This window comes from Triturus cristatus, chromosome 11 (genome assembly GCF_964204655.1).
Source record: "Triturus cristatus chromosome 11, aTriCri1.1, whole genome shotgun sequence".
NCBI lineage: Eukaryota > Metazoa > Chordata > Amphibia > Caudata > Salamandridae > Triturus > Triturus cristatus.
The window spans coordinates 402,840,983-402,913,071 of NC_140594.1; positions in this window are offsets into that span (position 1 = coordinate 402,840,983).

The window sequence follows — 72,089 nt, forward strand, 5'->3', positions numbered from 1 at the left end:
AGGCCTGCCTATGGTCTCTCCAACCTCTCTGCGAACAAGGGTGGGGGTCCTGTGTGGATTCTTTCTATCACTTGGCTTTTCTCTTTCAGCAACCTGCCCACCTCACAGCAACCGGGAACCCCTCCCTCACCTTTACCTTGATCTTTCCAGCATCTCTAATCGCCAAACCGGCCCTCCTCCATTCAATTCTACCTCCCCAGAAATTATCTCATAACAAGAGATGAGGCATTATTTATTGAGAAGTTTGTGTGAACAGTGTGTGCCCCCCATGTCACGTCAGAGCACCAGCAGGTGGAAAGAGCAAACCTTATTGTTGGAAGGGCCCATTGGCATGTAGTCAGGCGGGGGGTGAAACATATTCGATATTCCTCAGCACAACCCTTGTTCACAGACAATCAATTCCCTTTGAAGGGACGTCTGAAAGCCTAGTTTACAGTAATTTTCTGAACTTCAGGTCGTTGACTTTAGCTCTTGAGTTGCCTTCAAGGGTGTCACAGAGGGGGAACATCCTTAACAATGACTCCCGGAACGAGTTCCGGAGTCACGTTGGCAGTGATTTATTGTGAACTGGACGTCTCGTGTCAGTTCCATTTCTACTTCCCTCCTGCATTCATCTCTTTCCTCCAACACCAGAGCGGATTTTGGCACCATACATCATTCTGTAGTGTACATGCACGACCGAACAAGTTCCACAGCACCGGGAATTGTGAAGGTAGCATGATGGAAAGTGACATTAGCACCGCGGATACGCACACTGTCTTCAGGGCATGAATGTTGCATTATATTAGCAGACAGTGCAAAGGAGAGTAAACATCCATACATTAAAATCGCTTTGACCTCGGGAAGGTGGGCAGCTGTGATCTGTACAGTGTTAGCATTACGATGACGTGCCTTCTTGCGCGCGCTCAATAATCGTTATTGCTGACTGAGTTGATGGGCTCCTTGACACTATACTGTGGAGGTCTTCAAATTGATTTTTATGAATAATTAACACTCTATGGTGACGATTTTTAAAATTAACCTGTTATGTGACTCCGTCAGTAGTAAAAAGGAGTGAGCGGCATTTTTCAATCCTCGCCTAGGGCGTCAAAACACCTAGAAACGGCCCTGCCCCCCTCGCTGCCATTGTCCGACAACACAGCCTCAACATCGTCTCCTATGCTGACGACACCCAGCTCATCATCTCCCTCACCAAAGACCCCGCCACCGCCAGACTCAACTTTCAGAAAGGAATGCAGGAGGTCGCTGTCTGGATGACCAACAGCTGCCTCAAGCTCAACGCCAAGAAGACAGAAGTATTCTTCCTCGGAACCACCCCTTCAACATGGGACAACACCTGGTGGCCGACAGCCCTCGGAAGCCTACCGACCCCCTCGAACCACGACAAAAACCTTGGCATCGTACTCAAAGCATCCCTCACCATGAACCGACAGATCAACGCCGTCACCTCCAGCTGCTTCAACACCCTCCGCATCCTCTGCAAGACCTTCAAATGGATCCACCTCGAGTCATGGAAGACAGTCACCAACTCACTCATCACCAGTAGACTGGACTATGGAAATGCACTATACCGCGGCATAAACAAGTCCCTACTCCGAAAACTCCAGACGATACAGAATACCGCCGCCCGACTCGTCCTCGGCATCCCCCGGCATGAACACATCAGCCAACACCTCCGAATGCTCCACTGGCTCCCCATGGAGAAAAGAGTCACCTTCAAAATCCTCACCCACGCCTACAAATGCCTACACATCACCGGACCCAGATACCTCAACAACAGAATCAACTTCCACGTACCCAAAAGAAACCTCCGATCTTCCAACCTCACCCTGGCTGAAACCCCACACATCCGCAGAGCCAGAGCAGGTGGAAGATCCTTCGCTCACATAGCGACCAAAACCTGGAACGAGCTCCCGGCAGACATCAGACTCGCCCCCTCCCTGAATACCTTCAGGAAGGCCCTCAAGACCTGGCTCTTCGGCTAACGGATCTTCAAACCCCCCCCCCTTCAGTGCCTTGAGACCCTCACGGGTGAGTAGCGCGCTTAATGAACCCCTGATTGATTGAACATTCATTTGTCCCCTCTGGCATACTTGGTGGAATCTTTTGGCTTTAAGATTATTTCTTATGTGGACAATACACAGCTCCTGCTAACCTATGAAGGGGACTAAGGGCCCAAAAACATTTGCTCTTTGTTTAAAGGTGCTACTTGATTGGTTCAAGAAGAGCAAACTTTAGTGTAACCCAGACAAGACCGAGGTCCTGTCTTTTGGGCCAAATACCCTGCCCGGATGGACAAGTGCCCTGTCGAATAATACTCCTACTCCACCGGCCGCCACTGAGGTGGCAAGAAACTTAGGCATTCTGTTTGATTAAAATCTCTCCTTCAATGCCCAGGTTTCATCAGTTGTAAAATCCTGTCTCTGAATTCTTCACCTGCTCAGGACATTTTTGCACCTGATCTTTACGGAAGCACAGGTCAGAGGGGTTAGGGCATTGATACCATTGTGGCTGGATTATGTCAATGTTTTGTACCTGGGTATCCCAGAGTATCTAATCCAGCGTTTACAGGTGGTGTAAATTTTGGCAGTCCGCCTACTGTACAAGTTACCTAAGCACTCATCTGTATCGCTTTTCTACAAGAAGCTTCATTGGCTTCCAGTGCGCAAGCAAGGAATGTGTAAAGTTTTAACTTTGACACACCAAGCCCTCCACAATAGGGGTCCTTCATATCTGAATGAAAGGATTATGGCTTACAGACCAGGAAGACTGCTGCGCTCCAGTCAGGCTGGGCTGTTAACAGGTCCCTACTTTAAAAAGCAGGGGACAGGGGGTTCTTCCTTTATGGTCCTGGCCGAAGGCCTGGGGAACCAGCTGCAAAACATCTGAGATTAATGTTAGAGGAAGTAAGTTTTAAAGAAGCACTAAAAACATACCTCTTTAGTATTTAGGGTACTGAGGCTACCAGCTGTGCTCTGTTTCTCTTAATTCATTCATTCAGACCTAAAGAGAAGCATAGAAAAGGGGTTAACGTTGTTGCAGGGATTTTGCTCATGCACAGAACTATGCGCAGGAAACCAGGACCTCAGTGAATTGCGGTGTACCAAAAACTCACCTCAGTACCCAGAACCCCAATCCGACTAGCATCAGTGTCCCATTCTTCCTCCGTATCCTCTCGGAGCTCCCAATGTATAGACAACCCAGAACAAGCGACTTAGAGTACTCTCAGGAATGGTGGGAATCAGAAATACCTGTTCGTTATTATTCTCATATCAGTCCACAACAAGAGTAATCAGAGACACGGTAAAGTTTAAAATGTTTATTTTATAAACTACGTGTCCTAAGATGCAGTACTTTGGCTAACATAAGCAGACAAATGATTAAAATTAAAACCGTCAGCATTGTTACAATACCATAGAAAATGAAGGGAGAAATCATATTAAAAATGATAGTGGAACACAACCACCCTCCCTTCGCTAGTGAGTTAGTATTATTATACTAATATAAGGTCTCTAGGTTTGAATGGGGAACCCCATCCCGTAAAGATCAGCTTAGGTGAATCACATCACAGGATCAGCTTTGCTCTGCACCTGGAAAAGTTCTTCTCCAGAATGTGTATCTAATGCATGCAAACTTCAATATTAAAGGCTCTCGACTTTCAGATATTTGCAGCTCTGTGCATGTTATGGCTAGAGCGTGGGCCGATCAACCTGAACTCAAAAACATACATTGTTGGGTGGCTCAGACTGTTTCTGCACACAATGTTCAGACCAAGGTCGCAGTGCACGTCTAGGGATGTGAACAACAGACAGTTCTCATGTGAAGAAAAGGCAAGCAAGCAGTTTTCAAATAATAACATGTACCTGCAGTGTCGTGTGCAAAAGCAGCAAAAGTGGCAAGATGGCGTTTCTAACATCTAAGGCGCTTATGCTAACATAGCAATGTATCTATCTAAAATGCTGCCTCCACTACACCCTCCCTTGATCGGACCACAAACTATTAGGGATACAATTAAAAGAACGCAGAGTTCAAGTTCGGCAGAGCGGAACCAAGTGCATGTATTGGAAATCCAAATAAAGGGGAGTGAAAGTTCGAAAAGAAAAAAAAACGCAGAAAGAAAAAACGAAGGGAAAGAAAAAAAAGGAATACAAAACCATGTAGCATCTTGCAAAGGCTCAGCGAGCCCAAATACCGAATAAAAAATAAAAATGTCTGGGTCGTACAAGGAAAGTTTGGGCGACATCCAAGTTAATCCATCAACGTGTAAGCACAGTAAGTAGCGACAGCTTCCAAGAGGAAGTCATTAGAACGTTCTGTAAATGTTTCCGCCATCCAGTCTAACAAGGTAAACGAACATACATGTTCCTCGACAACTGGGGCCTCTAGCACAATCAGAGGACAACTGGCATGTTCTTCAAGATAACTTCTTGCCAAGAAGTCATACGCTGCCGTACAGATGTCCCAATTCCCTAGGACTCCATGTGCTGCTCCACAGGCCATGATCCTGACACCAGAACAGTCCAACTCATGTGCCACTAAGGGACTCATCAGTCGATCATAATCCGAGGCAGGAGACACCGAGTTTGACAAGACAAATCCAGAGCCCATTCGAAAGGACAATCTAGGCAATGAAAAACAAGTTGTACGCAAGTGAAATAGGAAAACCGAAAGGACAATCCATAGGCTATGCTCAGGGTTGCCAGTGGTAATGTTCCATAATATTCAAGCATCCGGTTACGAAGATGGAGCAGCCTGGATAGGCTGTCGTGTGACACAAATTGTGCAGCCATTGCGCAGTAAGCAGACCAACAACAGCACACCAGCCGTGAGGGCGAGAATCAACGGGAGCCCGGCAAAGACGCTGGAAAAAATAGAATGAAAAAATGCCGGTATCACACCAAAAGTAATTTGGAAGTAGGTCACGAGGCCGGAGCCCACAATTTTGAAAAAATGAGCTAAGCCAGTTGTGGACGAGGCATTAAATATAGTTTGAATCAGGGCACCGAAATGCAGTGGGAGATCAGTATTTAAAAGCGCATGCACCTCTGTGCGGGTGTTTGCTACGTGAAGGACAAATGTTTCACAGGATGAACTCAGAGCGACTTCTTTTTGAGACAATAGAGCCCTTATTCTGCTCATCTTGTTGAACTCTGCTTTCAAGGTTGGGATGGAAGGCCAGATGGAAACATCCAGCCGCCCATGCGGGGGTGGATAAAGGACATTTTTACAGCAGACTACTCTCTGTGATACAGTCACAATGTAGGGAATCCCCACTAGCATCCCGCAGCAAGCCTCGTTATTTAAAAGCAAGTAACTACCGTTAGCTAGCAACGTGAAAGAGGGTGTAATAGCTGGCACCGGAATACCTTTCAGGACGCATGCTAAATTAGGCGCTTGCACATTGCACGCACCATGCAATTGGATGTGCCTACAGACTGACAGAGTGATCAGGTGTGGAAGTGCACTCCTCACCTTTCAAATAAACTTCTTTACCCTCTCTCATGCACCTATATGTAAATGGGAGTGACCAAACCTCATGCAGGAAAGCAGTACCCAACGGTTCATATCTGCCTAGGGCATAATGTTTCATGCACAAACTGAATTTAAACAAAGGAAATGGTAATGTAATTAACCCGTGGATAAGCCACACAGCGGAGATCAATTCGGCCACAGAGAAAGGCAAAGGTTCTAACTTTTCAATATGCAGTAATGAGTATGTTGCATCTTTCATGGACATGAATTGTTGTTTTGCAGTTAGATTAAAGGGAAGGAATAAAGATGAAGTATTCATGTAGTCCCAGGGGACTTTCCCAGCCTTTAACGTTTGCAAAGTCCATGCAAACTGCATTATAGAACGTAATTGATTTTGACCATGGTACAAAACAGACATATCATCCTTCACAATATCAACAACAGATGAAACAATATTATCTAATGTGTAAATTCTGGAAGAAAGGGTGTTAATGCTATTATCGATAACAGCTAATATTTTTTCCAAATTGGCTTGATCAATGGCCCTCAATCTGGAAGCTGCTTCAATTTGCGATAATTTCCAAACTTCGTTATAAACAGCATACACCCATCTTTTGGTCCTGCCACCTACAGGACCCTTAACAAAATCGTTCAAATCTATTTTGTCATGTAATTTAGATAAATGAAGTTTAATAGAGGCCAAGGTGGAATGTTGCAGCCAAGATTGGCATAACTTCCCCACAGAGTAGGTAGTAGCAGAATGAGAAGATTCTAAACGGGGGTCTACGCGAACCTGCGTATACCCAGGTTGTAGACCCAGAAAACACTGTTGACAGGAATCTGAGCTCGTCTGCCACGTTAACCATCCTTCCGAATGTAATTTGGAAATATTGAAGGATGTATTAGTAAAGTATGACTGCAACGCATCAAGGGACAGATCTGTATGATTATCCCAATTTGGATAAGCACCCAGATCTGGAATAGAGGGGGAATTCAGCTTTTTAGAAGTAGCCAATCCAAAACAGGTGGCCTGAAAAATAGTGGAATTCAAAAATATTATGTGGTTCGGGATGAGGCAGGCACGATACAAAGCTTCTGTTCCTTGTACCTGCCATGGTTTAGAACCCCAAACAGATTTAAGATCAATAGTAGCTTTCCACAGATCATAACCCCTGACCGCCAAATCATCCATAAAGGATTCGGAATACAATAATTTAGTGTGTGTCAGCCTAACCTTCGAGGCAGACTCTGCTGCCACTTTAAAATAAAGGGTAGCAGGTCGTGAAACAGTGAAAACAGTACTTCTATGGCCTGAACGTCCCAATCATCAGAGCAGATGTTTTGTTTCACTACATCCCCCATAGAAACACGAAGAACATTTGGAACATTAATAACCTCAGTGGGTCCATCAATTTGAAATTTAACAGCATCCCACACAATCCCATCTAACACAGGCCAGGCAGTAATATTCACAAAAGTCTGGTCCCTCTTCATGATATGTGATGAGGAGTGGGGGGGCCAAAGTTCCATCAAATAGTCTAATTGTAGATCTTTCTTTTAGGTAGTGTCCATTCACAAGACGAAAAAATACCACCACAAATCCAATGGACATAAACAAAAAAATACATATGAGCACCAGCCAAATGTAAGTCCAAGGGGGAATCAAAAAATGTCTTAAACCAAACAGCAAAAATAGAAACTTTTGATGGAGCTCTGGAAGTCATAGAGTTAGTGTCAAAAGAGAAACGTGACTGGTTAACTGCGGTTGATTGTAAAACAGGCAATGATACATCTGCGGGATAAGCATACTCAGTATCTTCAGGTGGACCACCAGTCGGTGGTAGCAACAAAGGATCACTAACTGTATGCATCTCAATGGTAATATCAGGCATGGTGGTAGAAGCCGGAGCCAAAACAGAAATTCTCAGCATCGCAGGGCAAGAAACCGCTGGAGTCATACTAAGAAGAACCGGCCACTCGCTGTAGTTTGACATTTTCAATGGAGATGTACCTGATATCCTTGCGACCAGGAAGTGGAGGTAAAATGAATGTTCTTGTACCCTGCATGCCAAGCACTGGAACCGGTGCACGGTAAGAGGGGCCGAACTCCTTCTTGTTCTCCACCTTCTCATGGACCAGGTCTCCAACTCGAGGTAGCCAGCCGACTACCGGAATCTGAAGCGCAGCATCAGATGTGGAGGGCAAGTGTTCTTTTGCGAGACCGTCTCTAGTCTCTTGTAGATTCTGTAATACAGTACAGTGATCATCTACGTCAAAGGGTGCGGCTGACGCCGTCATGTCTAGACCATCAAGGTCCGGGACAAACATTTTTATGCCAAAGAGCATCATGTATGGGGTTCGCCCACCCAGAGACCTTCTAGGGAGATTATTAAGTGCACGTTGAACGTTATACAGATGGGCTAACCAGTTCCGGCCAGTGCCTAAAACCCTGGCTGTCAAGGATTGCTTTAAGTCACGGTTCATTCGCTCCACTACACTATTACCCTCAGGTCGGTATGGAGACGAAAATTTGACTTGGACCCCCAAAGATTTCATGGCTTCTTTGTACACCTTAGAGGCGAACGCAGGGCCTTGATCAGAATGAAAGGTACCACACGCAAAAATTCCCACAAAGACACGCAAATCCCTTATGACAGTACGAGCATCAGCACTCCCTTGAGGCCATACCCAAAGAAAACGTGTGCACGAATCCACTGCAACTAAGATGTACTTATACGCAGTATCAGGGGAGAAAGGACCGCAGTGATCTAAATAAACACACCCAAGTGGTTTATTAGATATGTACAACTGAGTTTGTGTTGAGCGCGCAGCAGTTGAAGGCTTAATCTGCTGGCAAATGTCACAATCAAGAACATAAGTGCGAGTTTGTTTATAAAATCTGCACCACCAGTAACGCTGTTGTAATTGAGTAACAGTAGCTGACACGCTGGCATGGGCAGAGGCCATACCCTCATGAGCCGCTGTTATCAAGGACGGTCTGCAGTCCGTTTTTTGGGAATCACTCTGTCACCAACATTGTTAATTCTCACATACGGGACGTTATCAGGACTTAAGTGATAATGGTACAGAGAAGGGAAACCTCTCGGGTAATTACTTCCCTTCTTTGTAGCAGCAATAGCTGCCAAGATGTCATCATCGATCTTACTTTTGGATCTTGTAACTGCTGCTACTAGATATGTCGCCACTACTGTTTTCGCTGCCTCATCAGCTAAGCTGTTGCCGACAGCGTGAACAACAACTCGCTGGTGACCAAGAGTGTGAATTACATTCACGAGAGGCAGATGCTGTTAAAGTTCTGTCACTCGAACCCAAAGCATTTTATGCTTAATTGTGCTACCTTTGGAATCACGATATTCATTCTGAGACCAAAAGAATAGATTGTTGTTAAAAGACTGAACACAGTAAAACGAGTCACTCACTATAAGAGTAGTAACCCGAGGATCAGCAAACTCCAGTGCAAGCACCAGAGCACGGAGCTCTGCCAACTGTGTGGTACAATCACCCAATGACTGCATATGCACGACATCAGACTTGAATTCTCCATTCATGAAAGTACCCGCCACAATTGCGCAGGCTGCTGAATAGGCATGCTTCGATGCCTTCGCCGGTTGAGCCGACCCATCAGTGCAAATGACACAATGGTAATCTTCAAGCGGGTGCAAAGACAGAGGAGCTGGATGAACGAATTCATACTGCAAGTACTCCTGAGTCTGTAATGAGGCATCAAAGATATAGGTGACATCTGGCGATGTCAAAGAAGTGGCCCATTGTATCCAACGCGGATGCAAAGCTTTAGAATTAGGTACACTGGCTTTCGTCACTGCCTCTAGAGCAGGATATGGTGTAACCACCAACATGCGTTTTCCTTGCGACATCGCTCGTTCTTTAAGAATCGCCATCTTTTTCGACTGTGGAAAAGCGCAGTTCAGCCGAAGTGTACAGGTGTGATTTGTAGGCAATGGGAACGGTGTCGCCCTCATTGAACATTAAGTACGTGAAACTCACTGCGTCCGGTACAATTCTTATTACCAGATTAGTGTGGTTATCACGTGTCAGTAAGTATTTCTAAGCAAGAAGATCAGCTTGCAAGGATTGCAAAATAGCTGAATGCTCAGGCAGCCAGCTCAATTTGGAAAAAGTAGGTTGTACCAAGGCATATAGCGGCTTGATACGCTGGGCATAATCGGGAATGTAAGTACGACTGAAATTCAGAAAGCCCAGCAAAGATTGTAATTTTTTCAGTGTTGTAGGAGCACGCAAGCATGCGCACTTCTCCAGAAAGTGAGGAGCTAACCCTTGACCCTCATTGTTGAGCTCGTAGTCCAAAAACAACACTGTATATTCTGCAATGTGAGACTTCGCAAAGTTGAATTTGTAACCGAAGTCTGCAAACATTACAATGATGCGATCAACGCAACACAGATGCAGCCACAACTCGTCGTCCGTGAGATAGATATTATCAACATATGAGTATGCATCAGGGTCAATGCTCTCTAACAGAGAGACAACACGTGTGGCAAAGACGCCAGGGCTGTTTTTATAGCCCATGGCTAATCTCTCAAACTGTTTTTGTTTGCCGCCGAAGTAAACGCTGTCCACTGACTACTAATAGAGGACAGGTTATGGCTGTAAAAGCCATTGGATATGTCAAGTGTGGTCTTAAACCTTTTTCTCACGAAACTATCAACAAGGGCAGAACTGTGGGTATTCTGTACAGCACATGTCCGACAATGAGAGTTCAAATACCGGTAATCCAAAACTAGGCGGTACGACCCATTAGGCTTCGTTACAGTGAATAAAAGATTATTCATTGGTGACACACATGTTTCAATAACACCCTGATATTCCAATTGCTCAAGGATTTCCGCGACGTGAGATCTAGCTTCGCGGCGCATGGGATATTGGGGCTGCGGCTGGGGCATAGACCGTAAACGAATCTCATGGCTTGGAGACAATTTATCCCACCCAACCTGAGTACGGTACAATGCCGGAGCAAGCACCTGAGCCCACTCTCCAGCAAACCTTTCAGCGTGCTCCTTTGGCACTGTGTGCGCAAAGGACGGGAGGATTACCTCCTCCCCTCTAGAAGCATCCAAAATGAAAGCCGGGGGCCAGTCCCCCTCCGCTAAGAGTATATCATATGAAGAGGTTAGATTATCCCAAAAAATCCCTTGTATTGTACGTTGTATGTCACCTTCAATTAAGAGGACTATGTCATATAGTCTGTCAGGGGGAGCCACTCTAGTGTCTGCAGTTTCTACAATAATGAACGTGTCAGTTGCTGTCGCCTCCAGATATGGACGCAGTGCTTGCCGCACTACTGTAACCTCCGCTGCGCTGTCGAGCAGCGTTAGTGCCCATGTCAGGTTCCGAAGCTGCGTTCTCACTATATGTGGCATACCTGGCTGTTAGCGCAGCAACTTTCTTCTTCTGAAACGGGGGACGTTGACGTGCAAACTCATCCTGCTTGCCTTTACCGTCAGGCTGACGGGGTTGCTCACGTCCGGGCACCCCGACTTATGCCACGTTCTCCGCCACCGGACTGTGAGACCTATGTTTCCTGTGAAGAACGAGGAGAACGTTGTTCAGTAACCTGAAATCTATCACGTGACCTAATACTAGTGCGATCGCGCGAATCGTATGTGCGTTCACCAGTCGCCTGTACTGGAGACGCAGGACGAGACCCCTGTTTCTGCTGCTGCTTTCCCTGTTTCTTTGTTCGCCAATTTTGATTAGGAAAAGTTCAACGATCGTCTTTGACAGACAAACTCACCTTAGTTTGCTGTATTAAGTCTGGAATGACAATAGTTGGCTTAATCCCTAAACTACTGCGGCCAATAGTTCTATAAGCTTCCGTAATAATTTTAGGCAACTCTCGGGGCTTATCGAGCTCATCGACGCGGGCTAAGCCATTAGTCACTTGAAATTGTACCGCATCTCCCTTGAGAATACCAAGGACGAGAGTGGCAACTACGTCGAACACACCGACAAGCCGCATTCCCAACTCGACTGCCGCCTCCGGACCGTGTTGATCTTGAACACGTTTGATGACGGAGGGAAGCACAGCCATAGATGGGGTGCCGAAGCACTTCGAGTAAACCGCTGCAAAAACCTTACCCCAGTTGTCACAATCGGACACCTCTGGGACTAAGTCTTTCTGCAAACTAATGGTGAGGATCCTGTGTTTCTCCACAGGAGTAGAGTGCGGAAATACTGCTTCCAGCTGGTCAAATTTCTCAGCAAGCCAATAAGGCAAATCCTCCTTATTCTGGGGGTGCTTGCCCATTACCGAATTAATCATGACGGGACTAATGACAACCCCTGTCTTGCCAGCTGGCTGTCCTGCAACAACAGGTGCCCCCACCTGCACGTTGCGCGAAACGTATTGCACTAAAGCCCTATATACAGTAATCAGGGCTGTATGGAGGACACGTAACTCATCCACCGCAACATTCAAATAACGAGGATGAGGTGTAAATCCGGCCAGCACCGGCCAAGTGGCCCCTGGAATTGACAAAGGGCCCATTCTAACCGGTGTAACCGCATGGGGAAGGGCGCCATTAAACCAAATGCGATGCTGCCAAGCTGAAATAGGAATTTCTTGTGTCCTATATGGTGTATAGTTTGCTGAGAGCCATGTGGGAGTATAGGAGTGAAACGTATCATCATCTGCATTTACCGCCGGCATAGTCACCCAAGAGTAAAACAACTCGTAGGGATATGATGCATCAGCACTCACCACAAAAATAACAGCCATCCCATCATCCGGCACCCCAAACTGCATCAAATGACGTCGCAGAGGTGTTCGGCTATGCGCTGCAATATCGACCGCCATAAGGACACAGAAGAACAACAATGGATATTACAGTAGCACAAGGGTTCAGAAATATAAAAACCTTTTTAATTAACAAGCTTGAGGGAACCTATTGTACAAACAGGTAGGTTAAAACTGTCACTTCCGTTATCCGGAAACAAGAGTGAGGGTGTCGTGGACTAATATAAGCACTACTAAGGCGTTTCAAATCAGAAGACCAAACATTAGGTGCGCCATGTTGCAGGGATTCTTCTCATGCACAGAACTATGCGCAGGAAACCAGGACCTCAGTGAATTGCGGTGTACCAAAAACTCACCTCAGTACCCAGAACCCCAATCCGACTAGCATCAGTGTCCCATTCTTCCTCCGTATCCTCTCGGAGCTCCCAATGTATAGACAACCCAGAACAAGCGACTTAGAGTACTCTCAGGAATGGTGGGAATCAGAAATACCTGTTCGTTATTATTCTCATATCAGTCCACAACAAGAGTAATCAGAGACACGGTAAAGTTTAAAATGTTTATTTTATAAACTACGTGTCCTAAGATGCAGTACTTTGGCTAACATAAGCAGACAAATGATTAAAATTAAAACCGTCAGCATTGTTACAATACCATAGAAAATGAAGGGAGAAATCATATTAAAAATGATAGTGGAACACAACCACCCTCCCTTCGCTAGTGAGTTAGTATTATTATACTAATATAAGGTCTCTAGGTTTGAATGGGGAACCCCATCCCGTAAAGATCAGCTTAGGTGAATCACATCACAGGATCAGCTTTGCTCTGCACCTGGAAAAGTTCTTCTCCAGAATGTGTATCTAATGCATGCAAACTTCAATATTAAAGGCTCTCGACTTTCAGATATTTGCAGCTCTGTGCATGTTATGGCTAGAGCGTGGGCCGATCAACCTGAACTCAAAAACATACATTGTTGGGTGGCTCAGACTGTTTCTGCACACAATGTTCAGACCAAGGTCGCAGTGCACGTCTAGGGATGTGAACAACAGACAGTTCTCATGTGAAGAAAAGGCAAGCAAGCAGTTTTCAAATAATAACATGTACCTGCAGTGTCGTGTGCAAAAGCAGCAAAAGTGGCAAGATGGCGTTTCTAACATCTAAGGCGCTTATGCTAACATAGCAATGTATCTATCTAAAATGCTGCCTCCACTACACCCTCCCTTGATCGGACCACAAACTATTAGGGATACAATTAAAAGAACGCAGAGTTCAAGTTCGGCAGAGCGGAACCAAGTGCATGTATTGGAAATCCAAATAAAGGGGAGTGAAAGTTCGAAAAGAAAAAAAAACGCAGAAAGAAAAAACGAAGGGAAAGAAAAAAAAGGAATACAAAACCATGTAGCATCTTGCAAAGGCTCAGCGAGCCCAAATACCGAATAAAAAATAAAAATGTCTGGGTCGTACAAGGAAAGTTTGGGCGACATCCAAGTTAATCCATCAACGTGTAAGCACAGTAAGTAGCGACAGCTTCCAAGAGGAAGTCATTAGAACGTTCTGTAAATGTTTCCGCCATCCAGTCTAACAAGGTAAACGAACATACATGTTCCTCGACAACTGGGGCCTCTAGCACAATCAGAGGACAACTGGCATGTTCTTCAAGATAACTTCTTGCCAAGAAGTCATACGCTGCCGTACAGATGTCCCAATTCCCTAGGACTCCATGTGCTGCTCCACAGGCCATGATCCTGACACCAGAACAGTCCAACTCATGTGCCACTAAGGGACTCATCAGTCGATCATAATCCGAGGCAGGAGACACCGAGTTTGACAAGACAAATCCAGAGCCCATTCGAAAGGACAATCTAGGCAATGAAAAACAAGTTGTACGCAAGTGAAATAGGAAAACCGAAAGGACAATCCATAGGCTATGCTCAGGGTTGCCAGTGGTAATGTTCCATAATATTCAAGCATCCGGTTACGAAGATGGAGCAGCCTGGATAGGCTGTCGTGTGACACAAATTGTGCAGCCATTGCGCAGTAAGCAGACCAACAACAGCACACCAGCCGTGAGGGCGAGAATCAACGGGAGCCCGGCAAAGACGCTGGAAAAAATAGAATGAAAAAATGCCGGTATCACACCAAAAGTAATTTGGAAGTAGGTCACGAGGCCGGAGCCCACAATTTTGAAAAAATGAGCTAAGCCAGTTGTGGACGAGGCATTAAATATAGTTTGAATCAGGGCACCGAAATGCAGTGGGAGATCAGTATTTAAAAGCGCATGCACCTCTGTGCGGGTGTTTGCTACGTGAAGGACAAATGTTTCACAGGATGAACTCAGAGCGACTTCTTTTTGAGACAATAGAGCCCTTATTCTGCTCATCTTGTTGAACTCTGCTTTCAAGGTTGGGATGGAAGGCCAGATGGAAACATCCAGCCGCCCATGCGGGGGTGGATAAAGGACATTTTTACAGCAGACTACTCTCTGTGATACAGTCACAATGTAGGGAATCCCCACTAGCATCCCGCAGCAAGCCTCGTTATTTAAAAGCAAGTAACTACCGTTAGCTAGCAACGTGAAAGAGGGTGTAATAGCTGGCACCGGAATACCTTTCAGGACGCATGCTAAATTAGGCGCTTGCACATTGCACGCACCATGCAATTGGATGTGCCTACAGACTGACAGAGTGATCAGGTGTGGAAGTGCACTCCTCACCTTTCAAATAAACTTCTTTACCCTCTCTCATGCACCTATATGTAAATGGGAGTGACCAAACCTCATGCAGGAAAGCAGTACCCAACGGTTCATATCTGCCTAGGGCATAATGTTTCATGCACAAACTGAATTTAAACAAAGGAAATGGTAATGTAATTAACCCGTGGATAAGCCACACAGCGGAGATCAATTCGGCCACAGAGAAAGGCAAAGGTTCTAACTTTTCAATATGCAGTAATGAGTATGTTGCATCTTTCATGGACATGAATTGTTGTTTTGCAGTTAGATTAAAGGGAAGGAATAAAGATGAAGTATTCATGTAGTCCCAGGGGACTTTCCCAGCCTTTAACGTTTGCAAAGTCCATGCAAACTGCATTATAGAACGTAATTGATTTTGACCATGGTACAAAACAGACATATCATCCTTCACAATATCAACAACAGATGAAACAATATTATCTAATGTGTAAATTCTGGAAGAAAGGGTGTTAATGCTATTATCGATAACAGCTAATATTTTTTCCAAATTGGCTTGATCAATGGCCCTCAATCTGGAAGCTGCTTCAATTTGCGATAATTTCCAAACTTCGTTATAAACAGCATACACCCATCTTTTGGTCCTGCCACCTACAGGACCCTTAACAAAATCGTTCAAATCTATTTTGTCATGTAATTTAGATAAATGAAGTTTAATAGAGGCCAAGGTGGAATGTTGCAGCCAAGATTGGCATAACTTCCCCACAGAGTAGGTAGTAGCAGAATGAGAAGATTCTAAACGGGGGTCTACGCGAACCTGCGTATACCCAGGTTGTAGACCCAGAAAACACTGTTGACAGGAATCTGAGCTCGTCTGCCACGTTAACCATCCTTCCGAATGTAATTTGGAAATATTGAAGGATGTATTAGTAAAGTATGACTGCAACGCATCAAGGGACAGATCTGTATGATTATCCCAATTTGGATAAGCACCCAGATCTGGAATAGAGGGGGAATTCAGCTTTTTAGAAGTAGCCAATCCAAAACAGGTGGCCTGAAAAATAGTGGAATTCAAAAATATTATGTGGTTCGGGATGAGGCAGGCACGATACAAAGCTTCTGTTCCTTGTACCTGCCATGGTTTAGAACCCCAAACAGATTTAAGATCAATAGTAGCTTTCCACAGATCATAACCCCTGACCGCCAAATCATCCATAAAGGATTCGGAATACAATAATTTAGTGTGTGTCAGCCTAACCTTCGAGGCAGACTCTGCTGCCACTTTAAAATAAAGGGTAGCAGGTCGTGAAACAGTGAAAACAGTACTTCTATGGCCTGAACGTCCCAATCATCAGAGCAGATGTTTTGTTTCACTACATCCCCCATAGAAACACGAAGAACATTTGGAACATTAATAACCTCAGTGGGTCCATCAATTTGAAATTTAACAGCATCCCACACAATCCCATCTAACACAGGCCAGGCAGTAATATTCACAAAAGTCTGGTCCCTCTTCATGATATGTGATGAGGAGTGGGGGGGCCAAAGTTCCATCAAATAGTCTAATTGTAGATCTTTCTTTTAGGTAGTGTCCATTCACAAGACGAAAAAATACCACCACAAATCCAATGGACATAAACAAAAAAATACATATGAGCACCAGCCAAATGTAAGTCCAAGGGGGAATCAAAAAATGTCTTAAACCAAACAGCAAAAATAGAAACTTTTGATGGAGCTCTGGAAGTCATAGAGTTAGTGTCAAAAGAGAAACGTGACTGGTTAACTGCGGTTGATTGTAAAACAGGCAATGATACATCTGCGGGATAAGCATACTCAGTATCTTCAGGTGGACCACCAGTCGGTGGTAGCAACAAAGGATCACTAACTGTATGCATCTCAATGGTAATATCAGGCATGGTGGTAGAAGCCGGAGCCAAAACAGAAATTCTCAGCATCGCAGGGCAAGAAACCGCTGGAGTCATACTAAGAAGAACCGGCCACTCGCTGTAGTTTGACATTTTCAATGGAGATGTACCTGATATCCTTGCGACCAGGAAGTGGAGGTAAAATGAATGTTCTTGTACCCTGCATGCCAAGCACTGGAACCGGTGCACGGTAAGAGGGGCCGAACTCCTTCTTGTTCTCCACCTTCTCATGGACCAGGTCTCCAACTCGAGGTAGCCAGCCGACTACCGGAATCTGAAGCGCAGCATCAGATGTGGAGGGCAAGTGTTCTTTTGCGAGACCGTCTCTAGTCTCTTGTAGATTCTGTAATACAGTACAGTGATCATCTACGTCAAAGGGTGCGGCTGACGCCGTCATGTCTAGACCATCAAGGTCCGGGACAAACATTTTTATGCCAAAGAGCATCATGTATGGGGTTCGCCCACCCAGAGACCTTCTAGGGAGATTATTAAGTGCACGTTGAACGTTATACAGATGGGCTAACCAGTTCCGGCCAGTGCCTAAAACCCTGGCTGTCAAGGATTGCTTTAAGTCACGGTTCATTCGCTCCACTACACTATTACCCTCAGGTCGGTATGGAGACGAAAATTTGACTTGGACCCCCAAAGATTTCATGGCTTCTTTGTACACCTTAGAGGCGAACGCAGGGCCTTGATCAGAATGAAAGGTACCACACGCAAAAATTCCCACAAAGACACGCAAATCCCTTATGACAGTACGAGCATCAGCACTCCCTTGAGGCCATACCCAAAGAAAACGTGTGCACGAATCCACTGCAACTAAGATGTACTTATACGCAGTATCAGGGGAGAAAGGACCGCAGTGATCTAAATAAACACACCCAAGTGGTTTATTAGATATGTACAACTGAGTTTGTGTTGAGCGCGCAGCAGTTGAAGGCTTAATCTGCTGGCAAATGTCACAATCAAGAACATAAGTGCGAGTTTGTTTATAAAATCTGCACCACCAGTAACGCTGTTGTAATTGAGTAACAGTAGCTGACACGCTGGCATGGGCAGAGGCCATACCCTCATGAGCCGCTGTTATCAAGGACGGTCTGCAGTCCGTTTTTTGGGAATCACTCTGTCACCAACATTGTTAATTCTCACATACGGGACGTTATCAGGACTTAAGTGATAATGGTACAGAGAAGGGAAACCTCTCGGGTAATTACTTCCCTTCTTTGTAGCAGCAATAGCTGCCAAGATGTCATCATCGATCTTACTTTTGGATCTTGTAACTGCTGCTACTAGATATGTCGCCACTACTGTTTTCGCTGCCTCATCAGCTAAGCTGTTGCCGACAGCGTGGACAACAACTCGCTGGTGACCAAGAGTGTGAATTACATTCACGAGAGGCAGATGCTGTTAAAGTTCTGTCACTCGAACCCAAAGCATTTTATGCTTAATTGTGCTACCTTTGGAATCACGATATTCATTCTGAGACCAAAAGAATAGATTGTTGTTAAAAGACTGAACACAGTAAAACGAGTCACTCACTATAAGAGTAGTAACCCGAGGATCAGCAAACTCCAGTGCAAGCACCAGAGCACGGAGCTCTGCCAACTGTGTGGTACAATCACCCAATGACTGCATATGCACGACATCAGACTTGAATTCTCCATTCATGAAAGTACCCGCCACAATTGCGCAGGCTGCTGAATAGGCATGCTTCGATGCCTTCGCCGGTTGAGCCGACCCATCAGTGCAAATGACACAATGGTAATCTTCAAGCGGGTGCAAAGACAGAGGAGCTGGATGAACGAATTCATACTGCAAGTACTCCTGAGTCTGTAATGAGGCATCAAAGATATAGGTGACATCTGGCGATGTCAAAGAAGTGGCCCATTGTATCCAACGCGGATGCAAAGCTTTAGAATTAGGTACACTGGCTTTCGTCACTGCCTCTAGAGCAGGATATGGTGTAACCACCAACATGCGTTTTCCTTGCGACATCGCTCGTTCTTTAAGAATCGCCATCTTTTTCGACTGTGGAAAAGCGCAGTTCAGCTGAAGTGTACAGGTGTGATTTGTAGGCAATGGGAACGGTGTCGCCCTCATTGAACATTAAGTACGTGAAACTCACTGCGTCCGGTACAATTCTTATTACCAGATTAGTGTGGTTATCACGTGTCAGTAAGTATTTCTAAGCAAGAAGATCAGCTTGCAAGGATTGCAAAATAGCTGAATGCTCAGGCAGCCAGCTCAATTTGGAAAAAGTAGGTTGTACCAAGGCATATAGCGGCTTGATACGCTGGGCATAATCGGGAATGTAAGTACGACTGAAATTCAGAAAGCCCAGCAAAGATTGTAATTTTTTCAGTGTTGTAGGAGCACGCAAGCATGCGCACTTCTCCAGAAAGTGAGGAGCTAACCCTTGACCCTCATTGTTGAGCTCGTAGTCCAAAAACAACACTGTATATTCTGCAATGTGAGACTTCGCAAAGTTGAATTTGTAACCGAAGTCTGCAAACATTACAATGATGCGATCAACGCAACACAGATGCAGCCACAACTCGTCGTCCGTGAGATAGATATTATCAACATATGAGTATGCATCAGGGTCAATGCTCTCTAACAGAGAGACAACACGTGTGGCAAAGACGCCAGGGCTGTTTTTATAGCCCATGGCTAATCTCTCAAACTGTTTTTGTTTGCCGCCGAAGTAAACGCTGTCCACTGACTACTAATAGAGGACAGGTTATGGCTGTAAAAGCCATTGGATATGTCAAGTGTGGTCTTAAACCTTTTTCTCACGAAACTATCAACAAGGGCAGAACTGTGGGTATTCTGTACAGCACATGTCCGACAATGAGAGTTCAAATACCGGTAATCCAAAACTAGGCGGTACGACCCATTAGGCTTCGTTACAGTGAATAAAAGATTATTCATTGGTGACACACATGTTTCAATAACACCCTGATATTCCAATTGCTCAAGGATTTCCGCGACGTGAGATCTAGCTTCGCGGCGCATGGGATATTGGGGCTGCGGCTGGGGCATAGACCGTAAACGAATCTCATGGCTTGGAGACAATTTATCCCACCCAACCTGAGTACGGTACAATGCCGGAGCAAGCACCTGAGCCCACTCTCCAGCAAACCTTTCAGCGTGCTCCTTTGGCACTGTGTGCGCAAAGGACGGGAGGATTACCTCCTCCCCTCTAGAAGCATCCAAAATGAAAGCCGGGGGCCAGTCCCCCTCCGCTAAGAGTATATCATATGAAGAGGTTAGATTATCCCAAAAAATCCCTTGTATTGTACGTTGTATGTCACCTTCAATTAAGAGGACTATGTCATATAGTCTGTCAGGGGGAGCCACTCTAGTGTCTGCAGTTTCTACAATAATGAACGTGTCAGTTGCTGTCGCCTCCAGATATGGACGCAGTGCTTGCCGCACTACTGTAACCTCCGCTGCGCTGTCGAGCAGCGTTAGTGCCCATGTCAGGTTCCGAAGCTGCGTTCTCACTATATGTGGCATACCTGGCTGTTAGCGCAGCAACTTTCTTCTTCTGAAACGGGGGACGTTGACGTGCAAACTCATCCTGCTTGCCTTTACCGTCAGGCTGACGGGGTTGCTCACGTCCGGGCACCCCGACTTATGCCACGTTCTCCGCCACCGGACTGTGAGACCTATGTTTCCTGTGAAGAACGAGGAGAACGTTGTTCAGTAACCTGAAATCTATCACGTGACCTAATACTAGTGCGATCGCGCGAATCGTATGTGCGTTCACCAGTCGCCTGTACTGGAGACGCAGGACGAGACCCCTGTTTCTGCTGCTGCTTTCCCTGTTTCTTTGTTCGCCAATTTTGATTAGGAAAAGTTCAACGATCGTCTTTGACAGACAAACTCACCTTAGTTTGCTGTATTAAGTCTGGAATGACAATAGTTGGCTTAATCCCTAAACTACTGCGGCCAATAGTTCTATAAGCTTCCGTAATAATTTTAGGCAACTCTCGGGGCTTATCGAGCTCATCGACGCGGGCTAAGCCATTAGTCACTTGAAATTGTACCGCATCTCCCTTGAGAATACCAAGGACGAGAGTGGCAACTACGTCGAACACACCGACAAGCCGCATTCCCAACTCGACTGCCGCCTCCGGACCGTGTTGATCTTGAACACGTTTGATGACGGAGGGAAGCACAGCCATAGATGGGGTGCCGAAGCACTTCGAGTAAACCGCTGCAAAAACCTTACCCCAGTTGTCACAATCGGACACCTCTGGGACTAAGTCTTTCTGCAAACTAATGGTGAGGATCCTGTGTTTCTCCACAGGAGTAGAGTGCGGAAATACTGCTTCCAGCTGGTCAAATTTCTCAGCAAGCCAATAAGGCAAATCCTCCTTATTCTGGGGGTGCTTGCCCATTACCGAATTAATCATGACGGGACTAATGACAACCCCTGTCTTGCCAGCTGGCTGTCCTGCAACAACAGGTGCCCCCACCTGCACGTTGCGCGAAACGTATTGCACTAAAGCCCTATATACAGTAATCAGGGCTGTATGGAGGACACGTAACTCATCCACCGCAACATTCAAATAACGAGGATGAGGTGTAAATCCGGCCAGCACCGGCCAAGTGGCCCCTGGAATTGACAAAGGGCCCATTCTAACCGGTGTAACCGCATGGGGAAGGGCGCCATTAAACCAAATGCGATGCTGCCAAGCTGAAATAGGAATTTCTTGTGTCCTATATGGTGTATAGTTTGCTGAGAGCCATGTGGGAGTATAGGAGTGAAACGTATCATCATCTGCATTTACCGCCGGCATAGTCACCCAAGAGTAAAACAACTCGTAGGGATATGATGCATCAGCACTCACCACAAAAATAACAGCCATCCCATCATCCGGCACCCCAAACTGCATCAAATGACGTCGCAGAGGTGTTCGGCTATGCGCTGCAATATCGACCGCCATAAGGACACAGAAGAACAACAATGGATATTACAGTAGCACAAGGGTTCAGAAATATAAAAACCTTTTTAATTAACAAGCTTGAGGGAACCTATTGTACAAACAGGTAGGTTAAAACTGTCACTTCCGTTATCCGGAAACAAGAGTGAGGGTGTCGTGGACTAATATAAGCACTACTAAGGCGTTTCAAATCAGAAGACCAAACATTAGGTGCGCCATGTTGCAGGGATTCTTCTCATGCACAGAACTATGCGCAGGAAACCAGGACCTCAGTGAATTGCGGTGTACCAAAAACTCACCTCAGTGCCCAGAACCCCAGTCCGACTAGCATCAGTGTCCCATTCGTCCTCCGTATCCTCTTGGAGCTCCCAATGTATAGACAACCCAGAACAAGCGACTTAGAGAACTCTCAGGAATGGTGGGAATCAGAAATACCTGTTTGTTATTATTCTCATATCAGTCCACAACAAGAGTAATCAGAGACACGGTAAAGTTTAAAATGTTTATTTTATAAACTACGTGTCCTAAGATGCAGTACTTTGGCTAACATAAGCAGACAAATGATTAAAATTAAAACCATCAGCATTGTTACAATACCATAGAAAATGAAGGGAGAAATCATATTACAAATGATAGTGGAACACAACCACCCTCCCTTCGCTAGTGAGCTAGTATTATACTGATAGAAGGTCTCTAGGTTTGAATGGGGAACCCCAAACCGTAAAGATCAGCTTAGGTGAATCACATCACAGGATCAGCTTTGCTCTGCACCTGGAAAAGTTCTTCTCCAGAATGTGTATCTAATGCATGCAAACTGCAATATTAAAGGCTCTCGACTTTCAGATATTTGCAGCTGTGTGCGTGTTATGGCTAGAGCGTGGGCCGATCAACCTGAACTCAAAAACATACATTGTTTGGTGGCTCAGACTGTTTCTACACACAATGTTCAGACCAAGGTCGCAGTGCACGTCTAGGGATGTGAACAACAGACAGTTCTCATGTGAAGAAAAGGCAAGCAAGCAGTTTTCAAATAATAACATGTACCTGCAGTGTTGTGTGCAAAAGCAGCAAAAGTGGCAAGATGGTGTTTCTAACATCTAAGGCGCTTATGCTAACATAGCAATGTATCTATCTAAAATGCTGCCTCCACTACAACGCGACACATTTCCCAAGTCCTGTGCTGTATTTGGTCAGTCATTCCTATATCCCTTCCGTGTCCAATCCTTAAGTTCACCACCTTCTTGCATCTCGAATTGTGTCCATAGCCCTCTCAGATGTCCATTTCTTCAGTCATGTAGAATCCTCCCTGCCTCCCTTTGCCAGGTGTCCTATCCTTCTTTAGTGTCCACTCATCTTAACATACCAATCCTGCGGGCTCAATCATCTCTGTGCCACCTTTTCCACATGTTCCATTTTCTCAGTCTCCACTTTTATGTGTCTGATTCTTTCTGCTTCCCTTTCCTGCATTCCCGACACTCTCAACTATGCCTTCCTGCATATTTAATACTTTCTGCTAATATCCCACTGATACACTCTGGTACAGGGTCCACAATTACCGATACCTATCACCACTGGCGGGGAATCGCACTATGTTTTGTGAGACCATGTATGTGGTAGGTACAGGACACAGTTTGGACATGACCACTTACACAAGACGTTTCTATGCTGGCCATGCTACAAGACTACAAAAGTTCCTGATGAGTGGAGAGTATCTTAAAGATGGTGTTGATATCCTTTAAGTTGGGTATATGTTGGCTTGACGCATAATAGCAATGAAATGGAAAGCAGCGTCACTTCCAGGAGTTTTGCACTGGCAAGCCTCAGTGATTCAATTGGTGGAAGTGAAATCAGTGGCGCTGCATCGGGAGGAAATGCGTGGGCTACGTAAACATCCCATAGTTACTGCATGGGATGAACTCATTCATATACTCCAGAATGACCTAAATGGCGATACATGCCCACCATAGCCACAGGTTGTACAACCTGTATGGCAGATAATAGACCCCGGTGTAGAGCGCAATTATCCACAGGCACTACTCTAACACCCTAGTTATGTACCTACCCAGGCTACGAAAGACCCAAATAGATCCTTATTTGTGTTAACCCGCTCCACGGGTACAGACTCGAAGTTTGGATTGTATATTTTTCCTTTTGTTGTTCTTCTAATTATTGTACCATCCTGGGTCTAAGCTCCGATGTGAGATGTATATATGCTGTTTGATGTTTATACGATGCAACGGAAGTAAACTTGTACGTCCTTGGTGAGTTCTATGGTATGTAATACTACAAAACTCAATAAATCTGGTTTTAAAAAAGTTAAAGAAAACATTGTATATGTCTTACTCTTTTTCAAGCTATTTTGCTGTAGGATATACAACAACAATTCAATAACTACTGGAAAATAAAGTTTTGTACACTGTTTCCTCTCTTCAGTTTTATTTTCTTCTAAATTGGTTAGTTCCTTGATATTTCTAAACATAGGCGGGATTTGTGTTCCCTCTAGGGTGCATGCTCGGGCAGCCGCTAAGCCTCTCTCTTAACAGCCACAGAGATAAGCTGGGAGCGCGCACACCCCAGAGAACTGCACCTACCAATGCCCTTAAAACTCCTTTGGAAACAAAGCGGCTTCTCCGACGCCTTGGGCACACTGATGCATTGAGCGAGCCCCATACTGTGAAAGCTATCTGTGGTGGACGCCTGTGAGGAGAAACATTTGCTTACATGGTTTAGCAGAGGGTGTGTGAGTTTTAACACCGAAAGTTTACTCTTTTCTAATGCTAATAAGGAGAAATTTGACAAGGAGGTAGGATGCAATAAACCGGGGGTCGGGGGGGGGGGGGGGGGGGAGTCCTAACTTTACTACTCCTAAACTGAGAAAAATCCTAACTTTATGAGTAAGTGCCTTCTGCGAATACCAAAATGGTAGCAAGTTTAGGATTTTGTCTTAAGTTAGTTCTGTCACATTCACTGACTGCCTCCAATACAGCATAGCGGGTATTGGAACGATTCTACCTTTCGGGACTACAATTCCCGGCAAGCTTTGCGAGTCACGCTCCATTGTAACACTCACGCAACGCCGGTCGAGAGGTCAAAGAGGCAATGGAAAGACTTCCGCATTGCCAATAATTCCGTGGAGCAAGCCCTTCGCAGACTCTGCCTGAAAACCACCGTGCGTGAGGCGGTAAGAGTGCAAATGAACCTTTTTGCAGAACGCTGGTGAAGAGCGGGAGAAGAATTCCGCCTCCTAGTTACGTTGCGCCCCATAGGCAGCGGTAATCCCGATTGCTTCGGTCACAGGCAAGGGAGACGCTGCGCTGGTCCTCTGATCCCCATTAACTCCTCTGTTGGCTGAGAACCGCAGTCCGCAGTCTCGTCCAGAGGAGCCTTACGGTTCTTGGTCCCTTGTTCCCCCTTAACTCCTCTGTTGGCTGAGAACCGCAGTCCGTGGTCTCGTGCAGAGGAGCCTTACGGTTCTTGGTCCCCTGATCCCCCTAACTCCTCTGTTGGCTGAGACCCGCAGTCCGCGGTCTCGTGCAGAGGAGCCTTACGGTTCTTGGTCCCTTGTTCCCCCTTAACTCCTTGTGATCGTGGGCGGTCGGCGGGCTGGAAAAGCAGGCAAGGAGGCCGGATATAGTGGGCAATGTTGAGCTTTATTGCACACAAAGCAGTTGAAAGGGGTGAATGAAGAGTTCACAACAACAGAAAAATCCTCCAGCAGGAACGAAAAATGGCAATGTGTTGGTTCACGGTCTTCCTCCTTGGTCGTCGATGTTGATACTTCAGGCACGTCCCGTCAGAGGGGGACGACGAAGCTCGGTAAATCCCAGGTGTTTCCTCGGAGGGCAATAAGAGAAAGGAAAAGGGAGCCGTTAGTCCTGCTGAGACTCGCTATTCTATGCCGTAACCATAACCAGGGGTGAGATGGGAGAGAAAACGACCGTGAGGGAAAAGGAAGAGAGGGTCGGAGGTGGGGGAGAAAGGCACAGAGGTGTTCGGAATGGGGGTCGTGAAGGTGGTATTTACAGGATGTAGTGCTATATACTATCTACACAGGTGGTTCGGTGACTCGGGTTGTGTGAGTAGACGGAATATTTACACTGGGGTTGACGTTTTATACACAGAACGCTTAGCGCTGCAAGAAGGGAAACAGGTACTCACGCGCTCCGCCGTAACTCTCCTCCGAGTTACGGCCGCTCTTCAGCTACCTCCGTAGGGCTCCACCAGTCTTCGGACCACTCTTCGGGTTCTCCGCCTTCTTCTTCTTCCTTCTCCACGTCTCGAGTCGATACCTCCTGCCACGATGTTCCGACGCCTGCTGGTTCTCCTCTTCCGTCTTTTATAGATCGGGCTTCCGGCAGGGAGGAGGGGCTGCCGGGGTCGAGGGGTAGTCCTTCCGGTCTGCTGTCTCTCGGGGAATGGTCCTGTAACAGAGAGAGGGGCGGGGTCGCCGTTGTCATGGGCGTTGTAGACACTGTTCCGTAGGGCAGAGTCCGGAAGGGAGTTCGTTGGAGGGGGTTCAGGCCCGGAGGGGGCCGTAATGGTCTGGTGCAGACGGGTACTTCCTCACATTCCCTTTCCCTAGCTGTCTTTCCTGTACGGGGGGGAGACATCGGGTAGCGGGAGAGGTAGTCTGCGTTACCCTGGTTTGCTCCTTTCCGGTGTACTGTGGTGAAGTGATAGGGTTGGAGTGACAGGAACCAACGGAGGACCCTGTCGTTGTGGCCTTTATTCCGAGCCATCCACTCCAGGGGGGCATGGTCAGTGAAAATGGTAAAAGGCCGCCCTTCTAAGTAGTAGCGTAGACTTTCTACGGCCCATTTAATGGCTAGAGCCTCTTTTTCGATCACCGCATAATTCTTTTCTCGGGGAAATAATTTGCGGCTGAGATAGAGGACGGGTTTCTCGTTCCCAAAGGGGTCTTTTTGTGACAACACCGCCCCTAGTCCCTGGTCTGATGCGTCGGTCTGGAGAAGAAAGGGTTGTGAATAGTCAGGACTGATTAATACTGGACTGGAGGTCAGGGCGTTTTTCAGATCAGTATAGGCCTGCCACAAAGCGGGGTTTGGATTCTGTAGGAGAGTTTCGGTTCTTACGGACTTCTTCAACAGGTCCGTGAGCGGGGCTGCTCTTTGGGAAAAGTTAGGTACAAACCTACGATAGTATCCCAGAAGACCTAGGAATGCCCGCAGGTCCTTTCTGGTTTGAGGGAAGGGGAGGGAACGGATAGCGTCAGTTTTGCTTTCTTGTGGTCGTATCAGGCCCTCACCTAGGAGGTATCCCAAATACTTCACCGTTTGTGCTGCTAGGGTGGTTTTGGCAGGGTTGATGGTGAACCCGTAGGAGCCTAGTGAAGTGATGACCTTGTGTAGGTGTTCTAGGTGTTGTGTCCAGCTATCACTAAAGATAACGATATCATCGAGATATGCGCCCGCATACATAGTGTGGGGTCGCAATACATGGTTCATAGCTCTTTGGAAGGTGGCCGGGGCCCCATGAAGGCCAAACGGAAGAACGAGAAAGTGGTACAGCCCTTCAGGGGTAGAAAACGCTGTTTTCTTTCTATCTTCTTCTCTGAGGGGTATCTGCCAGTACCCCTTACAGAGATCCAACGTGGAAATGTACTGGGCCTTCCCTATGCGTTCGACCATCTCATCGACGCGAGGCAATGGATATGTATCAAAGGAGGATATTTTGTTAACTTCACGGAAGTCGATATAGAACCGGACAGACCCATCCGGTTTGGGTACCAGGACTATTGGGGAGTTCCAGTCACTCACTGAGGGTTCTATGATCCCCATTTCCAACATTTGTTCTACCTCTTTCTGTATAACCACCCTGCGGGCTTCAGGGACTCGGTATGGTCGTTGCCTTACTACTTTCCCCGGTGTCGTTCGTATACTGTGTTCTGTAACAGTAGTGTGTCCGGGTGAGGAGGAGAACACCATGTGTAAGGGGTATAGCTTAGTGGTAAGCTCGTGACTCTGCTGTGGTGTTAGTCCAGGGTCTATGCAGGGGAAAAAGGAGAGGGGAGCTTGAGCCGCTGTGGTGGAGAGGACGGGGCGAGGGCCTTCCCATTTTTTTAGAAGGTTGACATGATATATCTGAGTGGTACCGCGTGTGGGGTCGAGGTCCAACTCATAGGTGACGGGGGTTACCTGTCGAAGAACAGTATAGGGGCCCTGCCACTGTCCTAGAAGTTTTTGATCGGAGGATGGCATCATTAACAGAACTTGATCTCCCACCGAGAAGACCCTGGGTTTTGCGATTTTATCGTACTGTTCTTTCTGTTTTCTTTGAGCGTTCTCCAGATTGTTGTGTACGATGTCCCTCATCATAGACAAGTGGGTTTTAAGGTTTTCCATGTATTCAGGGAGGGGCCTAGTATGGTCGGGTTCTGCCTCCCAAGCTTCTTGGGCCATCTCCAGCAGGGTACGAGGGGGTCGACCATACAGTAATTCATAGGGGGAATAACCAGTACTGCTCTGGGTTTTACAGCAAATAGCGAACAAGGCAAGGGGTAACATGTCCTCCCAACGCTTCGCCTCTAGTCCCAGCAGTTTCTTTAAGGTTTGTTTTAGCGTGGCGTTGCATCTCTCCACGAGCCCGTCTGTTTGGGGATGGTATGCTGAGGTCCTGAGCTGTTTAATCCCTAGTTGGGAGCAGACCTGTTTCAGAAGTCGCGAAACAAATGGGGTGCCCTGATCTGTTAAGATTTCCCGAGGAAATCCCACCCTCGAGAATACCGTAATGAGTGCTTTGGCAACGTTTTGGGTTGTCGGCTGACGTAGAGGTAGGGCTTCAGGAAACCTCGTGGCGTAGTCCACGATCACCAGCGCGTACCTACAGCCACTGCGGGAAGGCAATAGGGGTCCTATAATGTCCATCCCTACTCTACTGAAGGGGACATCGATAATGGGAAGAGGGCGTAGGGATACCCTAGGCGGCCGATACCGGCTATTCTTTTGGCATATCGGGCACTCCCTACAGTATCTTTTTATGTGTTGGTGCACCCCCGGCCAATAAAATCGTTCTAGGATAGCTTGGCTGGTTTTCTCTTCACCAAAATGACCACCTAGAAGGTGGCTATGTGCCAGAAACAGGACTTTTCCCTGGAAAGGGCCAGGGATTAGGAGTTGGGGCTTTTGTTGGGTTCCCCCCTTACGGTACAACAACCCCTGCTTCTTATAGAAGTAAGCACCTACGATCAGAGGATCCTCGTGGTCCAACGCTTTTGTCCAGGCTTCCTGGAGGGTAGGGTCTTCTAGTTGTGCGGCCCTGAATTCCCTGTCGGTCTGCCATGGGTGTTCCTCCGAGACTACAGGAAAAACCCCGTCGTGCTCTCTTTTCTCCTTTTTCTTTTGGGTTTTGGTTTTCGGGATTTTGGGTTTCATCATAGGGGAGGACGGTCCCTGGGGAAAAGGGGCTTCTTCCCACCATTGGGATAAGGAATCAGTAGTGTCTCGTAGAAGTCCTGGTAGGCCCGAATAGTCGCTCCCCAATATGGCCTGTTCCGGAAGGGCTGGTATCAGACCCACTGTGAGAGGGGTGCCGGAATCGTTTGAGTGTTGAACTGTCACTTGGGTGGTAGGATACATTTTCGTGTCGCCGTGCACGCATTGAATGGCAACTGTACCGGAGGGGGAAGTAACAGGCTGTGGCAAAACCTGAGGTTTAATAACGCTTTGTCGACACCCTGTATCTGCTAGAGCCATGAGCTGTCGTCCTTCAATGGTCACTGGGCAATGGAACGGAGGTGGCTTACTACCCGGAACGGAACACACATAGTTACGGGCAAGGCCAACCTCCATCGGCTCTTCTTTGTGTGGGCAGACTCGGGCGATATGACCAAAACCCCCACAATTGTAGCATTGGGGTCCTGGGTTGAGGGGTCGCGGCATCAGGGGGACAGGAAACGGAAGTACAGGCTCTGGTTTTCGGGGAAGAGGCGGACGATGAGCTCTGGGTCCGGTCGAAGGGTGCTGTTTAGGGGGATGTTCCTCCTTGCCTCTTTGTAGCTCCTGAGCACGGCTGTAGGCACTCGCTATTTCCACCGCTGTGTCCAAGGTAAGACGGACGTGTTGTCTTACCCACTTTTGCGTACCGGGGTGCAGCGAGATTAGGAACTGTTCCAGACATATCTTCTCAAGGATTTCTTCTTTGGTGGCGGTGTCAGGTTTCAGCCACCGATGGGTTAGGTCTTTGATTCGAAACGACAGGGCTCTGGGGGATTCCTGGGGTCCTTCCTTTATCTGTCGTAATTTTATTCGATACGTTTCATCGTCGATGCCCAGTCTTTCGAGAATACATTTCTTGATGTCAGGATATGGCGCGGTACCCTGGATGTTGGCCTGCTGATACGCGGCCTGTAATTCACCAGTCAACAAGGGACCCAGGTAATGGCCCCAGCGATCATTCGGCCAGGCAGCTGTCTGGGCTAGGCGTTCGAAGTTTGTAAAGAAAAAATCGGGGTCGTCTCCCGGCACGTATTTTTGGAGAACCACAGAGGGGAGGGAGGTGGTAGGTCTTTGGTGTTCCAGAACGGTTGTAAGTTTCCCTATAGCTTGTTCGTGGGTATCCCCCTGTCCTTTCATAACGTCGTGGAGTTGACCTCGGTCGGTTTCGGCGGTTTTCAAGAACCGCTCCATTAGCTGTCCTAGCTGCTCTTGGGAGTCAGCTATCCTCTTCATTACGGCCTCCATACCTCCAGGAAATCCCACTTCTGACACCAAATGTGATCGTGGGCGGTCGGCGGGCTGGAAAAGCAGGCAAGGAGGCCGGATATAGTGGGCAATGTTGAGCTTTATTGCACACAAAGCAGTTGAAAGGGGTGAATGAAGAGTTCACAACAACAGAAAAATCCTCCAGCAGGAACGAAAAATGGCAATGTGTTGGTTCACGGTCTTCCTCCTTGGTCGTCGATGTTGATACTTCAGGCACGTCACGTCAGAGGGGGACGACGAAGCTCGGTAAATCCCAGGTGTTTCCTCGGAGGGCAATAAGAGAAAGGAAAAGGGAGCCGTTAGTCCTGCTGAGACTCGCTATTCTATGCCGTAACCATAACCAGGGGTGAGATGGGAGAGAAAACGACCGTGAGGGAAAAGGAAGAGAGGGTCGGAGGTGGGGGAGAAAGGCACAGAGGTGTTCGGAATGGGGGTCGTGAAGGTGGTATTTACAGGATGTAGTGCTATATACTATCTACACAGGTGGTTCGGTGACTCGGGTTGTCTTGAGTAGACGGAATATTTACACTGGGGTTGACGTTTTATACACAGAACGCTTAGCGCTGCAAGAAGGGAAACAGGTACTCACGCGCTCCGCCGTAACTCTCCTCCGAGTTACGGCCGCTCTTCAGCTACCTCCGTAGGGCTCCACCAGTCTTCGGACCACTCTTCGGGTTCTCCGCCTTCTTCTTCTTCCTTCTCCACGTCTCGAGTCGATACCTCCTGCCACGATGTTCCGACGCCTGCTGGTTCTCCTCTTCCGTCTTTTATAGATCGGGCTTCCGGCAGGGAGGAGGGGCTGCCGGGGTCGAGGGGTAGTCCTTCCGGTCTGCTGTCTCTCGGGGAATGGTCCTGTAACAGAGAGAGGGGCGGGGTCGCCGTTGTCATGGGCGTTGTAGACACTGTTCCGTAGGGCAGAGTCCGGAAGGGAGTTCGTTGGAGGGGGTTCAGGCCCGGAGGGGGCCGTAATGGTCTGGTGCAGACGGGTACTTCCTCACACTCCTCTGTTGGCTGAGACCCGCAGTCGGCGGTCTTGTGCAGAGGAGCCTAACCATACTTCCCGCTTCAGGCAAAGGAGCCTTTTCTTTATATTATTTCTCGCTGGAGATTCACATTCAGGTGAGGGGTGGGACCTGTTAAAACACTATTGCATCCAGTCTGTTTCCCTGACTGTTATTGGTAGCCTCTGTGTTCTTACGGTGTTTTTGTCTTCTCCTCACATCTCCCTCCCCGCAGTCCCTACCCTTTCCTTTCCCCGCTCGATTACCCCAAAAGTCTGTGTTTTTATGATGCCGGACTTGGGGTTGTCCAGAGGTGGGCCCCTTTAGAGCATCAATACAGTCCTGAGGATTCGGATGGCAGAGCCTGACAGATTCTGTGAATCGGGCCCTTCATTCTCAGTATGGAAAGCAGAGACTTGCTTCCTGAGATTTGAACTCATGGCCGCTCATCACTGCATGTCTCAGCAGTGAGCACTTAACACACTGAACTATCCTCATTTCCTGTTTCATAGGAAATTGAAGCACAAAACCCTTCTATTAAATGCTGCACGCTGGTGTCCTGTCACACACTCATAAGTGGCAGTGAACAGTAAACCCTAAAAAGTACATTTGCGTCTTCAGCTAAGCAATTGGAACTGCGTGTTTGAGTTGAGACTTCAAACCCTGTGTGAGATGAGTTCATAGTTTGAGTCTCTCTTCTCTTGAAAAGAACAGAGCTTCTCCCTATTTCCCTTGTCTCCTGTCATGGGGGCCTTGTACAGAGAACCTAACATAGCAGACATTTTCTGGCTAAGTAAGCATTTTAATGAAAGTCTAATCAGTGCTGCAAAATGTAAACAAAGTTGCTGCAGGAACCCACAAATTGCTGGTAAGGCATAGAGTTAGGAAGGGTGAAGCACTGAAGGGCGGAGTCGGGAGGATTGAACTAGCAGGTTGTCTACATATGGCCTGCTGCTACATATGCATTCTTTTTAAAACTCTGCCCTCCCAAGAAAAATGCAATAACAGTAATGACGTTTCTATATATATATAGCTCTTCATTTCACCCCGATGACATTCCTAAACAGTGTAAAATAACTAGTGGCAGTATTACTCAGTTTCACAGTACTCAATATACTGAACTTGGATGGATGGGATGCTGACTCTGAAATACTTTATTCAAACTTGCAGACTGGAAACGTTAAGTGGAAAACATTTAACACAATATGTTATCATGAACAGCAAAGCTGTGAAAACGTACTTTATTTGTTACAAAGGGACCATATTTTAAGATGGCGTAGAATGTAAAGACAGCTGCTCAAGAAATCTGTGTATTTATCAAGTCTCAAGTCATGTCAAATGGTTAATCTGCTAATCACAGGTTTGCATTGATAGCTCAGAGCGTTATTGTACCGGATGGAGAATAATGTATTTAACATGCAGGGTATTGCATTCTTGTAAAAGGATAGGTTTGAATTTTTCATTTTAGTAAGGCTGCTGAAATGGGTATAGTTGAAATGTGTAGTAATTAACACCAATAATTAAGGGCAAAACAGTTCAGTTTATATTGTATTCTAGTAATTACACACTCCGCATATATTTGCATTAATTATGAACATCAAGGTATGGTTATTTTATCCAAATAGAAGTTGCAAATTGTACAACTAGACCTCTTCTACGGCTATACATTGGAGAAGATATACTTAGCCCCCAATTGGTACAGCGCTGCTAGATTCAATCCCTTCGTCCAATACACTTACAGAAGGGACAGCTCGCTCATTTTGAGCATTTAAGAGTAATTCACAACCAGTGTTGATTCTGCACACAACATAAGAACATGCACACATGGACATTTTGGTGCTGCACACAGATGAAGAATACTAGAGGGAACATTGGGTGGGGTGGGTTAAAATGTCATGCTAGTCAGGTAAAAGTGCCACCGACAGACGATGCCACAAAATTTCTATTCATTTGCCAATAGTTTGCCTAGTGTACATTGCCTTGGCACATAATGTATCCAACCAAAGCAGTTCTTTATCTGTCACACATAACCAGTCACCTATTACTGGCAGCAGGGCTACCCCGAAATGGGTACAAACAACCGAACGAGAGCATTTCACAGCGAGTTATCTCTGGTTAGGTGCATTGCTATCTGATTATCTGATCTGTATCCCTGACTTTTTTATCTGTCTGCAGCTATCCATCAATGATAGTGAACCTGGGACATAGAGCCTGAAGAACCAGGACTCTGGAGGGACCAGGAAACAGGGGCCTTTGGGAAGAGAGGCTCAGAGACTACCCTGATAGAAGAAAAAACCCTGAACAATAGGAAAAACTAGGAGACAAGGGCACAGGGGACAGTGGAACTTCCAAATATAAGTGGCACTGGAAATATAAGACATAACAACAGGGGAGCCTTGCACCCAGAATCACAGACACAGCACACAACGAGAAAACCTGTTCTGCCTACAATGAGACAGGGACACTACTCATGGTGTCATGTTCGAACCTAGACCAGGAACAATACACCCCACATAGGAACCAGGAGATCCGAGTAGAGTGGGGCATGACCATAGGGAGAAAGCGGGGTCACTGCAGTCCATCTGCTCTGAAGCAGCCTCTCTGGCCTGCAGCTGACGGAGGGGGTTCCAGAGTGGTAGAATGAGCAGTCTGGCCCTGCACACTTAACTTTCACATGGGCTAGGTTGGAAGTTCACAAGACTGAACCCCCGCCCCACCTCTTATGGAGTATCCCCATGAAGACAACTCTCACCTCCAAACCACTCTCCACATCTACGCGGGTTGGGGACGATCACATCCACCTACAGGCCACGGAAATGTACAAATGTTCAGTAATTAACATAACCGGGCTTTCTTGTCTGTTGGTCCACCTGTGCCTGCCTATTCACCTGTTCTTTCTTTACCACGCATTCCACCCTGTGCCTCCCCCTCAGGGTCCACCCATCTCCTCCCTCTCATCTGTGCCTTCTAGCCTGCGCCTTCCTGGCTGTGGTTTCTCACATGTGCTTTTCCTCCTCTGCTTTCTCACCTTTGCACCTGCACCTATTAACCTGTGCCTTCCAATTTCTGCTTTCTAATAACAATAATAATAATTCCACATTTGTAAAGCGCAAACTAATCACCCCTAATGGTATTCAGGCGCTGCGGGGCCGTGGGGGAGATTAAGTGAGCTACTGCCCAGAGTCACACGCTGCTGAGCTGAGCCGCTGCTAGCGCCGGGATTGAACCGCGAGCCCCGCGCTCTGGAGTCAGCTGCTCTGGCCACTGCTAACACGCACCTGTTCAGCTGTGTCTTCATGCCATACCACATCACCCAGTACCACCCCGCAGTGTACAATCCTATACCAGCACACATCATATAATATATCACACCATTGCATAACATAGCCTAACATACAATATCACACAATGCCATATGTCACTGCACATTATTCCACACCACACTGTAGCATAACATACCATACCACACCACAACATAATATACAATACGTTTCAGCCCAAAACATAACATACCACCCAACCACATTCCATGCCATAACATGTCATATCCAACTACAAGATCACTGAAATATCACACCACATCATTCATTACATAAAAGAGTGTATTAAATAAAGTAATATAGCATAGGATAACACACAATACCTCCTACATCCACAAGGCAGCATCAAATGGCATAATGTAATACAAGACAACACAGCATACCTTCCTATCACATAACATCACATCAGATAACATGGCACAACCTAGCCACATTGTCGGCCCCCAGAGGAAGTGAAGATCGCAGACCAGTCTTTCCCCGGAGTGCTTCGTGCGGGGCCGCAGGACAGGGTGGGGATAGGCTAGGTTAAGGGGGATGGGGTTTGTTTTGGGTGCTATATAGGCGTCAGGTGAGGCATATCTGGCATCTTCCGACGCCTAGCACCACCAGAACAGGGAGAAAATTGTTTGAGGTTGAGAGACATGCGTTTAGGAAGGGGCGGGTTGGTAGATTGAAGTTTAGGCTCATCGGAGTTTTCCCTGTGCAGGGCGTCAGCGAAGCTGGCATGGCGTCTCCTGGCGGTGAGGTGGTCCAGGCGGCTTTACTGACGCGGGGGGCAGTGGGAATGGTTGATCTCCTCTGGCCTGGCGTTCTGGACCAGGCCTGGGTGGGTATGCGACATCCAACACTTTCCACGTCGGGCAGAGTTGCTGCTGCCATAGCGGCTTGCATGAAGGAGCCAATACCGCTCAAGGAACAGGGCACAGGACGCGGCAGGAGCGCGAAGCATGCTCCGGCCGTGACCAAGCAAAGGGGCTTCATCTGTACAGCAGGGGGATGTAGTGGCCCCAGTGGGCCATGAAGGGCCTGGGGCTCCCAAGTCCGTACAGTACAGCAGGTGGCAAGGGGTGGATTTGCAGGCATGCATTAGACCGCTGCGCCTCCTTGTTCAAGAAACTGAGGCACGGCGGGCTAGGATGTGCAGAGCCAGGGAGAGGGCAGTGGCCCTCCCCCTGGTGGACAATGAGTCAACATGGTCAGGTACACAAGTTGAGGCACAAGGGCAGTTGGGCCCCAGACAGAAAGGTCAGTGGGTTTAGGTTCCTGAGGACAAGGACCAAGGGTTTCGTAGTGTGGGAGCACATGTGGCTCAAGGGTCTGGTGGTGTAAGGGAGCCCCCAGGGTGGAGCAGCCTGGTGCGGTAGGGAAGCGCAAGTCCAGCGTTTGAGGCTGGGAGACAGTTAGAGATGCCAGCGGGGTGCACTACAGCCTCTGGACGTTGGCCTGAAGCAGCAGAGGGGTCCGCGGCAGCCTACCCTCCATTGAGGGATCGCGCACTGGGAGTTCAGCAAGAGCCCCATTTGTGGCAGCATGGTGTGCGAGCGCAGAGTTTGAAAAGAGTGGAGCAGGAGCCTGCTTGGGATGCAATTGTGGGTGTTGATGACCTGGTCCTTGACTATGGTACAGAGAGTGATGGATGTGAGGAGGGGGAGTTGTGTGATGATGAGGATATGCCACTGGGGAGGCCTGGGGGGAAGGAGAGGACAACAGGTGACATTGGTGTTTTGCAGGTGTCCAGTGCGGACAAAGGGAGCGCCAAGTCTAAAGGACCACAGAGCAGCGGATGGCTAAGGTTGTGGGTGGAGCTGTGGCAGCAGGTAAAAGCGATTGGTGAGAAGCATGGGACATTGGGGATTTCAGGGACGGGGTAGGTCTTGTAGGTCCGTGGGTGTAGGGGATGGTGTGGTGGAAGATTCGAGGGCCGCGCTGATGGACGCAGCAGTGGCCCAGAGGCGCCAGACCGGGCAGACAGCGGTAAACAGGGGGTAGGTATGGAGGTCCAAATGGACAATACAATTGACATGTGCGGGGAGGATAGTAAGAAGGGAGCCGAGGAAGGCAAACATCAAAAGAGACTTCCTTACATGGGGTTGGCGATGCAACTACGGTCCCATTTGTCTGAAAAAAAACAAGAATAGGATTTGGAAACATGAATATGTTGATGTCATAATGCTCCTTCACAAGGCAATCCAAGCAAAAGAGTCGATGTAAGGAAGAGGAGTGGGAGTTGACTCGGGCCGAGGGTTCCAATAAATATGGAAAATTGGATCTCACCTTTTCTTGATTTCACTAGCATTTATTGTGAGCGTCATTTAGATAGGGCTATTGCACTGTTGAAATACATGGACATTATTCACAAGGCCCAGGTGCACTTTGGAGGATATGCATGGCTGAGCCACGACAAGATGTTTCGGGCAAGGGTCAGCATTAACCCAGATAAGCCATGGGGAGAGGTATATTCAAAACTGTGGATGCAGTGGATGTCGTCCACTCAATTCTTGGCTTCCATGCATACGGCCACAGACTGTCCGTGACCTACAGGTCCTTTCAGCCCCAACTCGCTCTGCAGGGAGCGCGATATGTTTCGAAGCCAGCAGGACCGACCACTGGGGCGTGCTGGTACTTCAACAAGGGTTTCTGTTCACTGCATCCCTGCAAATGTAAGCATGAATGTTCCAAGTGTGGGGGCCGCCATTCCATCAGGCAGTGTTTTACGCTCACCAGCCCAGTGCAACCTCTAGAGGGCAGGGCCAGTTTGGACCTAATGGCCCCTACCCAAATTAATGTGGAGGCCTTGGTTCTCTGTGTACCCTGACAGGGAGGTGGCTCTGCGATTGGAATGGGAATTTATGGAAGGTTTCTGGGTGGGGTATCAAGGTCCCATGGGATATCTGTGGAGGGACAATTTGAGGTCAGCTAAGGGACTACCCCGGGTGGTAGCTGCAAAACTGGACAAAGAGATGGCTGAGGGCAGAATAGCAGGTCAGTTTTTCGAGTGGCCACTGCCAAACTTGATTATCTCTCCACTAGGGATGGTGCCCAAGAAAGGGGTGGGGGAATATAGGATGATTCACCATTGGTCCTGGCAGAGGGCGGATCTGTCAACAATTTCATTGTTGAGGAGGATACCAGAGTGCTGTACGCCTCTGTAGATGATGCTATTTGCCTGGTCCAGAAATGTGGGCCGGGGGCTGAAATAGCAAAGTGTGATGTCACATCCACCTTTTGATTGCCGCCTATTCATCCTACTGATTTCTCTATTCTAGGTATGCAATTTGGGAGAGCCATCTATGGAGAAAAAGTACTGCCAATGAGGTGTGGCATTTCTTGCGCCCTGTTGGAACTTTTCAGCACCTTGTTGCAGTGGGTTTTCAGCAAGAGCAGTGGCCACTGGGAAGTGTCTCACTACCTGGATGATTTTCTGTTTGTTGGGGCGCAAGCCTCTGTGAGCTGTGTGGAGGCTCTGTGGTTTTTTGAGTCTTTAGCACAGGATTTTGGTGTGCCGTTGGCTCCTGAGAAGAGAGAAGGGCCCGGTGTGGTGTTGACGTTTCTGGAAATTGAGCTGGACTCTGTGCATTGGGTGGCCCAATTGCCAAGGGACATGGTGGTGTAGATTCGACACATGTGATTGGGGAGAGGAAGATTGAATTGAGGGTGATGCAGAAGCTACTTGGTTTCCTGAACTTTGCATGCCCTGTGTGGAGAGTAGGGAGGACTTTATGCAGGTGTCTCAGCATGACCATGTCGGGGGCGGATTTTGTCGGCAGTGCATACTGACCTGTGTGTTTGGCAGACGTTTCTGGATGAGTTCAACAGAGCGTCCTTGGATTTCTTGAAGGAGAACAGTATATGGCAGGTCCAAATCTTCTCGGATGTGACTGATGCCCTGGGTTTTGACCTTTTTTGGGATGAGAGTAGGTGTGTAGAAGAGTGGCCACGACATTGGAAGGCCCAAGGGTGGAGCAGTGCTTGGATTTTTTTTCCACTATTGGTCACAGTGGCTGTTTGGGACAGTGAATTGAGGAACAGGACAGCCCATTTTCATGTGGACAATATGACTGTGGTGGATTCGGTGAAGCAGCAGCATGCAAAAGATTTGAGGGTGCTGAGTCTGTTGCGGAGGTTCATACTGGTGTGCTTGCAGCTAAACGTAGTTTTCAGACCGAAACATGTGCCAGGGGCCAGCAATGATATCGCTGATTCCTTGTTTCATTCGCAGTGGCAACGTTTCCACCAGCTGGCACCAGGACCGGAAGTGTTCAAGACCCAATTACCGTCAAATATCTGGGCCTGATGGCAGTGAGAGTGGTGGTACTGGTCAAGAGGTCCTTGGCAGAGTCCACCATGAGGAGTTACAGGCTGGCATGGAGCACATTTGGGGAGTTCTCAGGTTTATCTACCGAATGGATGTGAATGAAGTGTAAGGACACTGAGCAAGGAGTGTTGAGGTTTGTTTTGTTTTGCATTGATAAAGGTTTTTCACTCATGACTATTACAGGCAAGCTAGCTGGAATGTCTTTCTGTGGCAAGCTGTATTTGGGTTTTGATCCTGCTAAGGATGAGATTTTGGTCCGGGTTCTGGAAGGGTGGGGAAAGGAGGGGGTGTGGGGAGGGTGGTGTTGCAGGAAGCTGTTACGTTTGAGCTGTTGTAGGATGTATTGTCTGTGTTGCCTGTTTGTTGCTATGATAAGTTTGAGGTGGCAGTGTTTGGCCAGTGTGTGATTTGGATGTTTTTTGGGGCTTTCTGGGTTTTGGAGCTCTTGGATACAGCTCGCCGCGGGGGAGTGTTGTACGAAGAAGTTCATTTGGAATAGGGGAGATTGAGTATTTGGCTGCGGCAGTCTACGACTGATCAGGCGGGCAGAGGGAAATGGGTGTGGCTGTGCGAGGGTGACAGGGGTGAGGTGTGCCCTGTCCGGGAATGGCGTGGTTTCCAGTTGTTGCCTAGCAGGTGTTTATCAGGAGTTTTTTGACATGCTGAGGGCAATAGAGTTATTGCCTTTCAGTTGTTGTCAGTGTTGTGCATGGCCCTGCACTGGCAGGGTAGAGATCCAAAACATTTTGGTATACATTCCTTCTGGATTAGGGTAGCGACAGCAGCAGCACGCTTGGGTGGCCCTGGGGGCAGATTCATCAGATTGTCAGGTGGAGGTCACGATGCTGTGAGCGCTATGTGCGAAAGTAGTGGGGATGATTTTACCGGAGGAAGGGGAAGGTGGGATGAGTTTCCAGAGCTAATTGTCTCTTTTTTCTACCATAGGCTGCGTGAGTGGTCCAGGGACCAAGATGGTTACCTGGATTGTTGGACATTCCTTTGTGCACTGGGCAGCGAAGTATGCGGACTAACAGGTTTATGGATGGAACCTGGGATTACGGAGCAGCCACCAAAAGGTGCTTTGGTGGGGTAAGGGGGAAATGCATCGGGCCTTGTTCCCTTGGCTGACTAAGTTGGTTCCGCAAAGAGGCTGCCCGGACATGCTTCTGATTCATCTAGGGAAAAATGACTTGGTCCGAATGTCAGAACTGTCCTTACTCCAACTTATGCAGAGGGATTTGGAGGCAATGAAAAGGAACTTTCAGGAACATGTGTTGTATGGACTGAGCTAGTGCCGTTTAAGATTTGGAGGGGGGGCGTTGAAACATGCTGCAATCAATAAGGCCCGGAGGAAGCTGAACAGGGCAATGAGGGTTTTCTTTCAGGCTTATGACATCAAGGTGATTACGCATAGTGGGCTCAAAGAAGAGGAGCCACGTCTTTTCAGACAGGATAGAGTGCACCTTTCGCACCTGGGAAATGCTTATTACATGATAGAAATAAAGAGTTTGGTGAGCGCGCTATGGAATGAGTCCATTTGGTGCCGTAGGTCATATTGTTGAAAGGCGAAAGGTGCACGTGGTTCTGGGGGGGCAGGGAACTGCCCTACGGGGTTATCCTGGTTGTCATTATTTTGGGAGGGTGGTGAGTCACATGCGGGCAGATCCGCCCCTCGGGGGGGGGTGGAGGAAGGGAGTACAGGTGACTGAAGGAGGGGAGCGGGATGCGATGACCAAGGGAAGGGTCTTCAAGGGAGGATGTTTGTAGGATAAGTGAAGGAATAGCTGGGTACATAGAACAAGGTCAGTGAGTGAAAGGGGGAGGAATGAAGAAAAGGATATGGACTATCTGGCAATTAAAAGCAGGTGAATGTGAATGGTGCGGGGAGGATGGAAATGTCCAGGTGTATGTCAAGTTGCCTAAAGTTGAAATATCGTTGATGTTAATAAAGTTTAATAGAATGTTAGCAACCCTGTCCTGATAAATGGCCTTTTACACTAATATAACAACATGGAGAGTGGTTATTGCACGATGTCGGCCCCCGGGGGAAGTGAAGGTCACAGACCAGTCTTCCCCCAGTGTGCTTCATGCGGGCCACATGACAGGGAGGAATAGGCTAGGTTAGGGGGAAGGCCTGGGTGTTAAGGGTGCTAAATAGGCGTCGGATGAGGCATATCCGGCCTCTTCTGATGCCTAGCACCACCAGAACAGGGAGAAAATAGTTTGAGGTACTCCCACCCTCCCTACAGATTCTAGGAGGCTACTGATGATGGTTAGATTTTCCAAGGGTTACCAGTTTAGGGCGGCTTGCAGGGTGTAGGCAGTATTTTGGGGTGTGGTGAGTCACATACGGGCAGATCCACCCCTCGGGGGAGGCGGGAGGGAGCACAGGTGACTGAAGGAGGTGCGCAGGATGCCACGACCAAGGGAACGGTCTTCAAGGGAGGATGTTTGTAGGACAAGTGAAGGAATGACTGGGTATATGGAACGAGGTCAGTGAGTGAAAGGGGGTGGAATGAAGAAAAGGATATCGACTATCTGGGCAATTGAAAGCGGGTGAGTGTGAATGGTGCTGGGAGAATTGAAATATCCGGGTATATGTCAAGATGCATAAAATTGAAATATTGTTGATGTTAATAAACTTTAACAGAATGTTAGCAACCCTGTCCTAATAAATGGCTTTTTACGCTAATACAACAACGTGTAGTGTGGTTATTGCACGAAACATCAGATAATATAACACAAGATTTCTCCTTCCATAACATATCAAAACAGAACATATTTCCATCCTTACGTTTCATATTACTAGTCTTGCCCCTAAACCCAAACCTCATATTCTGACTCCCCAAGCCTCCTATCAATATCTACTTCCCAATCCCTGACACCGAAGCATTCGTAGAATGACATACACTTCCCTTCAAATCCAGTGCGCCTTGTCCAGAGCATTTCTCTTATCTTGCACTCCTCAGTGTCTTGAAAAACATCTCCTTCCTCTTCCAGGTCCCTTTTTTAGGTCTCTCCTGACCCAGCGCATGCGCTGGTCTGGCGAGACTTATTGAGAGGGCTCCAAAAAGTGCTACCAGGCCAGCCTAGAGCCACAGTGCATGTGCGCAGGCGCGCGCGCCGCGCTTTACCGCGATTACTTTCACTTTCGCTGCTGCACGGCCGCTTTGATGTTTGATCGCGATCACTTTCACTCTTTGCATAGCCAATAGGTCTCGCTTTTGGGACCTTATAAGTATTTAGTTATGCTACTGTTGCATGGCAAAACACTTATAAGGTCCCAAAGGCGAGACCTATTGGCTATGCCAATGCTTGTCTAGGATTGCGCGGCTGCTCTGATCGCTTCCGTGGCCTCACATACCAGGATGCAGGTGTAGCATGCTTACGATGTGCATAATATTGGGCAGTGGGAAATAAGCCCCGACAGGAGGTAAGCTAAGATGCTGTATGCCTGGCCGTAAGAATAGATTTTGTGGTCCAAGCACTGGAGACTGGAAGCTGGCTAATGGCATCTCTCTTTTCCCAGACTCCAGGAGTGAACTTCACAGACGTGGTTGGGAGGGGAGCTGCAGCAGCCCCCAAAATAACCGAGTTGGAGTTCCGAAGATAAATGAGCAATAGATTAACATATAGTTTGAATCATGTCACATTTGCTGTGCCTCCTAAGACAGAGGTCAAATGTCAGGCTTTGTCTTCTGACAAATTGCAGATCTTTCTTTTAACATGGACACTGGTATCTCACTTTGTTTCTCAGCCTGCAAAGTAAGAGGATTTTGGACAACTAACTTTGTGACAATCTTGTTGATGCAAAAGGAAAGGATGCAGAATTTCATTTTTTCTAACGCTCAGCAAAATGTAAATACCTATAAATGAACTGTACATCTATTTCAAAACATAATATATCAGCAGTTAAGAAAGGACAGATGAAGCACTTTTTTGGAAATCTGACGTGTAATGGAAACTAAGATTTTAATAGAATCAAAACAAATTAAGACACTCTACTTGGGTGAAGCACAAATGACAAATTTCGCTGAAACCTGATTTCTTCATATATTTTGTGCGCTATATAGTTTTATCGGTAAATGTAATGGCTATTTATATGGACAATGTGCTGTCTGTAAATGACAGTTCATTACCACACTTTGATTTCATAATATATTTGGTGCAGTGTGCTCCAGAGTGAACTGCCGACTGCAAATGACTCTCTTATCGCTCTCCTGCAGAATGGGCGCGGCTCATTTGCTGTACTTGTTCTTTGGGAAAAGCTTGGTTTTTTTTACAACCCCTATGGCTTCAGTGGTGTATCATTGATGGCTTCAGTGATATAACATTGATGACAACACTCCCTCTCTGAAAACTGTCCCAGCACCCCTGTGCCCCATTAATACTCGTGTACCATTATTTATTATTGGTATCACAGTTTGCATTTTAGGAATTATATTTAACTTATATGTTCACTAACATGTCACAGGCTTATCCCAGCGTAGTGTTTCCGAACACGAGTTTTCCAGAATCTTCCCTGAAGGTGCAGTGGGAGGCCCTGGCTCAGCAGAGGCGCTGCATGTGCACTCCTGTGTTTCCGAATAAAAAACAACATATTTAATTTTTACACTGGAGGCTCCCGTGGATGCATCCAACAGAAATTCAATACAAGCACAACAACCATGGCCAGGCCTAATTAACTGCGGACTTAGTACAGGTTTCCCATCAGCACCCTAGGGTGATAGCCAAAGCCCTAGTGTCCTGAGATCAGAAAATGCCTGGGGCTGCCCCTTGGCAGCTCGGTGATGGCTTCTGTTTTGCATCATTGGTGCTTCTATCTTTCCAGAGGCCAAAACTATTTAGGTAAATTACTTCTACTGGTCTAGTACCCTTTCCTTAAAATGTCCCTGCATCTCTGGGCTCTACAAGGAAAAACACGGATTAGAAAAAGGCTACTGTCTGTCTGTCCAGCCCCATGTTACATCCTAGGGAGCCCGGGACAATAACCTTTAAGGACCAGCTAACCATAGGACCCTCTTTTTCTTGGTTAGCTGTCCCTCTTGAGTCCTTGCCCATGAGACGTAGGAAAAGACACAAGCAGAGATTACTCTGGAGAAGGAAGAGAACACCAGAGGCTAAAGGGAAAACAAAGGGACTGGTTGTAATTGGTACGGGGTGGAATGCAGAGGGAATCACACAACTATGCGATACCGGGATGGAAAAGGTTAGACACAACTACACAGGGACGTTGTACTTAATAACAGAAACAGTGCAAGACAGGGACAGCATGTACCAGTTACAAGGAGGCAGGGAAACAAGAAGCACTCGTGGCATATTCCAATTAGACTGAGGAAACTAGAGAGAGGCCCCACAACCAAAGGGGCAGGGCACCATACAAGACTATCGAGTACACAAAAATCCCCATTTGAGTACTCAATCAAAAGCAGATAAGGTCATTCAATCACTCAATCCTAATGTTAGATTATTAAGACCTTTAAAGCCACATCTTCCCAAATCACATCTGATATAAATAGCAATTAGCATACAAAAATGTTTCTAAACATCATATTAATGAATCAGACAATGTTTTATAGCTTCGTTTTAAATACACAATATAAAAAATATATTTGAACACAAATAATTAAAAAACAGAGACTCCTGCAAAGGGAGAACATACAAGACAACCACATATGTCTTTCTACATTACTAATCTGTTTAGATTATTAGGCAGGACACATGATTTTCCCAAAGGATCATCATCTAATGCATCCAGATGTTCATCAGATTTAGCCCAAATGATACGCCGACGTGTTTAGGTGTTTAAAAGAAAATGTGGCCACCTTCTTCAGGACAATTGATATCTCCCACATATAAGTATATAAAAACGAATGACACCTGTATAAAAAATAAACCCAGAATTACCACAGCAATCCGAAAAGCAAAACAATGTTTTAATATATCTATTAATCAGTAGCTTCCTCCCCCATTAAAGATCTGCTTTACGCCCCCAGGCCCCCCCCAAACAAAAGTGGTACAACAAATACAATATTGGGTCCGACAGTCATATCAGTTATTAATAACATTCAAACTTCACTATACTCTGTCCAATCACCTAAGTTTCAGTCATCATCAGACAATAATTACTAGACTTGCCAATCATCATCACTTATATCAATCCATTCGACTCACCAACCTTGTAAATTCCAATTTCGGGTTCATTTCACTTTTTTTTTTTAAAGATTCCCGACACAACCAAACGAGTCCAAGTCTCATAGAATTTCGATATCACAACAGATAAAGGTAGGTAAGAACTAATAGGGAAAATATTTAGAGACATGTTTAATATAACCTTCCATGTTCCTCTCCGCTTTTTTTTTTATAACAGAGTAAAAATTATTATTACATAGATCTCCTCATGTCCTACCTTGTGTATATAGTCAATCCTCCCCAATATCTGCCAAACTCACAGGGCCTTGCTCCTGCAACTGCATGCCTAAAAACCAGAAACCCCTCCTGCAGACGATAAGGCAAAGACAGCCCACTGCGTACTCAGCACTTACATGGGTAAGGTATTGAAGGTCACTAGGCGGTGTGCACCCTGAATACCAACCCCAGAATATCGATGGGACACAATATCGAGGCCAAAATATTTTTAAAATGTATTGACAGGTAGGCAAATCTATATTTTCTGTACCTAACTCCATATATATGCACTTCTTCAAGGTCCCTAGATGTGGAGTAACGCATAATAAGTCTATGCTTCCCTCTTCGCTCTTACCTTTCATGTATCTTGTCCCATGATATTCTGGCCTCAATATTTTCCTATTACAGTATTCCGAATATTCCGTAGTACAATCCACAAGAGTCACCCCGCCTTACAGAACACCTCCCTGAGGTAAACCCCCACCATCCATGGGCACCCACCCACACATTCAAAAACAAGCACTGTAGTTCGATGTCTGCACAAGTAGCGGGAGGTCAGGAATTGGAGTCATGCTACATAAATATGCATTAAAATAATAAATATAACATAACCCTCTAGCAGAAAATGTTCCTGCAATCAACGTTATCCAAAGTTCCCAGTTATACATGGTGTTCATTTATGTTATATGGAATTATGATATAGCAAGTGTTTTTGGGTGTCATGTTATGTTTTACCTGGTACAGTGTCACAGTACATACTTTATTGTTATACTTAATGTTCTGGGGTTACTGCCCTGCATCTCACATACTGCAACAACCCAATATCTAGTGTGAAAAAGTGGCTCTGTATATACTGTTCCCTAATAGGTACAGGGTGTACAGAGTCCACAGTCCCCCAGGGGCTGATAGAGGTTAAAGTTAGGTATGACCTTACTCTCTAAAGTGGTAGCTTGGTCGAGCAGTAAGGCAGTACCAGAGGACAGTGTAAAGCATCTGTTGTACACACTCAGTCAGCAAATGGTCTCACACACTCAATAACTGAACTCTAGGCCAATGGTTTATATATATAAAATATATGCTTGTTTTATTTTTAGAACCACAAAGGGAATAAAAATATACTTTCTCAGAATGAGAGCTTGAATATAAATACTTTTGCAGTAAGCAATGGATTTTTGTAAACAGTCACAGTTGGTTGCAATAAACAATCCTATTTCCTAAACATAACAATGCATTGAGCTCAATGGTAAATTCAGGTTATTTGTAATAAATTACTTTTCAGATTACTTTTGGAATTCCAGGTCTGGTTCCTAGATCCAGCCCTGGGACAATATTCAGAATCAAGTGGTGAAAGTCGACTTAATTACTGTAATGATTTTTAAATAATATTTAGCTATTTCAAAAGTGAGCACTTAGAAAATATTTCAGAGCAAACAATCAATGATTCCCTATGGAAGGAAATATAGGTTACAGGTACAGTAGGTTATCGTTACTTTTGTAATCCAGTACTGGGTGGCTAGACTCAGTACTGGGACATTTATCCAAAACAGGCAAGTAATTACGTTTTCAGATGTTATACGATTTTTGAGGAATATTTAGAAATTGCAGAAATCAACACTTAGAAGAAATTGATAGAAAAGCAGTCAATGGTTTCCTATGGAAGAAAAATGAGTTAAAGGTAAGTATAGTTGTGGGTACTTTTCAGAGTCAGTGCTGGGCACCAAGATCCAGCACTGGGAGCTCACCTAAGAGCAGGTGAGTAAATTCGTTTTTGGTACTCGGCTGATTTTTGGTGAATATTTTGAGTTTTGAAAAGTTCACACTTAGAAGAATTTCCAAGAAAAAGCCAGTCAATGTTACCCTATGAGGAAAATGAAGTTAGCGGTTTAAGGGTAAGTTCTCGACTGGCAAAGCTGAAGTTCTGGGCATAGACTCAGGGGTCTCCCAGTGTCAGTTCACCCTCAGCGGTTTCAGGACGGCCGGGTGCAGAGAGAGTTAGGCCCAATGTTAGCCTATGAGGAATAGGGGGGCCTGGTTTGGTGGCTGCTGACTAGCAGGCCACGTGGCTGTGGGAGCTGGGCTCCTGGTCACTCACTCAGGGCAAGTGGGGGAGTAGGTCTTGTGTAGAGATTGCACTGCCAGGGCCCCTCGGGCGGCTGGGTGCAGGGTGCTTTTGAGCCGTCGGGCGCTCAATGGAAATCAATGGGAATGTTCCGGTTAGGAAAAAGGCTGCAAGCTCGGGGACGAGGATGCTTCAGGTGCCACCCCCACTTCGAGAGGTAAGTTGGGTAGTTGTAGGTTAGGTGGGTACCCCGGGATTGGGTACAGGGGGCCGCAGGGCGCCGCGTGCAGGGGTGCCTTTTGGTGTTGGGAAATCTTACCCTCTGATGAGCGCGGTTGGGGGGGGCACCTTGTTCCGAGGCTGCAGGCTTCTTCTGGAATGTCGAGGGGGGTCCTTGGGTGCCGGACTCAGGGTCACAGTCGCCGTGGGGTCGTCCTCAGGGTCTTTGTCCACTCCGGCACTGGACAGGCTTGGCTGGTGCAGAGTGTGCTGGGTTCGCGGTTCCGGGCTGCTGCCAGGGGTTAGAAATAGGTTTCTGAGTAGAGCCTCTACTCATGGGAGTCCCAGGGGCTTAGAGCCAAAAGGTAGCCAGGTCCTCCGGGGGTGGTGAGGTTGCTGGCCACGAGAGATGCCGCGCTGGTGCAGGTTCGGGAGTCGACAGGCCGGTAGGGCTGGGGCCAAAGCAGTTGGTGTCTTCTTCCCTTTTTAGCAGCTGCAGGGCAGGTCTTTGTTCTTCTTGCTCTTCTTGTAGTCTTTTGAATCTGGAATCTGGGGAAGGAAGGTTCAGGGGGCCCCTAAATACTAGATTTAGGGGCGTTACAGGTAGGTGACGGCCAGGGACCAATGGGTCCTTGTCCTGGGGTGGGTACACCCACTATCCTGCCTCTCTCCTGTGGGAGGGGGGCAGTAGTCTAATCCTGATAGGGTAGGGCCTCCCATCTTCAAGATGGCGAGAGCCCGGAGATGTGCTTCACCTCGCCTCCCCCACCTGAGGGGTGGGGTGGGCAGGCTGGCACATCCCCTGTCCTTGTATGGGGTTTCCGGCCAAGCTTCCCGCCAGAGTGGGGGGTTGCAGTGGCCTGGGGAAGCTCCAAGAGGCGGCATGCCTTTGAAGCTTCCCTTAGCTCATCCTGGGGGAGGAGATTTATCACCTCACCCAGGATGTGCATTGTTGCAGGCCCGGGAGAGCAGGGGCTCCCCCACCCAGGGGTCCAGCAACGTGTCTGCTGTGTGGCAGCCTGGGCAGCCTCAGAGCAGACGTGGATTGTAGGTTAGTTGTAAGGGGGCATCTCTAAGATGCCCTCTGGGGTGCTTGGCACATTAAATCCCACACTGGCATGAGGGTGGGTTTAATGTGCTGAGAAGTTTGAGACCAAACTTCCCAGTCTTTAGTGTTGCCATTATGGTGCTGTGGAGCTCGTGTTTGACGAGCTCTCAGCACCATGTACTCTTAAATGGCAGCACTGCACTTACAGTGCCCGGGTATGGACCTGGGTACTGTAGGGGCACAGGGCTCCTGCTCCTGTGCCCACACCATGGGCATAAGGCACCCAGCCAGAGGGGTGGCTGATATATGCCATGGCAGTGTAGGTGATGGGCATGGCACACAGAGAGGTGTGTCATGTCGACTCTTCATTTTGTCCTGCACCCAGACACTCAGCCTGCAAAGGCAGTGTGTGTGTGTAAGGGTACAGGGCCTCTAAGGGTGGCACAAATGAGTGCTGCAGCCCTCAGAGGCCTTCCCTGGTCACAAGGCCCTGGGTACCTAGGGTACCATTTACTAGGGGCTGACATGTGGCCAGGGTTTGCCAATTTGAAGTTTGTGTGGTTTAAGGAAGGAACATAGGCCCTGGACACCTGGTTGGCAGGAGTCCAGGGTACACTCAGTAAAAGTACATTCAGCAATTTAGCAAAAAGTGGGGGCACACCATGCAAGAAAGATGGCACTTTCTCACACAACCCCCCCCCCCCCCCCCCCCCAAACGAAAGGTGATGAGACTAACCTTGTCCTATGGAGTCTTCATTGTCTAAGTGGAAGAACCTGGAAAGTCCATCTGCATTGGCATGGGCAGTCCCTTGTCTATGTTCCACTTCAAAGTCCATTCCCTGTAGGGAGATGGACCACCTTAATAGCTTTGGATTTTCCCCTTTCATCTGCATTAGCCATCTGAGAGGTCTGTGGTCAGTTTGAACCAGGAAGTGAGTACCAAACAGGTATGGCCTCAACTTCTTCAGGGAGCAGACCACAGCAAAGGCCTCCCTCTCAATGGCACTCCAACGCTGCTCTCTGGGGAGTAGCCTCCTGCTTATAAAAGCAACAGGTTGGTCTTGGCCTTCATCATTGGTCTGGGATAGGACCGCTCCTATCCCTAGCTCAGAGGCATCAGTCTGCACTATGAACTGCTTGGCATAATCTGGAGCTTTTAGAATTGGTGCTGAGCACATTGCTTCTTTCAGGGTGTCAAAAGCCTTTTGGCAACTAACTGTCCAGTTCACTTTCTTGGGCATTTTCTTGGAGGTGAGTTCTGTGAGGGGAGTCACAATGGACCCATACCCCTTCACAAACCTCCTGTAGTATCCAGTCAAGCCAAGGAATGCCCTGACTTGGGTCTGGGTTGTTGGAGCTATCCAGTCCATGATGGCCTGGATCTTAGGTTGTAAGGGCTGTACCTGGCCTCCACCTACAAGGTGGCCCAAGTACACCACAGTGCCCTGCCTTATCTGGCATTTGGATGCCTTGATAGTGAGGCCTGCATTGTGCAGGGCCTCTAAAACTTTCCCAAGGTGGATCAGGTGATCCTGCCAGGTGGAGCTAAAGACAGCAATATCATCAAGATAAGCTGCACTAAAGGACTCCAGCCCAGCCAGGACATGGTTCACCAGCCTCTGGAAAGTGGCAGGGGCATTCTTTAACCCAAAGGGCATCACAGTAAACTGATCATGCCCATCAGGGGTGGAGAATGCTGTTTTCTCTTTTGCTCCTGGGGCCATGCCAATCTGCCAGTACCCTGCAGTTAAGTCAAAGGTACTGAGGAATTGGGCAGCCCCTAATTTATCTATCAGTTCATCTGCTCTTGGGATAGGGTGAGCATCTGTCTTGGTGACAGAGTTGAGCCCTCTATAGTCCACACAGAACCTCATCTCTCTCTTTTCACCCTGTTGATGAGGTTTGGGGACTAGAACCACTGGGCTGGCCCAGGGGCTCTCAGAGGGTTCATTGACCCCTAACTCCAGCATCTTGCTGACCTCAGCTTTGATGCTCTCCTTGACCTGGTCTGACTGTCGATATATTTTGTTTTTGACAGGTGCATTGTCACCAGTGTCCACATCATGGGTACACCAGTTGGTCAGGCCAGGGGTCAGGGAGAAGAGGCTAGCATACTGCTGCAAGACTTGCTTGCAGTCAGTTTGCTGTTGGGCAGAGAGGGTGTCTGATAAGATCACACCATCCACTGACCCATCCTTTGGGCTGTAAGAGAGGAGGTCAGGGAGAGGTTCACTCTCTGCTTCCTGCTCCTCACCAGTCACCATCAGCATGGTGATGTCAGCCCTGTCATTTTAGAGCTTGAGGCGGTTCACATGGATGACCCTCTTGGGTGTCCTGCTAGTGCCCAGGTCAACTAGATAGGTGACCTCACTCTTTCTTTCTAGGATAGGGTAAGGGCCACTCCATTTATCTTGGAGAGCCCTTGGTGCCACTGGCTCCAAAACCCACACCTGTTGCCCAGGTTGAAATTCAACCAGTGCAGCTTTTTGGTCATACCAGTGCTTCTGGAGCTCCTGGCTGGCCTCAAGGTTCTTGGATGCCTTTTCCATGTACTCAGCCATTCTGGACCTTAGGCCAAGCACATAGTCCTCTATGTCTTGTTTGGGCTCTTGAAGAGGCCTCTCCCAGCCCTCTTTTACAAGACAAAGTGGTCCCCTTACAGGATGACCAAACAGAAGTTCAAAGGGTGAGAAACCTACTCCCTTCTGTGGCACTTCTCTGTAAGCGAAAAGCAGGCATGGTAACAGGACATCCCATCTCCTTTTGAGTTTTTCAGGGAGCCCCATGATCATACCTTTCAATGTCTTGTTGAATCTCTCAACAAGGCCATTGGTTTGTGGGTGGTAGGGGGTAGTAAACTTATACTGCACCCCACACTCCTTCCACATGTGTGTTAGGTAAGCAGACATGAAGTTGGAACCTCTGTCTGAAACCACCTCCTTAGGAAAACCCACCCTGGTGAAGACACCCAGGAGGGCCTTGGCTACTGCAGGAGCTGTAGTAGTCCTAAGGGGAATTGCTTCAGGGTACCTAGTGGCATGATCCACTACCACTAGAATAAACGTGTTCCCTGAGGCTGTGGGTGGCTCAAGTGGACCCACAATGTCCACTCCTACCCTTTCAAAGGGGACCCCCACCACTGGTAGTGGAATGAGGGGGGCCTTTGGGTGGCCACCTGTCCTGCCACTGGCCTGACAGGTGACACAGGAGCTGACAAACTCCTTCACCTTTTGGTGCATCTGGGGCCAGTAGAAGTGACTCACTAGCCTTTCCCAAGTTTTGGATTGCCCCAGATGTCCAGCTAGGGGGATGTCATGAGCCAAAGTTAGGAGGAACTCCCTGTACTTCTGTGGCACTACCACCCTCCTGGTGGCTCCAGGAGTGGGGTTTCTTGCCTCAGCATACAGTAATCCCTCTTCCAATAAGCTCTGTGGGTACCACTGACATCTCCCCTGGCTTCTGAAACAGCTTGCTGCCTCAGGCTTTCAAGAGTGGGACAGTCTCGCTGACCCTGGCACAGCTCTTCCCTAGAGGGTCCCCCTGGGCCCAAGAGTTCAACCTGGTAAGGGTCAAGCTCCATGGACTCAGTTCCCTCAGGGGTATCCAAATCCTCTCCCTGGGGAGAGGGGTCCTGAATGGTTTGCTGTGTAGAAGCTGGTTCCCCAGTCTTCTTTCCTTTTCTCTTGGTTGGCTGGGCCATTATTCCAGGCTCCAGGTCTACTTTTTCACCCTTCCTCTTGCTCTGTGCTCTGGTTTGCACACACACCAATTCAGGGATGCCCAGCATGGCTGCATGGGCCTTCAGTTCAACCTCAGCCCAGGCTGAGGTTTCCAGATCATTTCCAAGCAGACAGGCAGCTGGCAACTTTGGAGAGACCACTACCTGTTTCAGGCCAGTAACCCCACCCCAGCCTAATGTTACCATGGCCATGGGATGACTAGTGGTGACACTGTCAGCGTTGGTGACTGGGTAAGACTTCCCAATCAAGTATTGCTCAGGGGAAACCAGTGTGTCTTTCACCATAGTGACACTGGCACCTGTATCCCTCAGAGCTTCTACCCTAGTTCCATTCACCCAGGGGTACTGCAAGTATTTCTTTAAGTTGGGGGGCCACACAGCTACAGTGGCAAACTCCACTTCTCCCAAGGAGACTAGACTGGCTTCAGTGTGTTCCCAGATTTGCTCAGGGTACACCTCTGATCCCATTTGTATGCTTGCTGCGCCAGGAGTAGCTGTACTGGGTGCCTTAGGGGCTTTGTTTTTGGGGCAAGCTACAGTTAAGTGTCCTTGCTTCTTGCAGGTATTACACCAGGCCTTTAAGGGATCAAAGTTCTTCCCCCTATATGGTTGGGGCACATAGGGAGTAGTTTGGGTCCCACCTACCTGAACAGGTTTTTGGGGCCCTTTGGAAGACTCAAAGTTTTTATCTTGGGGATTCTCACCACCTTTCCCCTGGGGAGGTTCTGGGACCACCTTCTTTTGGTCACCCCCAGTGGTTGTCTTAGTCACCCTAGTCTTGACCCAGTGGTCTGCCTTCTTTCCCAATTCTTGGGGAGAAATTAGACCTAGGTCTACCAAATGCTGATGCTACTTTTCATTTGTGCAGTTACTTAAAATATGTTCCTTCATGAATAAATTGTACAATCCCTTAAAGTCCTGCATACCATGTCCAGCTAACCAACCATCCAGTGTCTTCACTGATAAATCTACAAAATCAATCCAGGACTGGGTCTGGGTTTTGTGAGCCCCCCTGAATCTAATTCTATACTCCTCAGTGGTGAATCCAAATCCCTCAATCAGAGCTTTCTTCATGAGGTCATAGGATCCTGCCTCTGGCCCAGAAAGGGTCAGAAGCCTGTCTCTGCAGTTACCAGAGAACAGTTCCCACAGGAGTGCCCCCCAGAGAGGTTTCTTCACTTTTCTGATATCACAAGCCCTCTCAAAGGCTGTGAACCATTTGGTGATATCATCACCTTCCTCAAATTTAGGGACAATCCCTTTGGGGATTTTAAGGTCAGAAGTTTCCTCCCTATCCTTATTTTTATTATTGCTGCCACCATTGATGGGTGCTAAACCCATCTCTCTCCTTTCTTTTTCTAGAGCCAGGAGCCTGGACTCTAGCTCTAATCTTTTGGCCAGCCTCACAAGGCTGTCCTCTTCACTGGGGGGTCCCCCAGTGTTCTCTCTGGGACCAGAGCCACCTGTGTAGTCTCTAGGTTCCCAGATGCTAATTCTTGAGAGGGAGGGTATGGGTGCCCTCTCCTCCCTAGGGAATAGCCCAGGGGGGTTGTTGTCAACCTCCTCTGCTTCCCTTTCCTCATCTGACTGGCCATCACCATGTTCAGATGGGTGGTCCTTAGCATACTCAGCCAGGAGCTCCTGGAGCCCTTGTTTGGTTGGATGCAGACCCATTTGTAAATATTTAAGTTTACATAAGGACCTCAATTCCTTGAAAGACAAGTGTAAGTAAGGTGTGAGGTCGAGCTCCTCCACCAGGTCCATGTTATTATTATCACTAATAGCTGGGTTTGTTTGAGACATTCTAACCTGACAGTTCTAACCCTCTACCCTGACTATAGTGACTTTTATTGTTCTACAATTCTAATGGGACTTAAGCAAGGCCCTAGCAAGACTTTTAGTAATTTTGGAAAGACCAATCAGAATTCTAAAGGCAATTTTTAAGAGTTCTGTTGTGTGATCAGATGGTAACCAAGTAGTCCAACAAATGCAAGTTTGTATCCCACCGCTGATCCACCAATGTGAGAAAGTGGCTCTGTATATACTGTTCCCTAATAGGTACAGGGTGTACAGAGTCCACAGTCCCCCAGGGGCTGATAGAGGTTAAAGTTAGGTATGACCTTACTCTCTAAAGTGGTAGCTTGGTCGAGCAGTAAGGCAGTACCAGAGGACAGTGTAAAGCATCTGTTGTACACACTCAGTCAGCAAATGGTCTCACACACTCAATAACTGAACTCTAGGCCAATGGTTTATATATATAAAATATATGCTTGTTTTATTTTTAGAACCACAAAGGGAATAAAAATATACTTTCTCATAATGGGAGCTTGAATATAAATACTTTTGCAGTAAGCAATGGATTTTTGTAAACAGTCACAGTTGGTTGCAATAAACAATCCTATTTCCTAAACATAACAATGCATTGAGCTCAATGGTAAATTCAGGTTATTTGTAATAAATTACTTTTCAGATTACTTTTGGAATTCCAGGTCTGGTTCCTAGATCCAGCCCTGGGACAATATTCAGAATCAAGTGGTGAAAGTCGACTTAATTACTGTAATGATTTTTAAATAATATTTAGCTATTTCAAAAGTGAGCACTTAGAAAATATTTCAGAGCAAACAATCAATGATTCCCTATGGAAGGAAATATAGGTTACAGGTACAGTAGGTTATCGTTACTTTTGTAATCCAGTACTGGGTGGCTAGACTCAGTACTGGGACATTTATCCAAAACAGGCAAGTAATTACGTTTTCAGATGTTATACGATTTTTGAGGAATATTTAGAAATTGCAGAAATCAACACTTAGAAGAAATTTCATAGAAAAGCAGTCAATGGTTTCCTATGGAAGAAAAATGAGTTAAAGGTAAGTATAGTTGTGGGTACTTTTCAGAGTCAGTGCTGGGCACCAAGATCCAGCACTGGGAGCTCACCTAAGAGCAGGTGAGTAAATTCGTTTTTGGTACTCGGCTGATTTTTGGTGAATATTTTGAGTTTTGAAAAGTTCACACTAAAAAGAATTTCCAAGAAAAAGCCAGTCAATGTTACCCTATGAGGAAAATGAAGTTAGCGGTTTAAGGGTAAGTTCTCGACTGGCAGAGTTGAAGTTCTGGGCATAGACTCAGGGGTCTCCCAGTGTCAGGTAGGTACAGTCAGTTCACCCTCAGCGGTTTCAGGACGGCCGGGTGCAGAGAGAGTTAGGCCCAATGTTAGCCTATGAGGAATAGGGGGCCCTGGTTTGGTGGCTGCTGACTAGCAGGCCACGCGGCTGTGGGAGCTGGGCTCCTGGTCACTCACTCAGGGCAAGTGGGGGAGTAGGCTAGTGTAGAGATTGCACTGCCAGGGCCACTCGGGCGGCTGGGTGCAGGGTGCTTTTGAGCCGTCGGGCGCTCAATGGAAATCAATGGGAATGTTCCGGTTAGGAAAAAGGCTGCAAGCTCGGGGACGAGGATGCTTCAGGTGCCACCCCCACTTCGAGAGGTAAGTTGGGTAGTTGTAGGCTAGGTGGGTACCCCGGGATTGGGCACAGGGGGCCGCAGGGCGCCGCGTGCAGGGGTGCCTTTTGGTGTCAGGAAATCTTACCCTCTGATGATCGCGGTTGGGGGGGGCACCTTGTTCCGAGGCTGCAGGCTTCTTCCGGAATGTCGAGGGGGGTCCTTGGGTGCCGGACTCGGGGTCACAGTCGCCGTGGGGTCGTCCTCAGGGTCTTTGTCCACTCCGGCACTGGACAGGCTTGGCTGGTGCAGAGTGTGCTGGGTTCGCGGTTCCGGGCTGCTGCCAGGGGTTAGAAATAGGTTTCTGAGTTGAGCCTCTACTCATGGGAGTTCCAGGGGCTTAGAGCCAAAAGGTAGCCAGGTCCTCCGGGGTTGGTGAGGTTGCTGGCCACGAGAGATGCCGCGCTGGTGCAGGTTCGGGAGTCGACAGGCCGGTAGGGCTGGGGCCAAAGCAGTTGGTGTCTTCTTCCCTTTTTAGCAGCTGCAGGGCAGTTCTTTGTTCTTCTTGCTCTTCTTGTAGTCTTTTGAATCTGGAATCTGGGGAAGGAAGGTTCAGGAGGCCCCTAAATACTAGATTTAGGGGCGTTACAGGTAGGTGACGGCCAGGGACCAATGGGTCCTTGTCCTGGGGTGGGTACACCCCCTATCCTGCCTCTCTCCTGTGGGAGGGGGGCAGTAGCCTAATCCTGATAGGGTAGGGCCTCCCATCTTCAAGATGGCGAGAGCCCGGAGATGTGCTTCACCTCGCCTCCCCCACCTGAGGGGTGGGGTGGGCAGGCTGGCACATCCCCTGTCCTTGTATGGGGTTTCTGGCCAAGCTTCCCGCCAGAGTGGGGGGTTGCAGTGGCCTGGGGAAGCTCCAAGAGGCGGCATGCCTTTGAAGCTTCCCTTTGCTCATCTTGGGGGAGGAGATTTATCACCTCACCCAGGATGTGCATTGTTGCAGGCCCGGGAGAGCAGGGGCTCCCTCACCCAGGTGTCCAGCAACGTGTCTGCTGTGTGGCAGCCTGGGCAGCCTCAGAGCAGACGTGGATTGTAGGTTAGTTGTAAGGGGCATCTCTAAGATGCCCTCTGGATGCCCTCTGGGGTGCTTGGTACATTAAATCCCACACTGGCATCAGGGTGGGTTTAATGTGCTGAGAAGTTTGATACCAAACTTCCCAGTCTTTAGTGTTGCCATTATGGTGCTGTGGAGCTCGTGTTTGACGAGCTCTCAGCACCATGTAGTCTTAAATGGCAGCACTGCACTTACAGTGCCCAGGAATGTACCTGGGTACTGTAGGGGCACAGGGCTCCTGCTCCTGTGCCCACACCATGGGCATAAGGCACCCAGCCAGAGGGGTGGCTGATATATGCCATGGCAGTGTAGGTGATGGGCATGGCACACAGAGAGGTGTGTCATGTCGACTCTTCATTTTGTCCTGCACCCAGACACTCAGCCTGCAAGGGCAGTGTGTGTGTGTTAGGGTACAGGGCCTCTAAGGGTGGCACAAATGAGTGCTGCAGCCCTCAGAGGCCTTCCCTGGTCACAAGGCCCTGGGTACCTAGGGTACCATTTACTAGGGGCTGACATGTGGCCAGGGTTTGCCAATTTGAAGTTTGTGTGGTTTAAGGAAGGAACATAGGCCCTGGACACCTGGTTGGCAGGAGTCCAGGGTACACTCAGTAAAAGTACATTCAGCAATTTAGCAAAAAGTGGGGGCACACCATGCAAGAAAGATGGCACTTTCTCACATCTAGTGCCTATAGGAGGCTTAAAAGTATAGCTAGTGCCTATAGGTTGCTTAAAAGTAGTGTATCACACTAAGTGCGCCATATAAGGATATAACCTACTCATTCCCTCACTCTTCCACTCAGATCTCACCATATAGGGTGACCAACTGTCCGTAAATTTCACGGACTGCCCGTAATTTGGGCCTCTTGTCCGTTGTCCGTGAAGAATTCTTATACGGACGCCTTTTGTCCGTAATTTTGGACTATAGAGCGAGCTGCCCCCTGCAAGCAGCCTGTGAGTCTTGTAACTCTCACTGCAGGGGCCAGCTCACGCTCCTGCTGTAATCAGTGGCCTGCAGCAGCCCCTCCCCGACCTGGCACATGCTGCTATCGGCCCATAATCATTCTGTATGTCGGCCTAATTATCAGATACAGAATGATGCTGGGCCAGTGGCAGCATTTGCTGGGCCTCCTCCTGCCAGAGCCCAGGGCATGGCTAACTGCTTCAGTTTATGGGTTCCTGTCACCTCACCCGGGGCCAAGCTCTGGGGAGGTGGAGGTTTCATTTTGGCACCCAGGTGCATCCAATATGCAAACGCAGGTATTTAAGTTTCACTCAGGCACACAACAGATGCAGTGCAAGGTTCTCTTGACCTGATAAAAACGTATTTTGACTTGTGCTTGTGTTCTCTATTTACTTATGCAATATTGCACGACCTTCTCTGATGTGTCTGTAAAATGTACCTTTTGTCCTGAATTTTTTCCTGAATTCTGACCTTCTGTCCTGAAGTTTGACCCTTTGTCCTGAATGTATCCACTCACTGTCCTGAATTTGCACCCTTGCCAGTGGTTCACCCTAGCACCATATATACTGGAGCCTCAAAGTGGCCACAGGAGGCGCATCCCTCTAGGAGCACCAGATAAGAGAAGTGGACTCATTCATTCATTATGACCCCGATTACTAGTGCGTAAAAGAGAGTGAGGTTTTTACCTCAAATGATGAATAACATTACCGAGGGGGGGTTTTTTGCCGGGTGAGATAAATACCTCCCCTTGTGAGTTTTTCACTTGAAAGTGAGGCAAAACATTTTAAATTCAAAGCACACATTTAAATTTAAAGCACAGAATTCCGCATGCATTTCTTTTTTTCCCAGCAACTCCAGCCCGGGAAGAATTTTGCACGTTTTTTTTTTCCACCTGCTAAATCTGTCAAGAGAAAAGAGCGCGAGCGCCATACTTTTCACACAACTTGTAATTCCGATCCCTGTGCACCCTCCTATTTGCACAATGATCGGAATTTAACCCTCAGCTTGTAATGAAGGCCTTCGACTCTCCCATCAATTACAACTGTACAGAAACCTTGCTGCTCAACTCTTCAAAGCAGCATACACCTCACCCTAAAAGCATACAGCAAAAGACAGATATGTAATCTCTTTGTTATCATGGGCTCATAGCCCAACAACATGAGACTTCTGGCCCCGCCCCTCTTATATACACAAGCTCGGATTGGTCTCTGCTTCGAGTTTCATACACACCGCTGTGTTGATTCCTAGCTCGGCTCATGCTGTGTAAACGCCAACATAAATACACGTGCTGACGTTTTGTCGGGTGTGCGTGAGACAGAGGCGGGTAAGAATGAGCCCCAGTTGGACTCTGGGGTACAGGGTTTTAGGGTGACCAGGCGTCCCCGTTTTGCCAGGACGGTCCCAGTTTTTAACCAGCTGCCCCAGCAAATTTCAAGAAATGTAGCTCATTTCCCGGTTTTTAAAGAGGGTCGACTGAAAATGGTGAGAGGTGTTTTTTATGTTTTACAAAGCAGGGATAGTTAGCAGATGTTTCAAGAAAGCAATTTAATTAACAGGCAAGCTACTGGGTTTCAAAATTTCTTTTTATGTATGTTCTTACTGCCTGTTCTGTAATTCTCAACTGAGGAGCGCTCTCATAGCTTGAAGTAAAATTGTAGTCCTTCTTCTATTTTTGTGAAATGTCCCGGTTTTTGGCTTTAAAATTCTGGTCACCCTAGGGTGAATGAAGGGTTAAAGCATATAGAGCCAGCATGTGTATGACCAGACCTTCACGGTGGCTTGTGGCGCAGGTTCTGATTGTAGGCGCCCTGGTTCCCAATGCAGCCTGTTTAGCCTCCTGAAGGCCCCAGCGACATTGATCTGATTAATTCATAATATGCAATTGTCAGTGGCGTAGCAAAGAGGGGGGGTGGGTCTGCCCCAGGCAGCACGAGTTTTGGGGGTGGTAGCCGGCTGGCCCCACCCCCCGCTGTTACCGGCAGCCGCAGGAATCGCCAGCACCCCCCTCATAGATTTAGCTGCCGCAGGCGGCAAACGCAGGGACCACCAGGGCAGCCTAAGGCCTAGCTACGCCATTGGCCATTGTATGGGATTACACTTGAGGTTGGGTTCCTGCCACTAGAAGAACTGCTATTGGACACCCCATAATGCAAAGAAACAGTGCTCAAGTACAGGGGCAGCGCGGCTCCCCACTGCTCTCAGATCAGGAAAAATAATATGCTCGTAACCTCGTTATTATTATTTTATTTTTCACTAAGGGGCTGGGTTAGGGCGGGACTGGGGTCGCAGGGGGTTGGTGGGCACATTCTAAGTGCGCATGACGGTTTGACCGGCTGTCTCGGGCCAACCAAACCGTCATGCACACTACATTTTACCCACCAGGCTGTAATGCTCCCCCTGGTGGTGAACATGCACAGGCTCCCTGTCCACATCTGAGCGCCGAACCGCAGCACTCAGACCAATCACAACGCTGCACTTGGCTTAGGGGAGCCTTTGTGCTTCCAAGACAGGGAGACGGCACCCCAGTTTCCTGCCAGCTGCCACTGCTCAAGTCTCCCTTAAATAATCTCTTTTGTTTTGGTGGGGGGGGGGAGTTTTATATAGCGCGAACTAGACCCGATAAATCGGGTATCAGAGCGCTTTACATAGCACTAGTTTCATTACACAAGAACACGTTCTTATTTTTTTTCTTTTTTTTTTTCTTAGGCACGGGGAGATTAAGTGATTTGCCCAGAATCACAGGATGCTGAGCGTCGTAGCCGAGACTCGAACCCTGTCCCCCCTTTTCGACGTTGACCGCTCGAGCGGCAAGCCTACATCCTCCTAAGATCCGTCAAGCTGGAGTGCAGAATATTCCTCTGCAAATTTACCTTTTGTGAAGCTTCTATCCACAACCGCACTGACCATGAAAACAACACGTTCCATTTCCTGCTATATATATCTTATGCAGGACTATTTTGTTAATTTTAAATATTTGTGATATAAATCTTTGCAGAAGTTATGATTTTCTTGCCTAAATGGCAAAGTAAAACTCGTAACAACGACCACAAGTTTCAAAGATTTCCTTACAACTTCACATTTGTTGCACGGAACGAACTTTCCACATCAGCCTGGGAACAGCCTATTGGGTAAGAAAAGCCTTCAGACTTCATGCAAGTTCAGCAAGAGCGTGAACGGACCCACCACAGATCCATGCAGGTGGACTCACAAGCTTGGAGGAAAACAATGCAGGAAAACGTGCTAAAACTTATGAAGGGTTTATTATGTCTTCGCCCTCCATAGTTAGTGTGTTTACAGTCCTCTGCTGTCAGTGTCCTTGATCCATGTAGTCTGCTCTGGTCCTTAAATATTTATTATTCAAGTCTTTGGTACTCATTATTATGATTTGAGCATCATCTACATAAAGAAGAAGGAATAACCAATGAATGTAGTAATGGAGGCAAAGGAACAAAAACATATACATGGAAAAATAGTGTAGGTGCCCTGAGGTGCTCTGTGCAAGCACATGTTCTGTTGATACCAACGGGTGAAGCACAACCTTTGGGTTCTGTTGTCCAGAACGTCCTCAAACCGTGGACGCCGAGCCTGGTTAGCCTGTCTGTAAGGATCCGATGGTTTCCGGTTCTAAACGCCACTGACAGGTCCTGAGGCTCTGAACAGGCTGCTTCGTTGGTACAGGAAGCTCTCACCTTCATAGTGGACTACACTGGTTGGTCCACCGCCCCCCCCCTCTTAGGGGCGTAACTTCAGGTGTTACACCACCCTTTATGAATGTATTGTTTAATGAATAGTTGGGAACAGGAGCTATCAGTCGGGTATGATAAGGTGTCTCTCCGGCTTCACCTGGGATTTCTAAATACTCAGTCAGACAAAAACACACACATACGCTCCCTTCTGTGTCTTGAAGGTCTTAAAACATAGTTATTGTACAAAAAAATGTTTTTAAGTACCCCTTACAATCGGCAATCCTTTCCCATTTCACTGGCACGTAAGCACCCCTCAAGCCTCGCTTCTTATATAATGATTACCATGATGTCGGAAACTCTGCAGCTCACCCCTCCCCCCAGTCTTACTGGCCAAGCTCCGCCCCAACCCACAGCGCAGTACAGCCGAAGCAGATTGCCCCATGGTGGCTGAATATATCTCTACGTCGGCACTGGGTGCCCTACACTTCATGATTCCCTACACAGGCTGCTCCATCTCCCTACTACAGGGCATGGTACAGGCTGGGGCATTGCTTGGGAGGGGGAGGGTTTGGGGTGTTGCACCCCCCTAATAAATGTATTTTTGGGTTATTTTATTTTTATTTTAAAAGTTTTATATAGCGCTAGCTTGACCCGTAGGTATCAGAGCACTTTACATACACACTGTAATGAAAAACAGACGGAAATTGCATTACAAAGTAGGCAGGCAGTAAGGAAGCAAAAACCAGGGATAGAAAAAATACAGCATGGAAGATAAGGTGGTTAACACAGTCCAGTCACCAACTATCCTTGAATGTCAAGAGAGAGGAGTAAGCTCGGATATTGAAGTCTAGTTTAGTTGACGTTGGTCAGGAAAGTATTTGTTAAGGAGATGGATTTTCAGGTCCCTTTTGAAACAGGAGAAGGAGGGGTTGCATCTGAGGACTCTAGGGAGAGCGTTACACATCCTGGGAGCGGGTTAACATCTGGGTGCATCATCTTTCAGTCGGGTATGGTGAGGTCTCTCGGATTTCAGGAGGAATTTTTTACATAAACACAGACAAAAACGCACACACACTCTCTCTCTCTCTGCTTTGAATTGCTTCAAAAATGTTGGTTATTTAACAAAAGATTGTGTTTTCTCTCACTTCGTACCCCTGCCAAACCACATTCGTCTCCCTTTCCACTGCCGTGCTTTTCGTACAATGTAGTTTAACATTAGATGCCAGCGTGATGGTTGGAAATTCTGAACCTTGCACCCCCCAATCTTACTGACCAACCACCGCCCCACGATACAGGCTACCCTAAGCCACACTCTTCTGCACGATGCTACACCCCACTACTGCACGGTACAGGATGCCCTGGCCCCAGCGGTGGCCGGCACAGGTAAATGCGGTGAGGCAGGGCGGGGTGGGGTGAGAGGGGTAATGTTGACAGACAACGGAATAGGTATAATTAATTAAATAATTATTTAAATAAATAATACCTATTCCGTCATCTGTCTGTTTGCCCCCTGCCGCGCCCTGCCCTACCGCGCTTACCTGTGCCGGCCGCCGCTGCCTGGCCCTCAAGGTCCGCCGCACCCCCTCCGCCGGTACTGGGCACCATACTGGAGACTCAATGATGCATTTCACAGGGTGCTCCAGCCCCTCCGCCGGTACTGGACACCATACTGTAGACTCAATGATGCATAGCACAGGGTGCTCCAGCCCCTCCGCCGGTACTGGACACCATACTGTAGACTCAATGATGCATTGCACAGGGTGCTCCAGCCCCTCCGCCGGTACTGGACACCATACTGTAGACTCAATGATGCATTGCACAGGGTGCTCCAGCCCATCCGCCGGTACTGGACACCATACTGTAGACTCAATGATGCATTGCACAGGGTGCTCCAGCCCCTCCGCCGGTACTGGACACCATACTGTAGACTCAATGATGCATAGCACAGGGTGCTCCAGCCACTCCGCCGGTACTGGACACCATACTGTAGACTCAGTGATGCATTGCACAGGGTGCTCCAGCCCCTCCGCCGGTACTGGACACCATACTGTAGACTCAATGATGCATTGCACAGGGTGCTCCAGCCCATCTGCCGGTACTGGACACCATACTGTAGACTCAATGATGCATTGCACAGGGTGCTCCAGCCCATCTGCCGGTACTGGACACCATACTGTAGACTCAATGATGCATTGCACAGGGTGCTCCAGCCCATCTGTCGGTACTGGACACCATACTGTAGACTCAATGATGCATTGCACAGGGTGCTCCAGCCCATCTGCCGGTACTGGACACCATACTGTAGACTCAATGATGCATTGCACAGGGTGCTCCAGCCCATCTGCCGGTACTGGACACCATACTGTAGACTCAATGATGCATTGCACAGGGTGCTCCAGCCCATCCATCGGTACTGGACACCATACTGTAGACTCAATGATGCATTGCACAGGGTGCTCCAGCCCCTCCGCCGTACTAGACACCATACTGTAGACTCAGTGATGCATTGCACAGGGTGCTCCAGCCCATCCGCCGGTACTGGACACCATACTGTAGACTCAATGATGCATTGCACAGGGTGCTCCAGCCCCTCCGCCGGTACTGGACACCATACTGTAGACTCAATGATGCATTGCACAGGGTGCTCCAGCCCCTCCGCCGGTACTGGACACCATACTGTAGACTCAATTATGCATAGCACAGGGTGCTCCAGCCCCTCCGCCGGTACTGGACACCATACTGTAGACTCAATGATGCATAGCACAGGGGGCTCAAGCCCCTCCGCCGTACTGGACACCATACTGTAGACTCAGTGATGCATTGCACAGGGTGCTCCAGCCCCTCCGCCGGTACTGGACACCATACTGTAGACTCAATGATGCATTGCACAGGGTGCTCCAGCCCCTCCGCCGGTACTGGACACCATACTGTAGACTCAATGATGCATTGCACAGGGTGCTCCAGCCCATCCGCCGGTACTGGACACCATACTGTAGACTCAATGATGCATTGCACAGGGTGCTCCAGCCCATCCGCCGTACTGGACACCATACTGTAGACTCAATGATGCATTGCACAGGGTGCTCCAGCCCATCTGCCGGTACTGGACACCATACTGTAGACTCAATGATGCATTGCACAGGGTGCTCCAGCCCATCCATCGGTACTGGACACCATACTGTAGACTCAATGATGCATTGCACAGGGTGCTCCAGCCCCTCCGCCGTACTAGACACCATACTGTAGACTCAGTGATGCATTGCACAGGGTGCTCCAGCCCATCCACCGGTACTGGACACCATACTGTAGACTCAATGATGCATTGCACAGGGTGCTCCAGCCCCTCCGCCGGTACTGGACACCATACTGTAGACTCAATGATGCATTGCACAGGGTGCTCCAGCCCCTCCGCCGGTACTGGACACCATACTGTAGACTCAATGATGCATAGCACAGGGTGCTCCAGCCCCTCCGCCGGTACTGGACACCATACTGTAGACTCAATGATGCATAGCACAGGGTGCTCAAGCCCCTCCGCCGTACTGGACACCATACTGTAGACTCAGTGATGCATTGCACAGGGTGCTCCAGCCCCTCCGCCGGTACTGGACACCATACTGTAGACTCAATGATGCATTGCACAGGGTGCTCCAGCCCCTCCGCCGGTACTGGACACCATACTGTAGACTCAATGATGCATTGCACAGGGTGCTCCAGCCCATCCGCCGGTACTGGACACCATACTGTAGACTCAATGATGCATTGCACAGGGTGCTCCAGCCCATCCGCCGTACTGGACACCATACTGTAGACTCAATGATGCATAGCACAGGGTGCTCCAGCCACTCCGCCGGTACTGGACACCATACTGTAGACTCAGTGATGCATTGCACAGGGTGCTCCAGCCAAACCGCCGGTACTGGACACCATACTGTAGACTCAATGACGCATTGCACAGGGTGCTCCAGCCCATCTGCCGGTACTGGACACCATACTGTAGACTCAAGGATGCATTGCACAGGGTGCTCCATCCCATCTGCCGGTACTGGACACCATACTGTAGACTCAATGGTGCATTGCACAGGGTGCTCCAGCCCATCTGCCGGTACTGGACACCATACTGTAGACTCAATGATGCATTGCACAGGGTGCTCCAGTCCATTTGCCGGTACTGGACACCATATCGTAGACTCAATGATGCATTGCACAGGGTGCTCCAGCCCATCCGCCGGTATTGGACACCATACTGTAGACTCAATGATGCATTGCACAGGGTGCTCCAGCCCCTCCGCCGTACTGGACACCATACTGTAGACTCAGTGATGCATTGCACAGGGTGCTCCAGCCCATCCGCCGGTACTGGACACCATACTGTAGACTCAATGATGCATTGCACAGGGTGCTCCAGCCCCTCTGCCGGTACTGGACACCATACTGTAGACTCAATGATGCATTGCACAGGGTGCTCCAGCCCTTCCTCCGGTACTGGACACCATACTGTAGACTCAATGATGCATAGCACAAGGTGCTCCAGCCCCTCCGCCGGTACTGGACACCATACTGTAGACTCAATGATGCTTAGCACAGGGTGCTCAAGCCCCTCTGCCGTACTGGACACCATACTGTAGACTCAGTGATGCATTGCACAGGGTGCTCCAGCCCCTCCGCCGGTACTGGACACCATACTGTAGACTCAATGATGCATTGCACAGGGTGCTCCAGCCCCTCCGCCGGTACTGGACACCATACTGTAGACTCAATGATGCTTAGCACAGGGTGCTCAAGCCCCTCCGCCGTACTGGACACCATACTGTAGACTCAGTGATGCATTGCACAGGGTGCTCCAGCCCCTCCGCCGGTACTGGACACCATACTGTAGACTCAATGATGCATTGCACAGGGTGCTCCAGCCCTTCCTCCGGTACTGGACACCATACTGTAGACTCAATGATGCATAGCACAAGGTGCTCCAGCCCCTCCGCCGGTACTGGACACCATACTGTAGACTCAATGATGCTTAGCACAGGGTGCTCAAGCCCCTCCGCCGTACTGGACACCATACTGTAGACTCAGTGATGCATTGCACAGGGTGCTCCAGCCCCTCCGCCGGTACTGGACACCATACTATAGACTCAGTGATGCATTGCACAGGGTGCTCCAGCCCATCTGCCGGTACTGGACACCATACTGTAGACTCAGTGATGCATTGCACAGGGTGCTCCAGCCCCTCCGCCGGTACTGGACACCATACTATAGACTCAGTGATGCATTGCACAGGGTGCTCCAGCCCCTCTGCCGGTACTGGACACCATACTGTAGACTCAGTGATGCATTGCACAGGGTGCTACAGGCACCACAATGCATTGCGGGATTATCCAGAACTGGAATATACATCGATATTAAAATACAACGAGGCATGAAGTTAGGCTTCAGGTGTTTCACGCTAGGTGGACTTATTAAACAAAGCAGCTTTCACAGCACATCCTAAGGTCCTGAAAGGTACTGTTTATTGATGGTATCAAATACTTTTATCTCGACCACCGCGTCATTGATGATGGAAGACCTGGTGCGTGCAAATGTGGCTGTTCTGGCGTGCTGTGAGAGTGTGGTGTGGTGCGCTGGGGGGCGGGGCAGTCTCCGCGCCCCTGCTTTGAGTCTGCACTGTATCTCCTGCCATTCAATCTTATCCACTTTATTAGTCTGTGGCTGTCTGTAAGGTTTCAGAAACCCACAAGGGTACAGAGCACCATCTGAAATACTGGAAGCTTCCCTCACACACTGTGTACATAAACCATGTGCACCAGAACTTCTATCACACACAGAACACACACAGCAATGCAGCAGTGGTGCAAGCTTCCCTCATAGTGCAATATTCTCTGACTGGTAGAATATGGAACTGCCAGGCAGCAGCAGTGCAAGCTTCCCACAGACAACAAGCATAACACAGGTAGCAGAGAACACTAACCTAGCACTTTGTGTCAGTGCTTCCGAAATCTGTGTTATTATAGTAATACACAATTCCTTGAATTGTCATTTTATTAAACATAGAAACATCTTCATGAGGAACAGTAGGTCTGTTTTGAGATATATATAGATATTTACTTACATTTAGCAGGAGAAACATTTAGAACAGAAACGTTAGACATAGCAGTGATGACGGTACCCGGGTCAGTGATGGTGGTGGCATATTTAGCATAGTTTAGACGAATGTATTTATTTACTAAAGGCCTATTTAAGAGCGCCACCATGCCACCTAACAGTCAAGTCAGAGCATTCTGAGGGAAGACAAACATAAAGGAATAACAAGGCAAGGGGGACCGGAAGCAAGAGGGGATTTATCTTTAAAAGGATACATCATTGGCAGAAGGAAAAATTGTTCAATTTCATTAGTCTGGTTGAACAAAGAGAATCAAGGTGTAAGGGGAGTAATTCGTTTTTACAGGTGGCTTTGGAGCTGGGTGGTAAATCGAATTCAACAGTGAACAAGAAGGCTTTGAGGTCTTTCCTTGATGGGTGAATTGTACTGTGGCACACAGTGGGTTTGGGACTGACAGAAGGCGCAGTCTAATGGATATTTTCAGAGACAGCCTTTTTAGAGACAGCCTTCTCTCTCTTTCAGACCACTCTACCATGCTAAAATTGACAAATAAGTGGAGAGAAGACACTGGAGGAAATCCATATGTAGGTGACTGAGGGCTGAAACAGTTAATGCCAGCCCCTTCCCATAGGAAGTCAACCATGGAAGCACGTGCGCCTGTAAATGTGATCATGACCATTAACACTGGGGGAGTGATTCACTTATGGAGGTCAGAGGCTGGAATCATTTACTAGTTTTGAAAACAAACAAATGCCTCAGACACCATAGATTGTGTTTATCTTTTTTCACTCAGAAGTCTTTTTAATTGACTCTGGATTCACTATTTGTATTCATCTCTTTTTATACATTTTTTACATTCAGGGTTCCTGTCGCAAATTGTTTGAACATCCCCTCACTGTTTTTTTAAAGCAAAGCAATGTTGACAACATTTACATATATAGACATTCACAATACAAAAAACAAATTTTTCTCAAACCAACAATCAAAAACACGGTACATATAAATTCACTTTATCGGTCAAGCGTTGTTTTCGCTTAGTGGTCCTACTTGTTTAAACTGATATTGGGAAACTATATTTTAATTTCCTCAATATACATTATTCTTTGGGTCCAAGGGGGGGTCAGAGACTAATCAGACATTTCTAGCTTGAGTTTAACTTTTCTAGCTCAAGATGCCTAACATTTGGCATAGTTTTGTTATTGTGTACTCTTGACCTCCTTATATATAATTGCCAACGCGTTTCGACCTTCGTGGTGTTTGGACCGGAACGTTATATTTAGGTGAAGGTCTTCCTCAGGGCAGGGCTGTTTTCAGGTAGGACATCTAGTACCTTTTCGCTGTACCTTCTCTCTGTAGTACAGTCTTTCACATCTAGGTCTTGGTTGGAAAGAGTGGAGGTTCCTGATGTTTTTTGGTGTTTTTTGGCGCCTCCTCTATGTGTCATTCCTATTTGTTTCTTTCCGTTTCTACGATCTCTTTATTCTTCTTGTTTCTCTCTCCATCTGCGGGGCTTTTTTCTTCTCTAGAACGCTCGTCTCCCCTGAATCATGCGTGTGAATATGATCATGGGAGGATGCTTCAAGATAATGTGGAACCTACAGCTTCTTGTTGCTTACTGCAACTCTCAACCCAGAAAGATTTGTCAAGCACCTTTTTGAATAGTCACTGCTGCTGCCACGCAGGGGAGAGAGCGAACTGCCAGAAGCTTCTAGGACTGAGACACAAAGGGCGCTCATTGATGGTAGACCATGAAGAACTGTCTGCTCATTGACAGTATCTTTGAACCTCTGGAGACGGATCATCTCTGGGTAGGAGGATCATCAATAATAGCAACAACACTGAAGACCACTCCCTAAACACCACAAGGAATTTCTGAATAAATAGGATCACTCCTCTCCCACCTAGGTGGGTCTACATTGGCCACAAAGTCAAGAAAGCATAATCTTCAAAACCTGTTGCATCAACTAAAAAAGTGCATCCTCACCCACACTTGTTAAAAAACTGTTCAAAGCTGGGAAAATGTAGGAAAAGAAATCAAGAAATGAAAAAACAAAACCAGCTCGTTGCTGACAGTCTAGAACATTATCCAATCACATCTGAGCCTTCCACTGATCCACTGCAGTTCTTTGAAGAAATTAAGGTGCATCTGTTCGAGAAACACCTCACTGATACCACTACCAACTCAAGAGACTGCTTCATCCCCCTCCTCCATCCTCTTGATGTACACAATCCCAAACTGGCTCCCGGCCCCCTTAATGTGGCACGCTGAATTATATATACCAAAGCAGACATACATATACTATATATTAGGTCAGGCTAAGGGTATGGAAAGCAGTATGTAAATGCCAATGCAATATAAACCATGTTAATAAAGATGGTATTCCATCTCCTTTGATACACATTCCATTAACAGTTTTGCAATAATCAGACACTAAAGAGTAAACCAGATGTTTCTAAGTCATACTGTTCCAAAGGTATGATCTATTATAGTTTTGACGCAAAGGTGGGAGCTACCACAACTATAGAAATGAATGGGCGAATGTTATCCACTGGGGTAATAGTTGACGGTGGCCGCTATTTGTCATTTTCTGGATCAGGTTTAGAATTACTTTGGGCACCATACATAGCCTTCCAGTTGTCTTTGATGCAGAAATCCTATACAAGGGATTTCAAGGGGAGGACTTCACATCATTGAAATAGGTTTCTTTGGTTCTGTCAGGTATTGGAATGCAATTTATTTGTTTTGCAAATTCGTCTGCGTTTTCTTGTAGCTTTAGTATCCTTGCAAAAAAATATGTCTCAGGGTAACAATAAAGTTATATTTCAGTCTCTGATGGTTGAGATTCAAATGTTCCCATTGGCCTTGTTGGTTTTTAAAAGCCTGATTTATATCCTGGTATTTGCAGGGAGTTTTGCGGTCCAACCAAGGGTGAGGGAGAAGATCGTGATATCCGCCATATTTAGAGCGGCCAGAATGCTTGGTGGGGATCTTTGAGTTGCAAGGGAGGTTGGCACCATGGCAGCTTCCCTTCATACAATGAAAGTTTGCCAAACTGGTACCGTGATTAAAGCACCTGATTGCAAGCATTTTTGTTCAGAGGAAATAAATTCTTTTACTTTGCGCTTGGTGGCCATTTAACATTTTTCCTGCCCATGCCTGGCACGTTTTGAAAGGCAGACAAGGGCATGAAAAATGTGTGACAACCGTCTCGCCCACAAAAGGGACGAATATTAGGAAGATAAATTTAGATAAATATGAGATACAAATTTAAACTAAAATTAATTTTGTCATTATGACAATTTTTATTTAAAGAAAATAATCTGGGACTCAATGTTAAGTTGATAACATTCTATTTTTAAAATATTTATATATATATTTCTGAACTAGTTGCGTAGTTAAAAATAACATTTTGAAAAAACAAAAAGTTTGTTAATTTCAATCATTTAAATTTCTATTAACAATACAAATTGTATGGTTTTTATAGGCTATTTTATTTTTTTATTTTTTATTATTTTTTTAAAAACCTTTATTCGTATAAGTCAGATACACAGCTATTCAGCCGACATCCCGGAGGTTCGGCAGCTAATCAGTCAACACATGAAGTCCTCCATAGCTCTAATGCAGGATAAAGACAAAGGTTTCATTTTTGAAAACTACCTACAATAAACACAACAAGCAAGGCAGTATACACCACAAATTCGTGCCAGTTCCCAGCGGGGGCGCGGCCCCATTTCCAACATCAAATCAAAGCCACCGATCGGGAGGATGAGGGAGAAGCAGAGGTGCTAACATTCTAACGGAGGTGCATCAGAAAGACCCAAGTCGGAAGTGAGGCTAGGGGGAAAATTGCTCCTCTGGTGGTTCAATGGCAGGAGGCAGACATATGCCCCCCCTATATTGGTTCCAACTTCCCCATACCTTATGCCATTTCTTAGGCCTCCCCCGTGCACTATACACCGTTTTCTCCCGAAACATGCTCCAGTCCATGTTGTCCTTCCATGCATCCAGGGTGGGCGAGCTATGAGAGCCCCACAGTCGTGCTATATCTCGCTTAGCCACCATATTGCCTAGGGTCGCCCATTGAGTCTGCGCTGCGTCATAATCTGTAGGACCCCACACATTCAAAAGA